The 72,089-nt window shown below is 47.0% G+C and overlaps 1 protein-coding gene across 2 annotated transcripts; it reads right to left on the bottom strand.

Annotated features, from left to right (window-relative positions):
- Positions 1 to 18,130: 18,130 nt before the first annotated feature.
- Positions 18,131 to 58,170, bottom strand: AZIN2 (antizyme inhibitor 2). Of its 2 annotated transcripts, XM_075553698.1 has the most exons (11): positions 58,037 to 58,170; positions 57,790 to 57,910; positions 56,932 to 57,130; positions 55,046 to 55,219; positions 44,071 to 44,243; positions 42,986 to 43,120; positions 41,416 to 41,581; positions 38,691 to 38,853; positions 37,544 to 37,656; positions 19,478 to 19,692; positions 18,131 to 18,534 (listed from the first exon to the last, which is right to left on the bottom strand). In XM_075553698.1, exons 3-11 carry the CDS (start codon positions 57,034 to 57,036, stop codon positions 18,396 to 18,398), a joined length of 1,383 nt encoding a protein of 460 aa, XP_075409813.1. In that variant the 5' UTR covers positions 57,037 to 57,130; positions 57,790 to 57,910; positions 58,037 to 58,170; the 3' UTR covers positions 18,131 to 18,395. The 2 variants fall into 2 exon arrangements, with proteins under 2 accessions (XP_075409813.1, XP_075409814.1); XM_075553699.1 differs by lacking the exon at positions 56,932 to 57,130 and having other exon boundaries at positions 58,037 to 58,164.
- Between the last annotated feature and the right edge of the window lie 13,919 nt (positions 58,171 to 72,089).

Below are 72,089 nucleotides of genomic sequence, written 5' to 3'. Positions count from 1 at the left end.
ATGGGCAGAAGAGGAGCTGATGCTGGGACTGGGGCGATGGAGAGGAGGCTGTTGAAATGAGATCAGAGAGATGACAACCTGGACTTGAGCAGTAGCAGGAATCTCAAGAAGTGGAAGTCAAGAGATGTTTAGGAGACAAAGGCCACACACCTTGATGGCTGGTCACCTGCACCTGATGATCGACCTCGCTGCTATCATTGCTCCCGCACTAAAGCTATCTCTTGTCTGTACGTCCTTGTGCATCTTCTTCCCGTCGCCAGCCAGCCCCTCTTTCCTGACAACCAGAGATGTGATTCCTCCCCGATCTTTGAGGCACAGCTCATGGAAATTGAACTCAGAGAGTGGTGCGTAAGAGGCGCTCTCTAAATGAGCTGTGTTGTCCTCACTCAACCAAACTTCCTCTAAATGCCTCAGCCCACGCCTAATCCCATGTCTGAAATATGGAAACTTCAAACTCTGGTCTTGGTGGGAGGCCGTGGACTGGAAGAGTGTTGGCAACTCTAAGGGGTCCGGCATCTTCAGCTGCACAGGTGTAGTGGAGAGGTGGATTGAATCCGGGTCGTGGGGTTGCAACCTTAGTTGGAGCATCGAATTTAACGTGGTGTGGAAGCGTTTGGTGGAATATTACAAATATCCCAGTTCTCCAGCCCCACCCTTCTATCCCATTCTGGACATTGGGTAGAAATGTGCTTCCCAGTTAAGTATGTCCCTGTGACTAATTCTGGCCAGCTGCACGGTAACTGGTGACAGCTGGCGCTTTTAATTGCCAACAAGACCCTCTAGCATTCTCCCTTCCTTCTGAGCAACCACCATCAGACTGGGTCTCTGCGGGCCTGTGATAAGCAACGCCCCTCTCACCCATCAGCTCACAATATTTATGTAATTTGAGGGGAGGGAACGTTTATTGCTTTCCGGCTTAAAGGATAAGTCACTGGCCTTTGGGGAGTGTCTGTTATGGCGGCATCAGCTCGTGCCGCCTGACTTCAGTGTCTGGGTAAAAAGGGTCGGGAGAGCACTGACAGGGAGAACGAGTGCAAACATGCACAGGGAACGCACGTCAGGCCCTGAGTGGAATGACTTCACGGAGTTAGGAAACTCGAAAGAAGAGCAGAAAAGACAAGAGTGTTGCGTAGCTAACTGGATGCGTGAGAAAGTCGAGGCAGGGTGTGATCATGGGAACGAGAAACTGATGTGGATGGAGGAAACAGAGAGGGCAGAATATGGAGAGGGTTATCTCCGTGCTTATGAAAAGCCCAGGGAACAAATGTCAGAGGGACTAACAACCAGAAATGTGGAATCATACTGTTTTTCTCCTCACGAACAGGCTATGAACACGATGAAGGGAAGGAACTTTTTTTGTGCCTGCTCCTGCCTGGCACAGAGACACAATACATTCTTGCTGACTGAATGATGGGACCAGCGGGAAGGTGGTAGGGCCTGCACTTTGACAAGCCCATCTCCCTCAGGGGAAAGAATTCCCTCCAGCTCTCGGTTTCTCAATACTATTTTTCTGCAAGATGACTCCCCAAACCACAGAGGTTATTTTCTCTTTGACCAGCCTTGAGTTTGCTCTGTTGATCTACCTTGTTGCCAGAAATCTCAAGGAGCTGCTTTTAAAAACTCATCCCCAGTGGCCTGCCTGCTGGCAGCTCTAGCAAACAGCATCCTCCACATCACCGGTCCCTGCTGCTCTTCTTTGCCTTTGCCCTCGCTTCCACACCCAACTCCTTGGCCAAATGTCTGCCATCCTTTTACACACACCCTGGTACTTGCCTCTTGACACCCCCCGCCCCCCAGTAATCACCGCCCCAAGTCACAGCCTTGTTATCTTCTTTCCCGGCTGGCTACGACCATTCTCTTCCTCTGCTGTCTCCGCGTTCTCCTTCTAATTCCTCTGTTAAATATCGTTGGTTAGAAACTTACCTAAGCATTCGTTAAAACTGAAACGCACAAACGTTTATTAGCTCAACGTGTCTGGGGGTCAGAAGCCTGGGCCTGGCTGGCTTAGCTGTGTGCCTTTGGCTCAGGGTCTTTCACAAAGCTGCCAGCCGGAGAAGCCGGTGTTGGCCATGCCTGGAGCCCTCGCAGGCCTGCCCTGGGCGAGGAGCCACTTCCAACTCACTCCAGGGGCGGTGAACAGGTCCCAGGTCCTCCTGGGCTATTATTGGTCGGAGTCATCAATTGCTTGGCCCACAGGCTTCTCTAAGAATAGATCGGATGTGGTAGCTGGCTTCCCTCCGAGCCAATAAGCAAATAAGGGGTGAGGGTGACAGAGGAGCCACCATCTTTTTGTACCAAATCTCCGAAGGGACATCTCATCCCTTCTGATGCATGTTGTTCACTAGAATTGATCAACGAATCCAGCTCAAACCCCCAGGGAGGCACATCCGAGGAGAATGGACACCGGGAGCTGGGACCATTTGCTCCCACCTGAGAGACTGCCTTCCACACGCTCTTCAGTAACTCCCCGTGGATCGTCTAAAAGGCAAAGTTGACCTTCTCTCTTCCCTCCTTGGAAACGTCTAACGAGGTCCTCGTACTTCCAGGATGCCAGCCCTCGTGGTGTGTGTGACTCTCCTCTCCAATGCATTATCTCCGGTCCTCAAGCAAGAACTCCGAGAAAGCCCATCACACTTTCCTTCTGCATGCCGGTGCCTGTTCTGGAATGCCGTGCTTTCCCACCTGACCAAATCCTACTCACCCATCAAGTTCTACTGCCTGTCCTAACTGTCACCCTGTCTTTCCCCTAATCAGCACTCCCTCAACTCCCCGTGCTTCTTCCTGGCAGCACTCACCACACTGCATCGCCATTATTTCCACTTGAATGTCTCCTGAGAGCTCACATTTAACAGGATCAAAAATTCCTTTCTGCTGACTTTTACACCTAGAGGGTTTAGCAGGAAATGGATTCTGGAGCCGCCCACTCTGGCTTCTTCCAGCAGCCTTGTCCCTGGTCTGGGAGCCAAGTTACAGAACCTTACTCTCTTCGTGGGGTTACTACATTGCCTAGGGGGCAATCATTTGATCCTACAAAAGAAATATGCTACCTGGTCACCACAGGTTTCCCCTGAGCACAAAGAGGGGGTTGTTTGAGGGATCCCCCACAGAAGACATCGCAGGAGTCCCCATCCGTTCTAGACAAGGTAGGTACTTCACCCCTAACTCTCAGTGTCTTTGTGAATGGAAATGATTTTCTAGGTGGTTACCCTGTGCCAGCTGTTAGTCTGAATGTTTCCAAGACCTTACGCAATCCTAGTTACTATATCCTTACTAATTACTAATCCTAACTTGCCAGGTTACTATGCTGTGCCAGTTCGTAGATGCAGAAACCGCGGCATGCGGAATCACTTGTTCCAGAATACACGGCTAGTAACGCGCAGACCTCCATCCCCAACGGCGTCAGGGATGCGTCAGGGTTCCGCACACATATCTGCAAGGTTTACATGACAATGCGCACGAAGGTGGAACATAAGGAGGGCCAGAAGGTCCTTTTCAGTGTTATAAAATGGGACGCATCCTGTCTGGAAGCGAATACTTCGTTCAAAGGCCCTGATTTTCCGCGTGACCCCGCAGGTGTCTTCTCTCGCGTGTGAAATGATGACGAGGGCTCCGGAGCAAGGCTTCTCGGAACCGTCTGCGATTCTTCCGCTCTCGGATGCTCTTATTTCTTGGGTGGACGTAGAAGTAAGTGGCTGCTGGGCAAAGAGCTCGTTTCTGGTTCCACTTTAGGCTTCCCTAGCCCCACAGGGACCTGTCCGCCCTCCTCCGACGCCACCGCCGTCCCGGGTTGAACCCTTTCCCGCGGGAGCGCCCCGTCCCTCGAGAAGGGTCGCTGTTTCATTGGCGGAAGCTGCTAGGGCGGAGCTGCGCATCCTCGTCTTTCAACCAATCAACTGCCGGGTCTTCTCCCCGCCGGCCTGGTAGTCGGTTCCTCCTCCAAGCCGGCAGAGGGCGCGAGAGCGCGTGGCTCCAAGCGAAGGACACGGAAGTGGCTCTTGGACACGGAAGTGACGTACGAAACCTCGCCGGAAATCTGCGCCAGGTGGGTCTCGCGGGTGGGGCGAGGTCGCGGCCTGCTTGGAGGCAGGTGGTTGTCGCCCTGCTGGGATCCTCGCTAAGGTCAGCCTTTCCGCCCCCAGCAGTCCGATTCCCAGCTAAGAAAGGGCGGCTCCTGGGCGCGGAGGCTTGCCCGTGTTCACGCCGGGGGGACTTGGCCCCGCCTGAAGCATGGACGTCTCTGGCACACGTCCAGGGAGGAGATGGAAGTGCCTGGCCCTTGGGTCCTCCAGAATACATTATTTACCAGGATGGGCTGCCCACATTTAGCAAATGAGCTGCAGGGCTCCCAATTAAAGCTGAATTTCAAATGACGAATAACTTGTTAGTATAACACTGCGCCAAATGATGGATGCCATCGAGTAGGGTAGAAGGGACCCAGTAGGCTTCCGAGACTAACTTCACAGGAGTAGAAAGCCATGTTGTGTGCATTGGGCTTCAATCCACAAGGTCAGCAGTTTGAAACCACCAGCTACTCTGGGAGAAAGATGGACTTTCTACTCAGATAAGGAATTGCAGTCTCGGAAACTCAAGATGGCAGTAAATTTGGTTTGTTTGTATTTTTTACCCTTGCTGGCCAGGCTGGTGGTTTCAAACATTGGACCTGAGGGATCACAGCCCAATGCGTAACCACTGTACCACCAAGGGCCCTCTGCATAAAGCATACTTAAGCCTGAAAAATCGTCTTGTCTTTTATCTGAATTCAACTAGCTTAAAGCCACCCATTAGGCCCTCTTCTCTCCACCCAGGATGCAGTGTGATAACCCTGGCCTCTCCCTCAGTGTAACCCAACAGTGGTGGCCAGGGTGCTAACAAATCCCATTCCATACTGCAGGGTCCAGGCTACTGTTCAGGAGAAGGGACCAAATGACCTCCCTGAGGACTCAGGGAAACACGCTACTCTCCAAGACCAGTTCATTCAAAGGAAAAACTTAAGCAGCAAGTCTGTCATGCACTCTAGGTTACTTAAGCAAGTAGGAGAATTAGTCTTCATGGATATAACAGATTTTCAGAGAGACAAGTAGAACTTCTGTATCACACTGCAATCCGTAGCCTTTAATAGTAAATACAGAATGCGAACCCTGCTGGCACAGTAGTTAAGTGCTTGGTTTAACTACCACTGCCACTCTATGGCAGGAAGAGATGGCAGTCTGCTTCCATGAAGATATAATCTTGGAAACCCTATGGAGTATTCTTTGTCCTATAGGGCCATTAATTTCTGCCCTATAGGGACTAGAGTCAGTATCAACTCAATGACGAGATTAAACACAGGATGCTTTGGAAGCCTGAAAAGCAAAACTTAAGGCCTACAGAGTATAGGAGAGACATATAAGCAAAGACCTCAAAGGTCTAGTCCCTCATTCAGCACCTATGTGTAGAGCAGACATGAATTGAATCGTGTCACCCCAGAATATGTTTCAACTTGGCTAGGCTGGGATTGCAGGGTTGTGTGATAATACTTTATTTTTTGATCTGATGTAATTATCCTCCACTTTGTGATAAACTAAAAACCTAAACTCACTGCTGACTCGACTCCACACCACGACAACTGTCCATAGGAGTGCCATTGTTCCAGCTCACTCAACTCACTGCCACGGAGTTGATTCCAATTCATAGTGGTCCTAGAGCTGTCCCTGTGGTTTTCTGAGACTGTAAGCCCAACCCACTAAGCCATAGGCTCCTTCCCATTTTGTGTTGGTGTAGTAGGTTACACATTGAGCTGCTAACCTCAGGATAAGCAATTCAAAACCACCAGCTACTCTGTGGGAGAAAGAAGAGGCTTTCTACAACCTTAACATGTTATATTCTTGGAAACCCACAGGGACCGTTCTACCCTGTTCTATGCAGTCGCCGTGAGTCAGAATTGACTTAATGACAGTGAATGAGTTATAAATCTTAATCTCTATGTGTTCATGAGGCAGGATCAGGATAGATTATTATATCTTGAGCCATAGCCTTTTAAAAAGTGTGACTCTAGTCACACTCTTGCTTACATTACACCTTAATCTTACAAGGAGAGATACATGAACAGAGACCCTTGAGCAAAGACCTGAAAGAGGTAAGGGATAATGATTTAGGAGTGGAAGGAGCCCAGGTGGTGTAGTGAGTTAGGCACTGGGCTCTTCACTGCAAGGCCAACAGTTCAAAACGCCACCATGCATCTTTACATGAAGAGTTTCAAGCTTGGAAACTCACAGGAGCAGTTTTGCCCTGTCCCGATAGGGTTGCTGTGAATTGGCGACACTCAGTGGCAGGATGTTATAGGACCAGAAAGGAAGGGAGTTGAGGAAGGAAACTAAAAGGAGGCTGGCACGTGGTGTGTGTCCCAAAAGCCTGTAAGAACACTAGCTTTTATCCAGTGAGTTGAAGAGACAGATTTTTGAGCAGGGCGTGACACGAACTGACCTATTTTTAGAAGGCTGCTCTGGAAGGCAGAACTGGAACATTAGTCAGGTGATGTGGAAATCATCTGGACCAAGGGAAGAGCATTTTTCAAAGCTTCCTTGGAGGAATTGATGAGGGGTAAAATGAATGGATGAGCAAATGGGTGGATAGACAGATGGAAAACTCAAAGAGAAAGGGGTGAGGGTAGTAGAGAGTAAAGCAGGGATCTTTATGATCATGTTCTGTGGAGCCTTCTTAGTTGTGTTCAGGAGTTTGGATTCGATTCCTCTGACACTGAATTGCTACTAAAGGGCTTGAAGCTGAGGAGCCAGAGTCAGACTTGCATTGTAGAAAGATCACTCCAGCCTCTGTGTGGAGACTAGAGGCAAGACCATTAGGCAGGAGGCATCACCAGGTCAAAGATGATGGTGGCCTGGCTCAGACCAAGAATGGATTTGAGCACTAATGTCAAGGGCAATTTGGAAAGGACTTGGGAAGGGAGTGGCTAAGAATGGAAAGAAACTGATTTCCTGCTTGAGTACCTGAGTGGACAGTGGTGCTACTTACTGGGCTGGGAAACATGGGCGAGGGAGCAAGTTTGTGGTGGAGAGCTGTATCCCGAGTTTTGCATATGCTGAGTATGCGTGAGAGCAGAGACACTAGGTGGAGATGCAGGTCCCTCTCCTTAAGGGAATCTAAGCTGAAGATGCCCATGTGGGGTCCTTAGCCTATGGGTAGTAATTAGAGCTATAGAAGCTGGCCAGAGGTGTGGCTCGGGAAGTAGAGCAGCATACAGCTTGAAATCACTCACAGATGGGTCTGGTGTCTGTAATGATGGCTTGTTGAGATCCCACCACGTGCCAGGCCCTGTGCTGAGCCTCTTAGACACACCGTCCCATTTAATCCTCACCCCATCCTATGGGAAGGCCATTCTACAAACAGGAAGACTGAAGCGCAGAGGAGTTGTGCAACTTGTCCAATGTCACACAGCTTGGGAGCATCAAAAGGAAATGGAAATGACTACCCAGAGTCACTGGACTAATAAGAACGAGTCGACAGTCAACCATTCCGGAAGGTAAATTAAGATCAAGAATCAGTGGTACTGAGGGAAGAAGTCCACGCTCCGCTGAAAGCATTAGCCAAAAACAAGGTTCCAAGAATTGATGGAGAAGCACTGGAAACACTTGTCTATGCCAGGAGCTTTGGAAGACAGCCCCTTGGCCAACTGCCTGGAAGAGATCCATAGTTGTACCCATTCCAAGGAAAGGTGGCCTAGTAGAATGCCCAAAGTACAGAACAGTATCATTAATATAAAATGCAAGTAAAATTTTGCGAACAGCATCCAACAATGGTTGCAGCAGTGCATTGATAGAGAGGTTCAGGCTGGATTCAAAAGAGGATGTGGAACAAGGGGTATCATTGCTGGTGTCAGATGGGTCTTGGCTGAAAGCAGAGGATAACAGGAAGATGCTTACTTGTTTCATTGACTGGGCCGAGGCACTAGCCCAGCCGTTCTCAGCCTGTGGGTCGTGACCCTTTTGGGAGTTGAGCGACCCATTCACAGAGGTCGCCCAATTCATAACAGTAGTAAAATGACAGTGTTGAAGTACCAATGAAAATAATTTTATGGTTGGGGGGTCACCACACATGAGGAACCGTATTAAAGGGTCACGGCTTTAGGAAGGTTGAGAACCCCTGCACTAGACATTGTGGATCATAATAAAGTATGGTATCCTGGAGAAGAATGGAAATTCCAGGACACTTCATTGTTCTTATGTGGAACTTGTCCATGGATTGAGAGGCATTTGTGTGACAGAACAGGTGAATACTGCACGGTTTAAAATCAGGAAAGATGTGCGTCAGGGTTGTATACTCACATCACACTTATTCAGTCTGTAAGCAAACAACCAGAGAAGCTGGTTTATAGGAGGACTAATGTGGCATCAAATGTAGGAAGGCTTCTTAACCACCTGATATACGCAGACGACACAGATTTGCTTGCTGTGGACTGAAGCACGTGGTAACATCATAATAAATGGAGAAAAGGTTGACATTGTCCAGGACTTCGCCCTGCTTGGCTCTGCAGTCGATGTTCATGGAAGCAGCAGTCAAGAGAGGAAAGATGCGGTACCCTGGGTAGCTCTGCTGCACACGATCGCTTTCGCAGGCATGAAAATGTCGTATCTCATTTCAGGCATATTAAGATTTGCGCACCAGTTTCAATCAGTCTGTTTCAGAACATCTTCTCATACTCACTGTCATTAGCTTCCACATCCTCCACTTCCCGCCCCTGTCATGCCCTCAGGTAATTACCCATCTAATTACTGTCTCTAGATCCACCCCTCCTGACTTCATACACAGAAAATCACACAAAACACAAACTGGAAGCAAGCCAGCAAGCTAACAACAGTAACTAGGTAAAACAGAAAAACCTAAATCAAAAGAAAGCAGAAGACATTAAAAACTGCAACCGTTTTAGACTGGGCAAAAGGGAGATCAAATGATAAGGTACTGCATTTTAACCTGACTACACCTGCATTTTAGCCTGACTACACCTGCATGTTAGCCTGACTACACCTGCATTTTAGCCTGACTACACCTGCATTTTAGCCTGACTACACCTGCATGTTAGCCTGACTACACCTGCATTTTAGCCTGACTACACCTGCATTTTAGCCTGACTACACCTGCATGTTAGCCTGACTACACCTGCATTTTAGCCTGACTACACCTGCATGTTAGCCTGACTACACCTGCATTTTAGCCTGACTACACCTGCATTTTAGCCTGACTACACCTGCATGTTAGCCTGACTACACCTGCATTTTAACCTGACTACACCTGCATTTTAACTGAACGACACCTGCATTTGAGCCTAACGACACCTGCATTTGAGCCTGACGACACCTGCATTTGAGCCTAACAACACCTGCATTTTAGCCTGACTACACCTCTGTCAAGTTTACAGTGCTCTCTGTCCGGAAGCAAAGCTCTTTACATGCCTGGACCATGGCCAAAGGGCTACACGGGAGGCTTAATCCATGGGGACACCCTGAAAATGGATTTTGGATTTCCACTCTCATCCACAGCCTTATGCAAACTGGGTGCTCACAGTTTAAGCTCTGGTGGTTCCTTCTGGGTTTGGATTTTATTATTTGCAACCCTTGGATTACACAGGCCGGTACAAACAAGGCCTCTTTAAACAAGATGGTCCTCTGAGGACTAAGGTGTGCTGGACCCAAGCCATGGCATTTTCAATGGCTTCCTGTGCATGTGGAAAGTGGACTTGAATAAGGAAGGCTGAAGAACTGGCGCATTTGAATTACTGTGCTAGGAAATAACATTGAAAGCATCATGGACTGCCAAGAGAACAGAGAGGTTATCTTGGAAGAAGTACAGCAAGAATGTTAAAATTTAGCAATCTATCATTTGTTCTCCCTTTTGACCCATTTTAAATTTGTTCTAGTTTTTATTTATTTTCTGCTTTCTTTTAGATTGACGCTTTTCTCTGTTTCATTTTGTTATGGTGGGGTTTCTTGGTTTGTTTTTATATGTTTTTCGTTTTACAAAATCCAGGATAGGTAAATCTATTGAAACAGTAATTGGATGGGCCAGTCCCAATCCCGACTACGTGGACAGCCGCCACTCTCCGCAGAAGAATTCACTTCAGAGCACAGAACTGAAGCTACAGCTCAGGGAGAGGGGCTGTCTGATCAGAACACACAGGAGCAAATGAAGGGAGAGGAAGAGAGAGTGGTACACATCCTGGCCCACCCAGCCCTGAGGATGATATTCATGCTCAGAGAAGCCAATTCACAGAGAGGACCATAGGGCCAGTCTCACTAGAGACACGACGACCCTCACTGACCCATAGTGCTACAGGGGACAACACTGGAGAAATGATGCGAGAATTGCGTCCAATATGACAACCACACCAAGGCAAAACAGTAGGGGCATGCAATAGAACAGCAAGGGAGCACAGCAACGAAGTTCCCAGGGAACACCAAAAATAGACTTTGGGGTCGGGGCATGGCACCCCATCAGACTCAACCAGAACATACTCCTAAAGGTCAACAAACAGACAGACCTTGAACTATTTACAGGCTTTTCTTTTGTCATTTTTTGTTGTTTTTGTTTTCTTTTGTTGCTTTGTTTTGCTCTGTCTTGTTTTTTGTGCATATTATTATCTCTTCAGGTCTATCTAGATAAGTGAGGCAGGATAAACAATCTGGAGGAGAAAACAATGGGACCAATGGTCCTGTGGGGACATGGGAGTGGGGGAGCAGGGGGAAAGGAAGTGGGTGTTAACAAACCCAGGGACAAGGGATCAAGTGATCCAAAATTGTTGGCAAGGAGAGTGTAGGAGGACTGGTAGGGTTTGACCAAGGCCAAAGTAACCGAGAGGAATTACTGAAACCCAAATGAAAGACTGAACATGATAGTGGGACAAGAGGAAAGTAAAAGGAAATAGAGGAAAGAACTATGAGATAAAGGTCTAAATACAGGCATGCACTATGTAAATATATATATTAGGATGGGGAAATAGATCTATGTGCACATATTTTTTTGGTTTAGTATTAAGGTAACAGATGGACATTGGGCCGCTATTCAAATACTCCCTCATTGCAAGGATACTTGGTTCTGTTAAACTGGCACTACATGATGCTCACCTTCCCAATATGATCACCGAAGGCACAGCGGGTGCATAAGCAAATGTGAAGAAAGCTGATGGTTCCCAACTATCAAAAGATATAGCGTCTGGGGTCTTAAAGGCTTGAAGATAAACAAGTGGCCATCTAGCAGAGAAGCAACAAAGCCCACATGGAAGAAGGACACCAGCCTGCATGATCACGAGGTGTCGATAGGACCAGGTATCAGGCATCAAAGATGCAGAATAAAAAATCATATCATTGTGAATGAGGGGGTGTGCGGAGTGGAGTGGAGACACTAAAGCCCATCTGTAGGCAACTGGACATCTCCTTACAGAAGGGTTGCGGGGAGGACACGAGCCAGTCAGGGTTCAGTATAGCACCAATGAAACACACAACTTTCCTCTATTCTCCCCCCCCCTCCCCACTATCATGATCCCAATTCTACCTTCCAAATCAGATTACACCAGAAAATGCACCTGCAACAGGTAAGAGCCTGCAACACAGGGAATCCAGGACTGATAAACCACAACCATGATCGCACAACTCTTTCTAACATGCTTAAGCCATCAAATTGTATGGCAGGCGAATCAATGAAGCTGAAGGTTTTCAAAAGAAAGATCATGGGATTTTCCCACAAACTTTCTGAAGCCCCTCCTATGGTATGATTGAAACATCTCATCTGAAACGTCTGGAACAGGCCAGTGCATAGAGATCACGGTTTCTTCGTGGTTACCAGGGTCAGGTAGGAGAGAGGAGGGAAGACACATGCTGACGGAATGTTTGATGGTGATGATTGAACAATATGGACTGCTTTTAATGGTGCTGACCTGTCCATGTGAATACTGTTGTGATGGTAAATATTGCATTACCTATGTATTTACAGTGGAGCCCTGGTAGCACAGTGGTTATGCATTGCGCTGTGATCTGAAAGATCAGCAGCTCAAAAGCATGAGTCCTCTCCCATACAGGGTTAGTCTCAGAAACCCATGGGGCTGTTCTGCCCTGTCCTGTAGGGGTGCTATGAATCGGTATCAATCAGATGGCAATTAGTTTTGTTGATTTTATATCTATCTATACACACACACACTAAAAAAGGACCCTCCCCCGGCTAGGTGGAGCAAAGACTGCTGGGGAATATCCCTTACAATAACATGAGAGATTCAAATGATTGCTGGGTGGATTAATTCATTCAGCCCAGAGGTGCCAGGAAGAGGGTTTAAGATGGAGCACACAAAATAAATGACCAAAAAATGACAAAATAATAATTTATAAATTACCAAGTGTTCATGGAGGAGACAGGAGGGAGGGGGAAAATGAACTGATACCAAGGGCTCAAGTAGAAAGCAAATATTTTGAGAATGATGATGGCAACATAGGTACAAATGTGCTTGACACAATGGATGTATGGATTGTGATGAGTTGTATGAGCCCCCAGTAAAATGATTAAAAAACAAAGATGGAGAAGAGGGTTGAGTGGGAGCCCCATCCTCTTGTCTTCTTTACTGTCCCTTTCCAGCTGGAATTTACATCTCTTGAGCTGGGGACTGTCATCTGACTGACTGTTGTGACCTGCCTTGCTGTTGGATGCTTTCTTGAGGTGCACTTAACCTTCACATAAAACTCTCATACATGAGTTTCTGTGGATTTGTTTCTCTAAAGTACCCAGACCAATATATTATGATACTTTGGGAGTGGGGTACTGGAGAAACATCATTATGGAGAGTAGATGTTTGACCTCTCCCTCATGGTAGTTTTTCTTGTCTAGCCATAGGTCAGATAAATCCACACTTTTTACTCAGGTGTTTTCTGGGAAAATATGGGAACTGTGAAAATAGAAAGTTTGTAAGCCCACTCTTTGAGGCATTAAACTTTGATCTTTAAATGGGTTTAGGCCACGCTTGCAAAGAAAGTTATGCAAGGAAAGATATGCCCCACCCAGTGCTTTGGGGTACTCAGGAACCAGTAGTCTTTGTCAGAAGCTGGAAAAAATCTGGAACCATGAAGAAAACTCCTTCCTGGGACTGAATGTTAAAGGGAGCCTGTGAGCAGGCTAGAATGGCCACCTGGATCTACTTGCTGGGTGGAAGTGGGAGAAATGCAGCAATAAAGAGACGGGTTGAGTTTGGCCTCTGACACCTGTGGACTTGGTTTATAGGAAAAGAAGAAGACGGGAGCAGGTTGACTGGTCTAAGGTTCATGACAGCATGAGGGGGCTAGACTTGTTGAGTATTGGTGAGAGCCCATGGTCTAAAGGAAGGCATTCAATGGGCACCCTGTGGAGGCTGAGTGAGGCAGCCCACATTGAATTGACCAGAACCCGACCAGCTGGAGATTTTTGAGCCTGTGAACTGGTGCATATTGTTGCTGACTTTATGGATGGTCTGTCTGGATTTGACTTTGCTTATGGATGCAGACTTCACAAGGTTCCCATTGGAATGAAGACTTCATGTTGAAAAACATGATTGTCTTCTCAGAGAACTAGGCTGATGTAAGTGGGCAGTATATAAATTGGATACCCAAAATTGGGGGAGATAAAGGCATGAAGTGGTTGGCTTACAAACTTTAATAGACGGGGGGAAATTCACAGGATTATAGGGTTAAGGTGTAGGTGTTACTTAATTGCAGTTGTGAAGCTAACGAATTATGTACAGGTGCCAGGTTGGCAAGGGGTGAATTGAGTTAGTTAATTTATGGTGCCAACCTGGCCAACAAAAACATGTGGGATTGATTGAAGGGCGGAGGGATAAATGGCTCAGAGAGCCTTGCCTTTCTAGTTCTCGAGTCTCTTGCTTTGTGATGGTCAGACCAGGGTGCAGCTGCCTTAGCCAGTTCCCAGCTTCAGCTTGCAAGGCTCACTTCCTGCAAGACATCCCCAAGGAGAAGCCACATGGACCTACCCCGATGCAGCCCTGGGTGCTGGAGCAGCCGACACTGAGATGCTTACACATTCACTGACTCAGCTTTCCTACTGCAGTTGGCGTCATTGCTTCTGCTTTGTGAGATGGAGGAGGACTTTCTGAATTGGTGTCGGACATATGGGTTAATGTTGGACTTGTGGGTTTTGGCAGCACTGGATTGTGATGTTTTCTTGAGGTACACTTACCTTCATATAAAACTCTCTTATACACGTTTCTGTGGATTTCTTTCTCTAAAGTAACCAGACTAATACAGACTGTAACTCTATACAGGAGTATACAGCCCCACCTTTCTCCGGAGTAGCATCTGGTGGTTTCAAACTGCCGACCTTGCAGTTAGCAGTCTGACATACAACTGCTACACCACCAGGTTGTCTAGGCAGTGCTCCATAAACGCTTACTGACTGACTTCTCAATGTCACTTATTGAGCACCTAATGATGTGCTGTCTCTGGGTGGTAGCCAGTGCACTTAGCTGCTGACTGACGGGCTGGAGGCTCACCTCCATGTAGAAAGACCTGGTCATCTACTTCCAGAAAGTCAGCCATTGAAAACTCTGCTGCACAGCTCCACTCAGCACCCTGGGTTACCCTGATGTGAAGTGGACACCGTGGCGACCAGTTCCCTGATCATGATGGTGTGCTGAGCTAAGTATCGGGGACGCTGGATTTTATGAAGAAGAGTGAGGCATCAGGAGGGGAGGAAGGCTTACTAATAACCTGTGATATGCAGATGACACACGTTGCTGAAAGTGAGGACTTGAAACACTTGTTGGTGAAGATCAAGGATTGTAGGCACCAATGTGGATTACAACTCAATGTAAGGAGACCAAAATTCTTACAACTGGACTTTTAGGTAACTTCATGATAGATGCAGAAAAGGTTGGTGCTGTCAAGGATTTTGTCTTACTTGGACGCACCATCAGTGCTCATGGAAGCAGCAGTCAGGAGATCAAAAGACGTGTTGCATTAGGTAAATCTGCTGCACAGACCACTTTAGAGTGTTGAAGAGGAAGGATGTTACTTTGAGGACTAAGACGTGCCTGACGTAAGTCCTGGTATTCTCCATTGCATCACATGCATGTGAAAGCTGGACATTGAATAAGGAAGACTAGAAGAATCAACGCATGTGAACGGTGGTGCTGGAGAAGAATCTGGAAAATACCATGGACTGCTAAAAGGACAAACAGATCTGTATTAGAAGAAAAAGGCCAGAGTGCTCCTTAGAGGCAGGGATGGCAAGACTGACTCATATACTTTGGCCATGTTGTCAGGAGAGGCCAGTCCCTGGAGAAGGACATCATGTTTGGTAAAGGGGAGGAGTGGCGACAAAGAGGAAGGCCCTCACTGAGATGGAGCCACACAGTGGCTGCATCCGTGGGCTCAGGCATAGGACCACGCCGGGTTTCATGCTGTTGTGCATAAGGTTGCTATGGGATGGAGCTTACTCGGTGGCACCTAACTACAACGATGATGATGTCTAGGTAGGCCCTGAGCGGAGACTCGTAGCCCTTTGAAAAAATGTAATCCTCACAATAACCCTCTGAGAGAAGTACTTTTAAAGCCATATTTACAAACAAATCAAGTTGGGACAGGTTTCAGGTGCTACGTTTACTCATTTTGTCCATTTTGGAACACCTCGTCTGTTCTCGGGGACAAGGACAGTGAAGACATGAACTAGGCTCCTGCTGCCCAAGAGCTCACATTCCAGGGCTGGTGCGACACACGCATGTTAGGCAGTGTTGAGTGGGGATGGGTGCTCCGGAGAAATAGAAAACCCAGAAGTGCAGCGTGTTGGCATACTGGAAGAGACCAGTGGGGCCTGGGGCTCAGCCGGGAGAGGGAGGAGTCTGAGAAGAGAAGCAGCGGGGTGAGACGTCACATTTCATCCTTGGTGAAATGGGAATCACGGAGTGCCAGGACGTGCTGATGCTTTGGAAGGGTCTAACGCAGCGGTTCTCAACCTGTGGGTCACGCCCCCTTTGGGAGTCAAACGACCCTTTCACAGGTGTCATTCAACTCATAACAGTAGCAAAGTTACAGTGATAAAGTAGCAACAAAAATAATGTTATGGTTGGAGGGTCAGCCCAACATGAGGAACTGCATTAAAGGGTCGCAGCATGAGGAAGGTTGAGCACCACTGCTGTAGCGGCTGAGTGGAAGGTGGACTGTGGAGGGTGAGGAGGGACCAGCCCTGCTTGCTTAGTCTGGGCCAGAGCAGGTCTGTTAACTTCCAGAGCAGATGCATGTGTGGGTAGGTAAGTGAATGAGTGGGGGAGGGAGCGCGAGGGAGGCTGGTTTTCATGTTCTACAACGACACAGTGGTAAGGGCTGCACAGTTCTGTGGATATACTAAAAAACCACGGGACTCTACACTTTATAAAAAGGTGACCTGTGTGGCATGTGAATTTTCAGGGTTTTTTTTAAAATGCAGAAACACAATCGTGGGTCCCCTGCAGCAGCTGGGGGCTCAGTGAGCTCTGAACTCCTTTGCTAAGCAGCTCACACACACCAGGTGCATGGTTGAGAGCCCTGACCTTTGCCCTCAGGAAGAACGTCCGGCAGAGGAAACGCCAGGACCCTGGGCACTAGACACCACACTCTAATGGCAACCCTGTTTTTGTTTTTTTTGAATCATTTTATTGGGGCTCATACAAACCTTGTAACCACCCATCATTCAATAGCCAGCCCTGTTCTAACAGCTCCCAGGGGAACAAGCAGTCAACCCCCACGCAGTCTGCCGGCTGTAAATGCCCGGCCAAATGCAAGCCCGCCCAGCGGCCCAGCTGCGGGCTTTCTGTGGAACCTGTCAGATAGCTGCCCGCTCTGACACAGGCCTGACAGCAGTTTGGGGCTCACAGCGAAGCCATGTTCCTCTGCCTCATCAGCTGCAGGGCGGCCAACCTGAGCCCCCACCTCAGCACCTTCATAGCTCAGCCTTCCTCCTTAAAAAAAAATTAGTTATTTTACTTTTTTTTTAAATCAGTCTTCCTCTTGGCACCAGCCAGGACAGCCTGGGATGAGGAGGAAGGGAGGTGGGAAGGTGGGGGCCTGTGGGAGATGCCCAACAAGACGCAGCCACGTGGTCATGACAGGCGCTGGCTGTGTTGAGAGCCATCAAGTCGGCTCCAGCGCTGTGCTCCACACAACGCAGCCCTGCGGGCCCTGCAGCACCCTCCCAGTTGTTCCTGTGCCTGGGCCCGGGTGCACCCACTGTGCCAGTCCATCTCATGGAGGGCCTTTTGTTGTCCTTCCACTTCACCAACCACGATGTTTTCCTCCAAGGACTAGTCTCTCCGGACAATCTGTCCAAAGTAAGGAAGACACGTTGTCCAGTGGGACATACCGGGCAGCAGGACTCAGCGTGGTCAGGACAGGAACTGGGGCCGGTGACAGTGTTAGGTGCCTTCAAGTTGGTTCCAACCCACAGTGACCCTACGCACAACAGAAGGAAACACTGCCCGGTGCGTCCTGCCCACTGTTCCCGTGCCTGAGCCCCACCACAGCCACCATGGGGATCCATCTCGAGCGGGCCTGCCTCTTTTTACCGCCACCCTCCCACTTTACCAAACACGATGTCCTTCTCCAGGGATTTCTCTCTCCTGACAATATGTCCAAAGTATGTAAGACATGCAGATGAGGGTACCCCAAAAGCCCAGAATGCCCCCCAAAGCTATGTATTTAATTTTTAAAAAAATAAAACAACCTTATCACCTTCAAAGTACTCTCCATTATACTTACTACATTTGTTAAATCTGCGATTCCATTCTTGCTTGCCTCTGCGGGGAAAATGCTTACTATGAAAATTCTGCCCAGCAGGGCCTGTTTTTTTGCTTTGTTTTGTTTGTTTGTTTGCTGGGGGAAGCCCTTCGTATACACAGGGTGCTGCGGCACCCAGGAGCTGCCTGGGAGCGGGGTGGGGGCAGGTTGGGATCAGCAATGTGGTAGGGAGGGAGAATGTTCCCCCAGGCCTAGCCTGCACTATTTCCAGAATCAACCTGTCAAGATTCCACTGGAATATTAAACAAAACCAAACTGTAAATATTTATTCACTTCATATTTACAAAGGTGGTTTGGGAAACCAGGGGAAAGCCCCAAGCACCCCCACCCCCACCCCACCCCACTCCACCTGGCTGACCAGGCAGGCCCCATGCGCTGCAGAGGAGGCAGACACGGCTGGAAGGGACAGGATTTATGTTGCATACTTTAACTACAGCAAGTGTAAGACTGGTCCTATTTACAGGGCAGAAACTACAGGCGGAGCCAGCAAGGGGGTGGCTGCAGCGGGCACCAGAGTCACCGGAGGGTGGCCCTGCTCACCGAGGCCCTGCCTCTCCACCTCCAGGCATCTCTGCAGGCCCGCGGGGGTGCTGGGGGGGCAGGGTCTGCTCACATGATGCTCGCCGGGGTGAAGACGGGACCCACGCACAAGGTGTCTGTGATCTCCCAGCCACAGGACAGAGGCTTGCACACGTCCTCGGCGTCCTCCTCTGGCTCCGGAGGCAGCAGCTGCCCACGCAGCGCTTCCCTGGAGGACAGAGAGAGCCGTGCAGGTGCTGAGTAGAAACCCTGGCGGTCGGTGGGCGGGATAAATGCCATGCGACTTTGACGGGGGAGCCTCTCAGGGGGTGGATGTTCCTTGGGGCCCCTCCAGACCTCAGCAGGACAGACGCACTCAGTTGCTTGACTGTGCACCCTCTGTGACACTGCCGATCTTGTCACAGGCTTGTGTGGAGGGGAAAGAAGTGAGTCCGCATCCGGCCTGACAGAGCTGTCACAAACCTGGCCGTCTCCCCACCTCGCACCAGCTGGTGCGCATGCGCTCATGCACAGTTCTCGGTGGGAAGGCGGAGGCCCAGCAAGCAGGCAAGGTAGTCCCAGGTCACAGAGCAGCCACCCCACCAGTCAGAGCTGTGCATTTGCCTCGCCCCCCTCGGTCCACACAGTCGCTAGAGCGGACACCCTCATTCTCCAACTCCAGGAACACCGGTTCCTTCAGAGCCCTTCACCTGGCCCTCCGGGGCCTCCCCAGGCCTAGCCTGGCTACGTCCAGTCACCATCAGCCTCTGTCAGTCCCTCGAAGGCACAGTGCTTCCTCCCTGCTCCTTCTGCCTGGACACCCCCCACGCCATCCCCCACAGGCCTGCAGCCGCTGACTACTCCCCCTCTTCTCTCAGGCTTCTCCCCAGAGGCAGGGCTGAGCCTCAGCGAGGGTGCTAGCTCTCACAGCCCAGGGAGCACAGTACTGACATGAATGTGTGTCCCCAGTGCTGCTCACTGGGCTGTGAGCGACCCAGGGGAGCCCAGTCCCATCCAGGACCACAACCAGAGGCCACCCACAGGCCTCGCCTTGTCAACCCGCAGAGTGTGGAGGCAGGTCTCACACCTCGGGTCTACCTCCGTGTGTGCATCTGCCCAATCTGCCCCAGCCACGCACAGCCCCTCCCTAGTTTCCAGCAGGACCCTCTTACCAGGCCACACGGGACATGGCATAGGTGACTCGGCAGGCTTGGGCCCCCCCAAGGAGGGAGCCCGTGCCCACGGTGTAGGCGCCCATGTTCTCAAAGACCAGCCAATCTCCTACGTGTAGTTGCGGCAGCCACAGGCCCTCAGCCACACAGTCGTAGCCGTCGAGCACTGGGCCCCACAGACTGCTGCTGTAGGAGGGCTGCTCCGTGGATGGTTTCTGGAGGAGAGAGGGGTGGCCACACTCAGCAATCCCGAGCAAACCAGACTCAACCCCCACCCCCTAAAAGTCCCCCCTTGGCAACCATGGCCAAGAGGATGAAGCCCACACTAGGCCTCCAAGCACATTTAATGTCCCCTTACCCTGGTGGCACAGTGGTTATGTGTTGGGCTGCGATCCACAAAGTCAGCAGTTTGAAACCACCAGCCACTCCGAGGGAGAAAGACGAGGCTTTCAACACCCGTAAAAAGTTAGTCTCAGAAACTCATAGGGGCAGGCCTACCCCTCTGTATTCATTGCCTTGTGCTGTGTGAAGCCACAATGCCTGCTACATATTGTCTATAGGGTGTGGGCAAGACACTGAACCTCCCTGTGCCTTGGTTTGTTTATTTGTAAAATGGCAATAATACTAGTCCTGATAAGACTTACTTGCTAGGGTGGCTGAAAGGATAAGTGAGCTAGTCCATGGAGAGGTTTAGAATAGTGTCTGGCATGTTACTGTTGAGATGGCCAAGTCTGTGCTTTGGGCCTCCTTGACCTCTCTGCTGCTTCCCAGACCACGGTGTGACATCCAGCCTTTGGGGCCCACGCCTGGGACTCCCTCATCCTGGATGTCTCCCAGGGGCCCCTGGTTCCAAGCCAGGCATACACAGGCAAGTTAGACCCAACCTCCTTTGGGGCACCCATCTGGTGAGGGAACCCCTGCCCTCTGACAGACCGTCACCGACAACTGGGAAGTGGTCACAGAGGACTTTCTGGGATAGACACTAGTCCCCTGGCAGGGAAACTGAGCCCCTGAGAGGTGACGTTGGCTGGTCCCAAAACACACTTTCTAATTACTTAAAAATGGTCATTTTTTTATTAAGTGACTTCTGGATCTGGAGACGGGATCTATAACAAAGACATTTATAAACAACCAAGTATCAGTGCGATTGGTCATGGTGTGGGGACAAGCCTGTCCAAGCAGGTCCTACAGGAAGCGTTTCAACTCTCAAAGACAAGAGGAACTATTTCTGTGCCCTTCACAGGCCCCAGACTCCACCTTCCAGGGCAACCCTAGGTTCCTGTTAGTCTAGTTGCTCTGGGCTCCCTGGTAAACTTTGCTTGCCTTCCCTACACCCTCCCACATACTGTTTCTTCAGGCCTCCAACTTGCCAAGCTGATTCACCCTGTAAATTCCACCTACAATGGCCTCGGGAAGTCTTTCCTAGAAGCGCTGAGCTCTCCTGATTTGCCTTCAAAACATTTACCATCATTGGAACATAATTACTTATGAAATGCATCTCTCAGTAGCTCTTCCTTGTAAGATTGCAAATTCCACAATTCCAGGCATTGTGTGGGCCCTGTCTACCCCCCATCTCCTCGGTGCCTGCCATCTGGTATACAGTAGATGCTTTGTAGAACAGTAACTTCTCAGTAAATGAACAAATGAGGAATCATAGATGAGTAATGAGAAAGAGGAAGCGCATGGGAGAAGGGGCAAAGAGAGAAAGAACAAGTCATCTAAAGAGACTAGGAGAGCACTACAGCAAAGTATAGTGAGAAAGAAACCACATGGTGCCAGGCTATCAGAAAAAGGGTTAAACCCAAGGGAACTACAAGTGATCTAAAATCGATGGCGAGGCGGGTATAGGAGGCCTGGTAGGGCTTTATCAAGAGCAATGTAACCAAGAGGAATTATTGAAACCCAAATGAAGGCTGAACATGATAGTGGGACAAGAGGAAAGTAAAAAGAAATAGAGGTAAGAACTAGGAGGCAAAGGGCACTTATACAGGTCTAAACACAGGCATGTACATATGTAAATATATTTATATATGAGGATGGGGAAATAGATCTATGTGCATATATTTATAGGTTTAGTATCAAGGTAGCAGAAGGACATTGGGCATCCACTCAAGTACTCCATCAATGTAAGAATACTTTGTTCTATTAAACTGGCATCCCATGATGCTCACCTTCCCAACATGATCACTGAAGACAAATGGGTGCATAAGCAAACGTGGTGAAGAAAGCTGATGGTACCCAGCTATCAAAAGACATAGAATCCAGGGTCTTGAAGATAAACAGGTGGCCATCTAGCAGAGAAGCAACAAAGCCCACATGGAAGAAGCACACCAGCCTATGTGATCATGAGGTGTTAACAGGATCAGGTATCAGGCATCAACGACCCCGAACAAAAAATCATATCATTGTGAATGAGGGGCAAGTATGGAGTGGAGACCCAAAGCCCACCTGTAAGCAATTGAACGTCCCCTTATAGAAGGGTTGCCAGGAGGAGACCAGCGAGTCAAGGTGCAGTATAGCACCATTGAAACATACAACTTGTCTCTAGTTCTTTAATGTTTCCTCCCCCCACCCCCACTACCATGACCTCAATTCTACCTTACAAATCTGGCTAGACCAGAGCATGTACATGGGTACAGATAAGAGCTGGAAACGGAATCCAGGACAGATAAACCCCTCAGGACCAATATGGAGAGTTGCCATACCAGGAGGGTAAGGGAAAGGTGGGGGGAGTTAGAGGGAACCGATCACAATGATCTACCTATAACACCCTCCCAGAGGGATGGACAACAGAAAAGTGGGTGAAGGGAGACATCGGTCAGTGTAAGCCATGGAAAAAAAATAATTTATAAATTATCAAGGGTTCATGAGGGAGGGGGGAAAGAGAAGCTGATACCAAGGGCTCAAATCGAAAGAAAATATTTTGAAAATGACGATGACAACAAATGTACAAATGTGCTTGACACGATGGATGTATGTATGGATTGAGATAAGAGTTGTATGAGCCCCCAATGATAAAAAAATTTTTTTTATAAAGAATAGTGTCTAGGGTCTCAAAGGCTTGTATTAAAACAAGCAGTCATCTAAGTTAGTCATCAGCTAAGCCCACATAGAAGGAGCACAGTAGCCCGTGTGATCCAAGGATTGTAAAATAATAAAATCCAAACCCGGAGGAGGGAATCGTATTAGAGTTTGAATCCTGAGCACCTGGTTTGCAGAAGGTTGTGGATCACAGTGAAAGTCCAAAATCCGTTTGCAGAATTCCCATGCAGGTTAGGCCTCCACTGAATTCGCTTGAACCACTGACTAGGCATGTGACTAGCCTTGTCCTCAGAGTGCTCTGGAAAGCGGAGTACTGGAAATACCAAACTCACTGCCTTCAAATGAGTTCTGACTTGCAGTGGCCCTGTAAGGTGGCGTGCAACTGTCCCTTTGGGTTTCTGAGGCAGTGAATCTCTGTGGGAGTGGGTGACCTCATCTTTCCGCTGTGGAGTGGCTGGTGGGTTTGAGCTGCTGACCTTGTGGTTGTCAGCTCAGTGTGCGGCCCATTACTCCACCAGGACTTCCACTGCAGACATCCTTAGGTTAAAGTTTAATCTCCTCTCATTTGTTTTTCCCTTTTAACAAATGTTTAATTTGTTCTACTTTTTATTAATTTCCACTTTCTCTTAGATTGATGTTTTTGTTTTATTTTGTTGTTAGTGATGGCGTTTTTTTTTTCTTTTTCCTTTATAGGGAATCCACGATAGGTGAATATATAGAGACTGTAGCTAGATTAATAGTTTCTTAGGATTATGGCAGAGGAAGTTGCAGGGAAATGGGGAGCTACTAATAATAGGTACAAGAGTGAAGAAAATATTCTAAAATTGACTGTGGTGATGATTATACAACTCTTTTAAAATATATTTAAGGCATTAAACTGTGTGATGGTTAGGGATTATGTCAAATAGACACTTCTGCGTAAGGGTAGGGGCAGAGCTCAACCTATCAAGTCAGTCCCGGCTGATGACACCTCTTTGCTATCATAAGCCTTTTTGTATGAGAGAGAGATACCAGCAGAGTTGAGTTCTCTTTGGCCCTTTGTCTTCTGCTGGAGCTGGATCTTGAACCTCATTCCTCAACCTCCTATCATACCGGCTGAGAAGAAGAACTACAATCTCTGAAGTTACTTGTTCACTCATTCAGCAAATACGTATTGAGTACCAGCCATGTCCCAAGTCTGACCCAGGAAGTGTGGGTGCAACCGTGAACAACAACAACAGCAAAGTCCCTGCCCTGTGAAGCTCTCGTTCTAGGAAAAAGAGACAAACAATTCGGTCCTTGTCCAGGTAACTTACCTTTCTTGTTTTCAACTCTCTGTTGATGAGTAAAATTAACCTCGGTTACTCTGAATGATTTTTCCTTAACTCACATAATTTACAAACATGAAGCTAACATTTAAATGCCATATAAATGTGTCCATGAAGATATTTGAGAAAAAAGGTTTCAAAGGGTCTCGCACCGCCATCCTCTACGTCCCTGCTATGGTATACATTTTGAATATCAATGGGGAGAAAAAGATTTTAAAGGAAAGGTCACCTTGCCCTTTTGCTATTTTAAAGCCCTTACGTCTTTAAAAAGGAGTCTGCAAAATAAATACCCCAAATGCATGTGGTGATGAGACTGCCCATCGCCCCTTTTGTTGCAAGTCTGATCACTGAATGAACATGGACAAGCACCTGTAAATCTATAATGCAGAGGGGCCCTAGCTTCATTGCCCCCATCTTTCACAGCCTCTAGGACAAGCTGTAATTTCCTAGAAAGGGGAGTGGAACTGCTCCCCCCCAAGTTCTAAAGAGAGAAATTCCGGACAATGTCCCTTCCTAGCTAAGCCTGCTGCCTTCTTCAAAACTAATCCCAAGCCACTGCCGGCAAGTGGATTCTTTCCAAGCCCTGCCAAAACCTGGAGCATCTATTCTTGGCTAAAATGACAGAAATAAATAAATAAATACAACCCCCACCGTAAAGAGCCAACATTAGGCTTTACTGGAGAAAAACAAGAACCAGGGGAAACCTTGTCATTAAAGTTCCGTTCTCAGATGAAGAGATGAGAGCACCAAGATTCAGACAGATTACTGTGTGACTTGCTGAAGGTTACTCAGCTGGGGTGTGGCAGAGCCAGGCCTCAAACCAATACCTTCGAACCCCCAGACTGATGCTTTGTCATCATTCTTATTTTTATATATCATAAGAAATCCTGGCAAACTCTACTAGAAAGAAAAGAGAAATAAATATGTAGAAAATGAAGGGTGGTTGTTAGAGGAAATTAGTAAGCTTAAGCATGCAAGACAGTGTCAAAGCTCACAAAACACAGGGAAATTAAATTTTCCACTAAGAATACTCAGGATAGAAAATTTCCAGTATTTTGGAAACTTGGAAAGTCCCTGTGAGGCCCTTCCTTCCCTAAACCTTCCAGGGATAGCCGTTAGCCGTGATTTTGTGTTCTTCATTCTATTGCTTTATTTTATTTATTGATCTATTTATTATTTTTTGCTATCCACAAATGTCTCTTTCCCTCTATCATATATTTAGTGCTGCATACTTCTGAAATGCATAGAAATAGAATTGTAGAGTATATAAATCTCTGCCACTTCTCTTGCTTTGTTATTATTGTTGAAACTTGCATTCCCAAGCTTACTCCACTGATGTATACAGCTCCACCTTACATGTGTTGCACTGTATTCGCTGTATAGATTGATCCATTGTGAATAAGACTGTTGCCAACGCTTTGTATTGTAATCCTCTCTGCTCTGAACATGGTTTCTCAAACATACACCCCAAGCATGTCTTGTTTTTCAGTATATGTGTCGGAGCTCATTTGGGATAGTCATACACACCTTATTTGAACAATGAAAATTGTTTTCCAACATGGATAAACCAATTAATAGGCCCCAAGCAGTTTATGGTTAAAATCTCACTTTTGAAAACATAAGCAAAAATTCCAAATGAAAACTAAGAAATCCTATTGCTCCCTATTCTCAGCAATACTTGAGAGAGGGGCGGCAAAAAAGAGGAAGGCCGTCAAGGAGATGGAGTGACACACGGGTCACAAGCGAGGGCGCCGGCACAGGAACAGCTGTGAGCATGGTGCAGGGCGGGGCAGGGTTTCGCCCTGTTGTACCTAAGGTCACTGTGGGCCGGAACGGACTCAGTGGTACCTAACAACAGCAGCAGCAGACAACGAGTCCTCATGCTCTAGAGGTCACACGGGCTGTGCTCCACAAGGTCAGCAGGTCAAAACCACCAGCCATCCCAAGGGAGAAAAAGAGGGCAACATAGTTGGTTTTAAAATCTAGGAATGAAAGGGCGCCTATTTCATTTTTATTTTTAAATAGTGCTTCAGTCATCCTGTGCTTATTTCTTTTTCGTGTAAGGCTGGTGTGCTTAGTTGTTCAATTTCTTTGAAGAATTGCAGCATGGTTTGGATCAGACTTGCGTTGGTGAAGTATCTTTGCCGATATTGGCATTTCCACATGTGTGATCTGCCTATCCAGGGACATGGTAGATTGTTCCGTTTGGTTTCTTGAAAGAGTGCTTTGTAGTTTTCCTTGTCTAAGTCCTTTATTCTCTAGTAAGATTTATTCCTACATATTTTATCTTCTGCATTATCATAAATGATATTGTTCTTTTAATATCTTTTTTTTATGTCCTCGCCCTTAATACACAGAATCCAACTGATTTCTGTGTGTTGCTCTTATAGCCTGCTATGCTGTCAAGTTTTCCATCAGGTCAAGCAATTGTTAAATAGAATCTTTGGGGTTTTCTCTATGTAGGATTATGTGATCTGAAATGGGTCTTTATTTCTTTTGTGCCTATGTGGATACCTTTAATACAAAGTTCCAGGACTATATTAAATAAAAGTGCTGCTAAAGTTCCCTTGCTGCTCTCTGCCGTACAAGCATAATGGCCTTCTCTAGGGACCGGTCTCTCCTGACAATATGTCCAAATATGGATGACAAAGTCTAGCCATCCTTACCGCTAAGGAGCAGTCTGGTACTTTCAGCAGTCTTCTCCAGCACCACAATTCAAAGGTATCAATTCTCCTTCGGGCTTACTTATTCAATATCAAACTATCACATGCATCTAATGCAGTTGAAAATATCATGGCTGGGGCCAGGCGCACCTCAGTCCTCAAAGTAACATCCTTGCTTTCCAAGACTCTAAAGAGGTCTTGTGAAGCAGGTTTGCATCATGCAACTTGTCTTTTGATCTCTTGACTGCTGCTTCCACGAGCATTGATTGTGGATCCAAGCAAGATAAAATCCTTGACAACTACCTAGATAAGCTGACCCGAAAAACATTTGCCCTTCACCTAAGCCCCTGGCATCAGCTACTCATTTTCCCCTCCCTCATGAACCCTTTATAATTTATACACTATTTTGTCATATCTTGCCCTGTCTGACATCTCCCTTCACCCACTTTTCTGTTGTCCGTCCCTCAGGGAGGAGGTCACAGTAGATCCTTGTAATCAGTTCCCCCTTTCCAACCCACTCTCCCTCCACCCTCCCAGTATCACTACTCTCACCCCTGGTCCTGAAGGGATCATCGGTGCTGGATTCCCTGTGTTTCCAGTTCCTATCTGCACCAGTGTACATGCTCTGGTCTAGCCAGATTTGTAAGGTAGAGTTGGGATCATGATAGGGGGTGGGGGAGGAAGCATTTAGGAACTAGAGGAAAGTTGTATGTTTCATCATTGCTACAGTGCACCCTGACTGGCTCATCTCCTCCTGGAGACCCTTCTGTAAGGGAACGTCCAGTGGCCTACAAATGGGCTTTGGGTCTCCACTCTGCACTGCCCCCCTCATTCACATGATATGATTTTTTTGTTCTGATGATGACTGATACCTGATCCCTTCGACACCTCGTGATTGCACAGGCTAGTGAAGCACCTAATTTTACCACAAAAACTGCATTAAAAATGTGCTGGAAAACTTGGCTTATACTCGAGTATATATGGTATATTCCATTTTGTATATGTACCAGAGTTTGTTTATACATTCCTCCACAGATGGGGTTTGGGGTTACTTCCATATTTTTACTATTATAGACATTGCTGTGATAAACATGGGTATGCATATATCTGTGTTCGCGTTTTGTTCTTCATTCCGTTAGGGAATATGCTGAGTAGATTGCAGGATCATATGGTATTTCAATTTGCTTTTGATTAAGGATGTGCCATACTGTTTTCCATTGGGGCTGTATCATTTTGCAACCCAACCAACAAAATATGAGTGTTCCAATCTTCCACATCCTTTCCATCATTTATTATTTTCTTCAAATTTTTTTTTGCTAAGAGTGTTGGTGTGAGGTGGTATCTCACTATTGTTATAATTTGTATTTCTCTTATAGCTAATGAGCACAAGCCTTTCCTCATATAAATATTGGCCCCCTGGATTTCATCTTTAGTATTTGCCTAGTCATGTCTTGTGCCCATTTTATGGGGTTATTTGTGATTTTCTTATTAAAGTATTGGAGTTTTCTAAAGACTGTTGAAATTAACCCTTTATCTCTCATTGCCAAATATTTCCCCCAATCTATGGGTTCTCTTTTTACTCTATGATGAAGTCTTCTTTAAAAAAAAATCATTTTTGGGGGGCCATACAACTCTTATCACAATTCACCCATACATCAATTGTGTAAAGTACACTTATACATTCGTTGCCCTCATCATTCTCAAAACTCTCACTTTCCGCTTGGGCTTCTGGAATCAGCTCTCGTTTTTCTTCCGCCACCTCCCCACTCCCCAGTCTTTTGATGTACATAAATGTCATTAATTTTAGAAGTCCTCTATTTTGCCTTGTGTAGTATGGATGTGTGTTTTTTATTATGCTTGGTAGTGTCTTTATGCCTTGTATTAAGTTTCCCCTACTTCTTTATTTATGATCATTATAGTCTAGGGTTTATGCTTACGTCGTGGAGTGATCTTGAGTTCGTTATTGCGCATAGTGTGAGGATGATGAGCCCTGTTTCATTCTGTTTCAGGTGAAGAGCCAATTCTTCCAGCACTACTTACTGGAAAGGCGATCTCTTCCACACTTAATGTGTTTTAGTACTTTATAAAAAATGAGGTGACTTTCAGTGCTTGGTTGCATTTCTGGGTTTCTTGTTGTAATTCATTGGTCTATATAGCCATTGTAATAATAATAATACTAAGAATACAGTAAGAACAGTACTGAAGAGCACTGTTCGGATTACATGGCTGTGTAACAGGTTTTGAAATCAGGGACTGAAAGACCTCCTACTGTGGTTTTGTTTTTAATAATGTTGTTTATCCTGGGTTTCTTTCCTTTCCATATGAAGTACTGATAGATTTTTCCATTTCTTTGAAGTATTGTCCTATTCTTTAATTTCTTTCAGCAAGTTTTATTGTTTATAATGTACAAGTCTTGTGCCTTCTCAATTAAAGTGATTCCTAAAGATTTTATTGTTTTTATGTTATTAAGAATACAATTGTTGGGTTGCGATCCTAATCTTGAATAAAATTGACCTCAAAGTGCATACCTAAAAAGAGATAAGGAGGGACACTATATAATGCTCAAGGGAATGGTAGACAAAGAACCACTAAGCATTGTAAACATATATTCCCAGAATGAGAGGCCCACTGAATACATCAATCAAAAGCTCTAAAAGATGAAAAAAAGAAATCACAGGCTCTGTGTGATCACAAGGTGTCAAAGGGATCAGGTAGCAAGCATCAAATAACAGAAAATAATATCAGTGTAAATGAGAGGGAGTGCGGAGTGGGGGCCCAAAGCCCATCTGTAGGTAACTGGACATCCCCTTACGGAAGGGTCGTGGGGAAGAGATGAGCCAGTCAGGGTGCAGTGTAGCAACAGTGAAACATACACATTTCTTCTAATTCTTTAATGCTTCCTCCGCCCACTATTATGATCCCAAGTCTACCTTACATATCCAGCTAGACGAGAGGATGTACACTGGTACAGATAGTAACTGGAAACACAGGAAATCCAGGATAGATGAACCTTCAGGACCAGTGGTGAGGGTGGTGATAACAGCAGGGTAGAGGGAAGAGGGAAGGGGGGATAAAAAAGGGGAAATGATTACAAGGATCTACATATAACCCCCTCCCTGGGGGAGGTACAACAGAAAAGTGGGTGAAGGGAGACATCGGACAGTGTAAGCCTTGAAAAAAAAATTTATAATTATCAAGGGTTCATGGGGACGGGGAGGGGAAAACTGAGGAGCTGATACCAAGGGCTCAACTAGAAAGCAAATGTTTTGAGAATGATGATGGCAACAAATGTGCTTGACACAATGGATGGATAGATTGTGATAAAAGTTGTACAAGCCCCCTAAGTGGAGAGCAAATGCCTTGAGAATGATTGGGGCAGGGAATGTATGGATGTGCTTTATACAATTGATGTATGTATATGTATGGATTGTGGTAAGAGTTGTATGAGTCCCTAATAAAATGTAAAAGAAGAAAAGAGAAAAAAATGATTAGGGCAAAGACTGTACAGATGTGCTTTATACAATTGATGTATGTATATGCATGAACTGTGAAAAGAATTGTATCAGCCCCAATAAATTGCTAAAATAAATAAATAAATTAATCAAAAAATAAATAAATAAAAAAAAACAAAACCAAAAAAAAGGAAAAAAAAAGTTGTACAAGCCCCCAATGAACTAATTTAATAATAATAATTTTTTAAAAGAAATCACTGGCTCAACAATTACAGTAGGGGACTTCAATACACTGCTCTCTGAGAAATATAATTACACGGAAATAAACTCAACAAGGAGGCTAGAGATCTAAACACTAAAATTAGACAATTTGACCTCATATATACAGAGCCCTTCATCTAAATACCAAAAAAAATCACATTATTTTCAAGCTCACATGGCACATATTCGAAGATAGACCACATGCAGGGGCATAAGGCAAATCTGCATAAATTTAACCACATTGATATACAGACCTCTCTCTCTCTGACCATTGTGCCATAAGGCTGGAAATCAACAAAAGGATGATGAAGAAAACAAGGGAAACAATTGGAGGATAAGTAACTGTCTATTGCAAAGGGAGTGTGTGCTGGCCCAGATCAGAGATGAAATTAGGAAAGTTCTAAAAACCAACGAGAATGAGAACACGATGTCCCAAAACTTATGGGACAGAGCAAAGGCCGTGATCAGAGGAAGTTTCATAACAATAGATGCACACCTGAGAAAGGAAGGGAGACTCGTGACTGACGTGCTGGCACAAGATTCACAACAACTAGAGCAGCGTCAGCAGGACAATCCTACGAACAGCAACAGAAAAGAAATAATAAAAATCAGGGCTGAGATTCAGGAGAGGGAAAATAAGAAAACTATGGGGAAATTAATGCTGATTAAAGTTGGTTCTTTGACAAGGGAACAAGTGATTCACAACCAGTGGCAAGGAGGGGGTGGGAGGACTGGTAGGGAGTGATCAAGGGCAATATAACCGAGAGGAATTACTAAAGCCCAAATGGAGGCTGAGCATGATAGTGGGACAAGAGGAAAGTAAAAGGAAATAGAGGAAAGAAGTAGGAGGCAAAGGGCATACATAGAGGCCCAAATACAGGCATGTACATATATAAATATATATGATGATAGGGGAAATAGATCTATGTGCATATATTTATAGGTTTAGTACTAGGGTAGTTGATAGACATTAGGCCTCCACTCATGTACTCCCTCAACACAGTAATACTTTGCTCGACTAAACGGTCATTCCATGACACCCACCTTCCTGACACAATGGCTGAAGACAAAGGTGTGCATAAGCAAATGTGGTGAAGAAAGCTGAAGGTACCTGGCTATCTAAAGATATAGTGCCTGGGGTCTTCAAGGCTTGAAGCTAAACCAGCAGCCATCTAGCCGAGAAGCAGCAAAGCCCACATGGAAGAAGCACACCAGCCGGTGTGATCACAAGGTGTTGAAAGTATCAGGTAGCAGACACCAAAGGACAAAAATCATCATTGTGTGCTCACCTTCCCCATATAAACGCTAAAGACAAATGTGTGCATAAGTAAGTGTAGTGAAGAAGGCTGATGGTGCCCAGCTATCCAGAGAGATAATGCCTGGGATCTTAAAAGGCTTGAAGGTAAACAAGCGGCCATCTAGCCCAGAAGCAACAAAGCCCACATGGAAGGAGCACACGAGCCTGTGTGATCATGAGGGGATGAAGGGACCAGGTATCATGCACCAAAAAGCAAAAAAATCATATCATCGTGAATGAGTGGGAGTGCGAGATGGGGACCCAATGCCCATCGGTAGACAACTGGACATCCCTTGCAGAAGGGTAGTGGGGAGGAGACGAATCACTCAGGGTGCAGTGTAGCATCGATGAAACATACAACTTTCCTCTAGTTTTTAAATGCTCCCCCCCCCACTATCATGATCCCAATTCTACCTTACAAAATTTGTTAGACCAGAGGATGTACAGTGGTGCAGATAGGAACTGGAAACACAGGAATCCTGGAAAGATGAACCCCTCAGGACGAGTGGTGAGAGTGGCAATGTCTGGAGGGTGGAGGTGGGGAACCAATTACAAAGATCTACATATAACCTCCTCCCTGGGAGATAGACAACAGAAAAGTGGTGAAGGAAGGTGTTGGGCAGTCTAAGATATGATAAAAGAATAATAATTTACAGATTATCAAGGGTTCATGAGGGAGGGGGAAACAGAGAGGGGGGGAAAAAATGAAAACTGAGGAGCTGATTCCAAGAGTCCAAGCAGAAAGTAAATATTTTGAGAATGATGAGGGCAAAGGATGTACAAGTGTGCTTTACACAATTGACATATGTATGGATTGTGATAAGAGTTGTATGACCCCCCAATAAAATGATTTTTTTAAGTTGATTCTTTGAAAGGAAAAACAGAAGTGACAGACGGCTGGCAAACCTAACTAAAGAAAGGAAGGAACAAATTTCAATAGCAAGAATGAGAGATGAAAGAGGGGACATTACAACAGACCCTAATGAAATCAAAAGGATAATTACACAGTACTACAAAGGACTGTACTCCAATGAATTCAACAACTTGGAAGACATGAACAAATTCTTGGAAAAACAATCCCTCCCTAGACTATCCCCAAAGAACGTCAAGAATCTCAACAGGCCCATAGCAATAGAAGAATTAGACAAGGTTATCAAGGGATTACCAACAAAAAAAGACAACCCTGGACCAGATGGCTTCACTGGAGAATTCTACCAAGCATTCAGGGAAGTGCTGACACCAATGTTACACAAATTCTTCCAGAACATAGAAAAAGATGGGAAACTCTGAAATTTCTTCTATGAAGCTAATATAACTCTGATACCAAAACCGGGCAAGGATCCCACAAGAATCGAGAACTACAGACCAATATCTCTAAAGAACACTGATACAAAACTCCTTAACAAAATACTGGCCAATAAAATACAAAATATATAAAACAAATAATTCACCATGACCAAGTGGGATTCATACCAGGCATGCAGGGATGGTTCAACATACAAAAGACCATTAGTATCATTCGCCACATTGACATGAAAAACTATAAGAACCACATGATAATATCGATAGATGTGGGAAAAGCATTAGACAACATCCAACACCAATTCCTGTTTAAGACACTGAAGAAGATAGGAATGGAAGGAAAATTCCTCAAGATAATACAAGCTACATTATGAAAAACCAACAGCCAACGTAGTAGTCAATGGAGAAAAGACTAACACAATCCCACTGAAAAAGGGGACCAGACAAGGATGCCCCTTGTCCCCACTCCTATTTAATATCGTGCTGGAGGTTTTAGCTAACAGCATAAGGCAAATAAAAGGCATCAAAGGACTATCGTTATTCGCAGATGACATGATTTTATATATGGAAAATCCCAAAAGTTCTACAAGGGGAGTACCGGAAGCAATAGAGGAATATGGCAGAGTGGCGGGATACAAGATCAACAAACAGAAGTCTATCAGATTGCTATACACGTCGCGGATAAGACCACAGAAGAGGAGATCAAAAAGGTGGTACCCCTTCACAATAACCAAGCACAAGTTGAAATATCTAGGGATATACCTGACTAAAAGAACAAAATATTTATATGAGGAAAACTACAGAACACTATTACAAGAAACCAAGAGTGACCTCAACAAATGGAAGAATATCCCATGCTCGTGGATTGGAAGATTCATTATAGTAAAGATGTCAGTTCTGTCCAAGGCAATATATAAGTTTAATGCAATCCTGCTACAAAATTACCCTTGTCTTTCTTCAAAGAAATGGAAAAACTGATTACCAACTTCACATGGAGAGGGAAGAAGCCAGAATTAGCAGAGAACTCCTTAAGAAGAAGTACAGAGTGGGAGGGCTTGCTTTACCTGACTTTAGCACATATTATAAAGCCACAGTGGTCAAAACCACATTGTATTGGTATAATGACAGATACTCAGACCAATGGAAAAGAACTGAAAACCCAGAAATAAAATCATCAGCATACAGACAATTGATCTTTGATAAGGGCCCCAAAAATATCAAATGGGAAGCAGATGCCCTCTTCAACAAGTAGTGCTTGGAAAAATGGATACCTACCTGCAGAAAAATGAAGCAAGCCCCTTATCTCACTCCATGCACAATAATAAATTCAAGGTGGATCACAGACCTTTAGGTAAAACCCAAACTATTAGGGCCATCAATGAGAGAACTGGGACAAACCTGAGAACTTTGGTGCAGAGAATACACAGGCTATGAGAAATAGGGAAGGACACAAACACAGAGAGGAGTCATAAATTGAGAAGTGGGATATACTGAAGATAAAACACCTGTGTACATCGAAAGAATTCACCAAGAGAGACATCAGAGAGCACACGGACTCTTAAAGATGTTTCACGGAAAACACCTTTAGCAATAGCACATCAGACAAAAGTCTTAGTACTAAAATCTATAATACTCTGCTAGCTTCCAAAAAGAAAAAAAACTAATTGCCCCCTGAGGAGGTGGGCAAAGGACCCGAACAGAAGTTTCACAGGGGCAGAAATCTGAATGGCCAATAAACATATGAGAAAATGTTCCTGGTCATTAGCCATAAAAGAAATGCAAATAAAACAACAATGAGATACCACCTAACACTCTCAAAAATAGTCCAATTTTAAAAATCAGAAAGTAACAAGTGTTGGAGGGGCTGTGGTGAGATGGGAACTCTCATCCACTGCTGGTGGACCTGTAGGTATGTACAGCCACTATGGAAATTGATTTGGCGATATTTAAAACAGATGGACATTGAGCTACCATATGACCCAACAATCCCCCTACTGGGCATATACTCAGAAGAGGCAAGAAACAACCCACAGCCAGACATCTGTGCTCCAATAGAGTTAGACTGGTTAGAAAACTACGCAAGCATTGAAAAGTATATTGCCCCAAACTAGTTAATGATATGGAAATAGCCATGCTCATATTCAATTAAAAGAGGCTACAAAACAATATGATCTCAATATCCTGGGGGAGAAGGGCTCATAAATATACATCTTAGAAATAATACTTAAAAGGAAATACGATATATCAAAATCTCCAAAGGGCTAGTCAACAAGGACTTCAGACTCAGTCCTTTCCAGGTGCACAACGCCCTTCACAGACCATACCAGAAAGATCCGATTTGAAACTACCACTGAGTGAGCTGGACTCTACCTTAAACGGATCAATAGCAGATTCCAGGCACTGAAATACTCCCATGGGCCTCCGGCTGAAATGCTCTCCTGTGAGGACAGCAGGCGACTTCCATTCCATGGATGTGGAAGTCCGGGTTTGGGTCCAAAATTCTTGCCTGGAGGGTGCCCGAGAAGTGACAACCTGACTGCCGTATATATGTGCTCTTTTTATCATAACTCTGTGCCTTTTTATAACCTATATGCTTAGCCTAGTCCGGCCTTTGTGAACGAGCATTATTAAATGTTTCACCCTATCTCCACCCCTCGTGGTTAGTATAAATAGTGTCCAGGCACTCATGTTGTTAACCTGAGTTGTTAATCATCACTCCATCTATTTTGGTCTAAAAATTGGTCCTATACATGTATACTTTGTTTTTCTTGGCAGTGTTTTAAATTCTATACCATTGGCTAACTTAATAGTAATACCAGTAGAACCTACCAGATACCCCATGGCGATAATTTACAATGGGATTCAGCAAAGTAATGATGTCTTTAAAATGAACCAGGATAGACATAAACCATAGATATATGAATGGATTTTGAGCTCACTCTTAATCACTGCCCTAATCTAAGGACAGTTAGTTCTTATGACATAGCCCTGCTCAATACCTGTTCCCATGAAGTGATCACTGAAGTTATGGGTACTACAACAAAATATAGTGAAGAAAGCAGATGATTCCCAGCTAGCTATCAAAAAGAATAGCGTCTGGGGTCTTACAGGCTTGTCTTAAAACAAGCAGTCATCTAAATGAGCCATCAGCTAAGTCTATACGGAAGTAGCATATCAGCCGGTGTGATCCAGGAATTGTAAATAATAAAATCCAAACCAAGATGAGGAAATGGTGTTAAGGCTTAAATTCTGAACACCCAGTTTTCCGAAGGTTGCAGATGACAGTGTGAACCTGTGGCAGTTTTATAATCATTTGTCAATTTGAGGATTAAGAATGTAGAGGTGGAATCTAGCCTGGCAATCAGATCATAGCCAATGAGGCCTCTGTGTGGGCATGGCCTTCTCCTGAGAATTCTAGGAAATCCTGTATTTCCTCCTTGGAGGCAGGAGAGACTCTCTGTCACTACTTCACTCCCTGGGAGACATTACAGCTGACAAGACACATGGAACTACCCTAGTGCCCTGAGCCGGACAAGCCACATGGATGCAACCAGACCTCGGAAGCCGGAGAAGCCACAGAGAGACCCCTGCCAGCACTGAGAGGCTTACAACGCCAGTGGACCCAAAGGCTTTCTACCCACTGGCTTGTGATTGTCCTGCATTTGGCTTCATTGCATGTGTTTCATGAGTCTGAAGAGGACTTTATAGATTGGTATCAGACATATGGGCTAATATCGGACTTATGGCCTTGGACTGGACTGGGTTGCGATGTTTTCTTAATGTTCAATTGCTCTTACATATAAACTCTTCCTTATACACAAATGTGTGTCCATGGATTTCTTTCTCTAGTCAACCCAGACTAACACGAAGCCCCAAACCTATTCGCAGGGTGCCCCCAGGTGGTGCCACCAAGTCTCTGGTGAATCCCCTCTATGGCAGCAGTTCTCAACCTGTGGGTGGAGACCCCTTTGGGGGTCAAATGACCCTTTCACAGGGGTCATCTGATTCATAACAGTAGCAAAATGAGTTATGAAATAGCAATGAAAATAGTTTTATGGTTGGGGGTCACCACAACATGAGGAACTATATGAAAGGGTCGTGGCCTGAGGAAGGTTGAGGACCACTGGACTGTGGACTTGAGATGGGCAAGGCCTTGTGATTACAGAGTACATTGTCGAGTGGATTGCTGCAGTTGTGGTGAGATCCAAATGTGACCCTTGTCACTGACCTCCCTCTTGAGTCAATCGCCCCCAATTTTAATATTTCTGAGGTTTTTCTCTCATTCTGACAGCGTTGTTGGGCCATTTGTATATTGTCTTGATTTCTTATGTTTTTGTGTATATGAAACCCATATTAGGTCAACCTTTAGAGACAACAAGTGGACTAGTAGAGTCAACGGGACAGGGCAGGGGAGGAGGTGGGAAATGAGGCGCTAACAACAACGAATACAGGAAGATGAAATGTCCTGGAACTGGTTGTGGTGATGGCCACGCGCTTTTTGTGAATATGGTTGAACGAATGAAATGTATGGCATGTAAACTGCATGTTGATGAAACTGTTAAATATAAGCAAGTGGATCATTTTTTCATCTTTAAAGAGCTTAACTCTGTATGGTAGGATGATGGGTCATACCCTTTCTCGCCCTCATTTCCTAATTTTGGGGTGTTTTGCTTTATTTAATTATGTAAATACTACGCATGGTTTTTTGGGGTCTGGAGCACACGTGCCCATGGCCGGCTCACCTTCTGCAGGATGGGGGTGGGGCAGGTGTTGTCAAACAGGACTGAGTTGAAGATCCCATACACGCCCTCCTCCAGGTGGTACACGATGGTCTTGGAGGCAAAGCTGTTTTCCTCTGCAGGGAGTGAAGGGGTCAGAGGCAGCAGTGTGAGGGGACAGGGGTGGGGGGACTCGGCAGGCCTGGCAGATCTCTGAAGCACAAGGGCAGCCCCTTCCTCAAGGCTCTGGCGTGGGTCCTGCATGACACATGGCTCACGGGTGTGAGCACTCCTTCTCTGGAGCAAGCTAGCCTGCCCCAGCCCTCCTCCTCTATGCGCATGTGAGGCCCTTGGTGCCCTAGCAAAGGCTCCCTGCCCAAGCACAGAGCTCCACCCCAAGAGGCAGACAATGGAGCCAAGGATGAACTAGGGCAAGAAGCTACCGTAAGTCTCCTGGGTGGCTGGCTGGCGTAGGAGAATCCCTACAGAAGAATGCCGTCTCCACATCCACACTAGACATTCTGTCTGGAGCCCACCACTCCTCCCATGGGATCCTCTTAGGGAAAGAGCCTTTCCAGCCTTCAGGTCTCAGAGTAGATGCCAAGGCTTCAAGGTCCCTGACACCTCTTCTTCCCAGGAAGGGCAAGGACTAATCTGTCCTGGAAGGACAAGGAAGACTGCTGTTGGAGACAGGGGAGCACAGAGGCCCCGCCTGCTCAGCCTGAACCGGAATCCCAGCACTGCCCTTGGGCTAGTTGCTCTGCCTCCCCATGCCCACGTGTAGCATCCTTATTCTGGGCTAAGAAGCAGTAGGCAGTACTTTGGAGAGGAAATAGACATCAAGCCAAATCCTGGCGCTACCTCTTAAGTAAGTCACTCCTGTTCTTTTTGCCTCTTACTTTTCTCCTCTGTAAAATGGGATAATTAAGTCTTTATTCTCTCTAAGGCTGTTTGAATCATGATTAAGCTTTGCAAAATATGAACCTTCCTGGGAAAAAGAATGCTGCGTGTCTGTGATGTGAGGGGGATCGATTTTAAATGTCCCTAAGCACACTCTCATTCTCTAGATTCCCTCATTCCTTGCACTGAGCCCCAAACCAGGCCCCACTCAGTCTGCCACTGTCCCCAACCACTGGGGAGAATGGGGCTCTCCTGCCCACCTGGTACTTACCCTCCCTGCTGGGCTGATCTGAAAAAACCTCCTTCTTGCCGATGACGTTGACAGCCAAGGTGAAGGCTGAGGTCACGTAGTAGCGTCCCAGCTCAGCAAGGATGTCCACACCACAGCCCTCTGGGAAGTACAGGTCCAAGGCGGGGTTGATCACAGAAGCAATCTGGGTGGGAAAAGGAAGTCAGCGGCGCAGTTTCATGTTGTAAGTATGAGGTTTATACTAAAGACTCGCTACAGCTCTGATTCAATTGTTGGAAGCTCTCTTAATTTTAGGGAGAAGGGCCTGGCAGCTGCTGAGTCTGTAGCTGCAGACAGCTGGCCAAAGAGGCAGGAAGGAGGCAGAGCTGGGTTCAGACTCTCCTCAGACGCATAGTGCGTTCCGTGTTTGGCAACTAGCCACAAGGTTGTCAGTTCAGAACCGTCATCCATTCCACAGGAGAAAGATGAAGCTTTCTACTCCTGTAAAGATTTACAGTTTGGGAAGCTCACGGGGCCAGTTCGACTCGGTTCTACGGGGTGGCTCTGAGTCGGCATGGACTCCATGGTAGTGAGTTGCATCAGTGTCCTCAGTGGTAAATCTGATAGCACTGCTGGGTCAGCATTGGACTGCGAACCCTGGGGTTGGTGATTCAAGCCCACCAGGCAGCCCGTGATAGGAAGAAGGAGCTGTCTGTTACCACTGATACTTACTGCCTCAGAAGCCAGACACAGGGCTCTTAAGAGTTGGAATGGACTCAGTGCAGTGGGTTTGGCTTCTGGAATTTTGATGTCTCCAACAATGGGAAGGAGCACCCTTAATATATCACTTAGTGCTCTGATTCCAGAAGTCCTCATATGGGTTAACAACCAACTGGCTAAACAATATAGTTTGTTATAGAAATATCAATGAATACAGAAGAGGAAAGAGGAGATAGTCATTCCTAATTCCATCACTCAGACAAGCCCAATCACAATCAACTTTTCTGAGTGGCCCCTTTCATTCTGTGCTATCCACACATACTCTGTTCTTTTATGAGAAACATAATTGGCGTGTGTGTGTGTGTGTTGTATGACCTCTTCCACTTCGTAGACAAAAGGAGCCCCGGCGGAGTAGTGGATTATAGATGAATTTGTTAACAGCAAGGCCAGCAGTTAAAACCCACCAGCCACTCCACGAGAGAAAAATGAGCCAATCTGCTCAGGTAAAGATTTATAGGGTTTAGAAGCCCCAAAGAAGCAGTCTAGCCTGTCCTATGTGGTCACTCTGAGTTGGAACTGATTTGATGGCAGTGGGTTTGGGTTTCATTCGTAATAAATTATGAATGCCCACCCCATACGAGTAATGATTTTCATCATACAAATGTACCATAATCTACCCAATCCTCAATCATTAGAAAAACCAGGGAAATCTGCTTGACTGCTGTTATAAACAAGCTGGAATGCTCATCTTTGAGGTTAATTCCCTGTGTCCATTCCTGAGTAATCCTGAGTCGATGTCTAGACCTGGGTAGTTCATGAAGCACTTCCTAAAGAGAAGTGACTCCCTAGTGGTTGGATCGAGGATTCAAAAAACCCAGACTGCCAGGGAGCCAATTCTGACTTCATAGTAACCCTATAGGGCAGAGCAAAACTGTCTGTGTGGGTTTCTAAAACAGTACATCTTTTTAGGAGTAGAAAGTTTCATCTTCCTCCCACAGAGCAGCTAGTGGCTTAATGCTGCTGACCTTGTGGTTAGTAGCCCAGCATGTAACCCACGCCACCACCACGGCTCCTGGGGCGGAGATTTAGGTGATATGTTTTTCTTAATCTCATCGCTAGTGAAGACAGAAGGACTAGGATTGGACAGAAATCCAATCTTACCTGCCCACTTGAGGGCAACGAAAGTACCTAGATCCTCACAGGTAGAAGCCCTGGTGGCGTAGCGGGTTACACATTGGGCTGCTAACCACACGGTCAGTAGTTCAAAACCACCAGCTGCTCCGAGGAACAATGACAGAGCTGTCTACTTCCATCAGGAGTTGTAGTCTCAGAAACCCACAGGGCAGTTCTGTCCTACTGGTTTCTATGAGTCAGAATTGATTTAGTGGCAGGGAGGTTTCGAGATCCCCAGGGTCTATGGTGGTGTCGGTAGGTGCCACTGAGTTGGTTCGGGCTCATAGTGACCACCCGATCCTACATCATCCTCACAGGACCTCACAGAATCGTTATGTGTGTGCCTATTGTTGCAGTGACTGTCAATCCATCTCCTCAAGGTCTTCCTCTTTTTCGCTGACCTTGGATTACACCAAGCATGATGTCCTTTTCCAGAGACTGGTCTCTCCCAATAACACATCCAAAGTACATTAGACGAAGTCTTGCCGTCCTTGCTCCTAAGGTGCATTCTGACTGTTCTTCATGCAAGACAGACAGGTTTGTTCTTCTGGCAGTCCTTGGTACTTCCAATGTTCTTCGCTTTTGAGCTATACAAGCATGTCCTGTTTGCATGTCAAGCGCATGGGCCGGTGTCAGGCAGAGCTGGATGTTTGGCCAGGTTCGGCCATTGCCCTGGGAAGCAAGTTAACATCGGTGTGCGTGCATCTGGAACACCAGTGAGCGGATCCAGAGAAAGCAATGAGCCTATCTTGCAGCACACAGGATCTGCTCACAGCCCGTTCCCCATCACGGGGACCCAGGGACCACTCTAACCTTTGACCCCTGCCCCCCCACCTTTGGAACCCAGCTCAGACACTCCCAGGCCCAGCATTACCTCTTCAAATCTCACTTTGGCTCCTTCGATGCCAGGAAACCCGCCGCCAAGGTCCAGGATGTGCATCCTGTGGCCCAGCTCAGTGCCCATTTCAAACACAAGCCGGGCATCTGCGATGGACTGAGCGTAAGCCTGAGGGTCAGGGCAGCCACTGCCAATGTGAAAACTGGGGAGGGGGTGGGGAGAACCTTGGATTACCCCAGTCAGGAGTGGCCTGGGTGCCCCAGTTGGTCAGGTCTGCCCACAGACAAATCTAAATGTGTTCCCAAAGACCTTGTGGCATCTAAGGGGAAGGCAGGAGGCTAGATCCAGGGTCTCGCACTTGGGCTGTGCCTTCTGGGATTGGGTTGGGTGCCAGAATCAGCCAGAGCCGGATATACCTCTTAGTCAACCCTGTGACCTTGGCAGGTTACTGAGCCTGCCCGTGTGCAGTTCCCCCCTCTATAAAATGGGAGTAAGGCAAAGGTGAAGTTATGAATGCTTCTGAGACATAACTAAGCTCCTGAGTTGCTAGCCATGGGGGATCAGGACCATAGTCTCGGACACCAAGGTCTATTAGTAGTTCACAGAGATCATGTTCTACATCCTATTCTGTGTGAGCAGTGCCTGGGGCCTTAGAAGCTCAAGAGCATCCACTAAAGTGGAACTATTGATCTCTTGCCCTTCAGAGGAAAGAAGAGGGATGACAATGAAAGGCATCCGGAAATAACTAAGTCCAATGAACTTAGTTAACGGACCATACAATCATCACACAACCCTGAGAGCAGACGAACCAGATGGTGTCTGGCTACCACCACCAAGTCTGCTTAAAGGATCATAGGAGAAGGTCCTGGAGAGAGTGAGAGATAAAGGTGGAACAACCCCCAATCATAAAAGAGGCCAGGCTGACAAGTGGGACCCCGAGACCATGGCCCTTCGTCACCCTTCAGGTCTGGAATGGGACCCACCTCGTGAAAGAACCATCAACCATGGCAGATCCAAAGGACAGCATCTACCCAAGGACAAGTTCGGAGGGCGAGGAAAGGGGGAGGACTATCACAGGAAACCCAGGGAGCACGTGGGGGTGGGATCCCCGGGGATGAGTTGAAACAAAAGATGTATGAACTACTGAGCACAAAACTGATCGGCTGCTCTGTCCACTTCACATGATTCACAGTAATTTTGTTCACAGGCCTCCTAGCACACAAGAGTATGGGGTTGTTGCACATGAAGCGTTTAGCACGGTGCCTGGCGCATCCAAAGTACAGAACAAGTAAAAGCTATCTTGTGAGCTCCCCATTATCTCTTCTTTCCTCTCCCTGCAAGAAAGGGGGCAGCCCGAGGGGAATACCCTGGGGGAGCCAGGTCCCCGTGTGGGGCATTCTGGGACAGACCTTTAGGAGATTGGGGGGTTAGGACAGAAAGACAGTCCACATCTTCTCTCCAGGGAACTCTCGGGAGGCATAGTCCCAGGACCAGTGACAGGTCCTGCTTGGGAGCCCAGGGGAGGCCTCCCCTGGGATTGAGTTGGTCCTAGGAAACAGACAGTGGGCCCAGCATGGGTGGGGGTGGCAAGGGTCCCAAGGCTCACCTCACACCAACCACCTCCATGTGGCTCCTCTTGGCCTTTGCAAGCAGGTGTCTGCAGGATTTCAGCGAAGCTCCAAAGCGCATGCTCAGGCAGCTCAGGGAGTGGGAGTCGTCGGTGGCGATACACAGAACCATTCTGAGAACACACGCATCGCACCTCTGCTGGGGCAGCTCGCCTCCTCCACCCCAAACACAGCTTCTCTGAGTCCTGCCCAGCAGCTCCCGAGGCCCCTGTGCTGACCAATCCACTCTCAAACATTGCTGGACTCCCTTCTCCTCCCTGGCCCTGTGGCCCTACCCTGGGCCGGACCTCACCAATTCTCCCTGGGGCAGTTCAGACGTCTCCTAATCAGCCTCCATCCCAGCCCAAGCCTTTCAATTTTTGGTTTATGAAAGGAGCATTTTGATATAAAACTCTTATGGAGAATGTCAACATTGTATACAAATGACAAGACTGAAGATGCCTCAGATAAAGTAGTCCCACCCACCTGGCCTCCCCCCTCACATAGCACCCACCCTGGATCCCCAGGGAGCCCAGTGTAGCAGTGGGGAAGCCACAGCCTGAGCAAACCATCTGCGTGCGGGCCCTGTGCGAGGGCAGTGTCATTCACCGCCTCCTTCCACCACTTGTCTGTGGCCTGTTCTAGCCTCGCCTGCTTCTGCTTCTCCACCCAACACCCTGTGCTGTTTCCGACATCCGTGTTCACTGTTCTCGCTATACACTGCTCATGCCCCCTCAACACCGCCAGCTTCTGTTTATTCCTCAAGGCCCGCTTCAAATGCCGCCTCCTTTGAGAAGTCTCACTGACATTCCCTCACTTTCTGAGCCTGTGTCTCTGACCTCCCTAACACCACTGGTTGCTCTCTGCCCACACCTTATCTAGGAGTTACTTCTGCCTTTGTTCAGGTGTACCTGCCCAGTCCAGGCATACCTGCCCAATCTCCTGTGACTGGCCAGCACCAGGGCAGGGCCCACCAGCATGCCTCCTCCCAAGCTCAATTCTCCATGGCAGCTGCACCCTCTCCCCGAACCCCTCCTCCCTCACACAGCAGCCCAGCCTTCCCATGCAATGGTTCTCCACTTACCTGGCACTGGGGTGACTCTTTGCCACCTTTGCCAGCTCCATCTCGTTGTCAAAGCTCAGCAGGCGGATCCCATGCTTGGCAGCGTACTTGATGTGGGCAATTTGCTTACAAGGGTTGGCGTAGATGATCTTACTGGCTGGGATGCCAATCCGCTGGACCAACTCCATCTCTGCCTATAGGATCCCAAAGTGGGTCATGAGGAGGCACCGGTGTCTGCTGGGCCCACGGAGCCCAAGGAAGTACAGAGGAGGGGCAGTCGTAGCTAAGCATGGGAGGTCCTCAACAGGGGGGCTCACTCTAAGACAGGAAATACATAGAAGTGGGACTGATGACAAGGAGGGGTGCCGTGGACAGCACAGCACGTGTACACTGCACAATCTGGAGGGTGGAGGGCAGGGCGTAATTCACATGGACTACACGGTAGAATTGTATACACATTTCCTAGCAGGAAAGCATCTTTTCTTTGAATAATATTTTTATTTTATATTCCATGAACATTTATCTAGAAAATTGGGTTCCCATTGAACACTTTCTATACAATTTGTTCAGTGACATCGATGATAGTTTCTTCAAAGTAAGTCAACTTCTTCATTTTTTTCCATTTCCAGTACTCTAATTTCCCTGCCCTCTCGTCTTCGATGCAGTGCGGATGTTGTCTGTTTGGTCTCATATTCCTGACTTTTTAAAGGTGCACAGTGCTGATGGGTAATATTGTTTATTTTATGACCCAATCTGTTACTTAGCTGAAAGATAACTTCATGGAGAAGTTTTGGCTCCAGGTTTGAGAGTATCTCAGGGAGTCCTCCAGTCTCAACCCGTCCAGTAAGCCTGGGCTGTTTATGAATTTGCGTTCTGTCCCACATTTTGCTCCCATTATATCAAGATCCACCTGTTGTGAACCTGATCAGAAGGTTGGTAGTGGTACCTGGGCACCATCTAATTCTTCAGGTCTCGGTAGTAAAGCTCAGTTGTTGGGACAGAATCAACATACTGATTAAAACAATTCCCTTAAGAGGAAGGGAATGCCTTTTCTAATTCCCATGCAGGCAGGATACAGACTCATAGAGGAACTGACGATGGGCTTCAGACACATTTCCCTGGCAGATTTAAAAGGTTAGCGAATATTACTTGGTGTGTCAGAAAGTCCACCAGCTGATGATAAAAACACGGCAGTGGCTATTGGTGACAGTTGCACATCATTGCCAATGTAATCGATGACAGCACATCGTAAATGCTAAACTGGCAAATGTTGTTCTGTCTATCTTCACAATAAAGAAATGAAAAATAATAACTAATTAAATTTTCCAAAGAAGCCCACTAGAACAAGCATCTTCTTGAAACAAGTCACCTAACAGCCCGTGGCTTTCACTGCGCCGGGTGGCTGTTTCCCCTCGGGGGCTCCTTCCCTCCCCACTTCGCAGCCTGGCTGCCGCATCCACACTGCAGACAGTGATCAAGACAATGTGCTGATGAGAACAGCAGCCGTGTTCACGGGGCCCCTAGCACAGCCACGTGCTGGATCTGATGCTTTACATCAAATATCAGGAAACATTTCCTGCAAAGGGCCAGAGAGTTGCAATGACTCGATCGCCATTGTGGTGTGAAAGCTGACAGAGACAATATGTAAATCCCTGGGCTTGGCTGTGATCCAATAGAACTTCCCAGAAAGCCAGGTGGCAAGCTGAACGTGGCCCATCACCATAGTTTGCTGACCATCAATTTGGCTTAGCTCTTTTATTTAATACTTACAATCGTCTATCCAGTGGATATTAGTGCTGGTCTGCAGAGGGGGAAAACAAAGCTCATAGGAGCAGTAGGTAGCAGAACCAATTTCAAAGGGAAGGGAGTCAGGGAGGAGACGTAAGAGCAGCTCTAGCCATTGTTATTCCATAATAAGATCCTGGTTTTAACTTGGCAGCTCTCAGTGCTAGGTATCTTTGCCCATTTTAACTGCCCTATCGTATTATTTACTGATCTGTCCTTTATTATTCCCCTTTGTGATCATCCTATTTGGAGTCCCTGGGTGTTGCAAATGGCTAATGCACTTGGCTGCTAAGTGAAAGGCTGCAGGTCGGTGTCTCCCCCCAGGCCCCTCAGGTCTACTTCTGGAGAGTCTGCCCTTGAAAACCCAGTGGAGTACAGTTCTCCTCTAACACAAACTGGGTCACCAAGTGTCAGAGCAACTCAGCACCAACCGGAAAGACCCTGTCCACTGGCCACACTTGAAGGCGGACAAAACTGAGCTCAGAGAGGTCTATCTGTGCCATGTAATTCATTAATATGGCCCTTCTAGCTATATCCCTTATGTAATGTTTTATAAGTCTGGACTCTATGCCTGTGACTATTAATTTTTTTTGGAGGGTGGTCTCTGTTACAGGATGAGGGTGGGATGTGGTGGTCTCTGTTACAGGATGAGGGTGGGATGTTTCTTTAGGATTACTGTACTAGAGGGTATGACTTAAGACACCATCCTAGATGCAACTGCTGGTCTTTCCCCATGCAGAACAAAGAAGAATGAAGAAAATTAAAGGCACCTAGAAACAATTAGTCCAATGGACTAATGACCCACATGAACCTCAGCCATCCCTGAGACCAAAAGCACTAGATGGTGCCCCACTGCCACTACCTACAGCTTTGAAAGGGGTCACATCAGAATGTCTGGGGTCGAATGAGAGAAAAATACAGAACAAAACTCAATTTTTAAGAGCAGGGATAGAAATAGGAGGAACTCCCCAGACAGTGTCCCTCACCCACATGGCTCAATCCTCAGTCAAACAATAGACAGCCGTATGAGGGGAACAATGGTGCCAGGGAGATAACATGCTCCTTAGAACCATGCACCATCTGAGATGACTAGGGCAGCATTTCCCCAAGAACAAAGTCCAGAAGTCAGGAAGGGACAGGAAAGGAGGGGGAGTAGAAAAGGGAAGTACAGGGAGGAAGTGGGATATTACATTGGGGGACCTGCCATCAATGACATGAAATAAGATGTGTAGGAGTCACTGAATGGAAAACCGGTTTGCTCTGTAAACCTTCACTCAATTTGCAGAGCCAGGCAGGGTACAATGTAGCAACGACGAAACATACAACTTTCCCCTAGTTCTTAAATGCTTCCTTCCTCCCACTTTCATGATTCCAATTCTACCTTACAAATCTGGCTAGACCAGAGGATGTACATTGGTACAGATAGGAACTGAAAACACAGGGAATCCAGAGAAGATGATCCCTTCAGGACCAGTGGTGAACCCAGTATTGCCATTCTGGGAGGGTGGAGGGAAGGTGGAATAGAAAGGGGGACCCGATTACAAGGATCTACATATAACTCCTTCCCTGGGGGACGGACAATAGAGAAGTGGGTGAAGGGAGACATTGGACAGTGTAAGATATGACAAAATAATAACTTATAAATTATCAAGGGTTCATGAGGGATGGGGAGCAGGGAGGGAGGGGAAAATGAGGAGCTGATGCCAGGGGCTTAAGTGGATAGCAAATGTTTTGAGAATGATGATGGCAACAAATGTACAAATGTGCTTGACACAATGTATGTACATATAGATTGTGATAAGAATTGTAGGAACCCCCAATAAAATGATTTTTTTAAAAGAACCAAGGGGGGGGCTAAAAAAGTTTTTTAAAAAGTCACCATTTCATTTTCCTTGGGGGATTGCTGACTAAAAAACTAAAAAGCACACATCCACCCAAGCCATTCCTCTGTGCAGGAGAGCAATCAGACCCAAATAGAGAGGCAGGACCATGGGAAGAGCGTGTCCAAGCTCTCTAGCAGAAGGCCCGATGCCCCGGAAACTGTGGCATCGAGACAAAGCAAGAACAGCAGCTTGGAGACTGTGGAGCTGTGAGGCTGAGTGACAGGCTGACTTCCTGGTCCACGGAGGCACTGGCCAAGGGACCCTGGGGCTGAGCGGCTGAGGATCAGAGAGAGATTTGCTTCTGGTTGAGGAAAGGTGTTGCTATGGACCAACAATTGTATCCTTACTGTCTGCTGATCCTCACTTATGCAATCAATTAACATCCCTAATAAACCCACCTAATTGTGAGTATTGTCTGAGTTCTATGTGGCCCCTGCAATGAGTCATCTAACCCAGCAGACAAGTGGAGGGCTGTGGAAGCATGAACGCTGCAAAGTGGGTAAAGATGGACGGAGGTGAAGGCATGCCTGACCCAGCTGGAAGCGCTGCCATCAGTTTGTTCCGGAGGTGGGTGTCCCTGTCCCTGCCTGGAGGTCTGAGCGGATGTGAAAAACTTTGCTTCCTGTTTCACCATGTGTGATGCAGAGAGAGGAGGAAGAAATGGAAGCACTTTGATGATCAATATCTAAATAATAGCTATTGTCTTTCATAGGAGCCCCGGTGGTAGCATGGTTACACATTGGGCTGTGATCCACAGAGTTGGCAGTTTGAAACCCCCAGCCGCTCTGCGGGAGAAAAATGAGGCTTTCTACTCCCATAAGCAGTATCGAACCTTTGCAAGGACAGTTCTACTCTGTGTTTTAGGGTCACTATGAGTCAGCATCGACTCTAGGACAGTGAGTGCTCTCTTTCATTAAAGTTTGTTTTTTTGTGGTTGTTGTTTTGGCTTCTTTTGTTGGTTTGTTTTGTTTTTTGTTGTTGTTGTTGTTTTGGTCAGCCACTATATTTGACGTGTATTCTCATGAAATTCTCGTAATAATTAGATGAGAAAGGAAGCAGAGGCTCAGAGAAGTAGCTTGTCCCAATTCCCACAGCACAGGACCATCAGACTGGAGCACCCTGCTCTGAAGCACAGCCCTACAGTGACAATGGCAGCCTGTGCTGACAGACTGAGCAGCTGGAGACTCACCAGGGCCCGTGTTAGGTTAGTGAAGACATGGTGAATGACGCAGGGGACCTCTGGCCCCCCTGGAGCGAATGACAGTGGAATTACAGCTGGGAGGTAAGCCTTGAAGGCTAAGTACAAGAGAACCCGGCAGGAGGGGGGGCAAGGGGGGGAGCCCTGGAGGTAAGGGGTGAAGGACGGCCTTGCTGAGGGTCTGAAAGTGCAGCTGAGCTCTGCAGAAGGGCGTGGCCTGGCCAAGAGGGGAGGAAAACTGTTTTCTGTGGAGAGAACAGCCCGGGTGGAGGGTCTGGGCCTGCTCAAGGAATGGTGAGCAGGCTGGTGTGTCCGGGCAGGACAAGCGCAGAGGGGTGAGGGTGAGGTCTGAGCGAGGCGGCAAAGAAAGTGAGGTGGCCGCATATGGGTTTCACTGGTTTATCCTGAGAGTGATGGGAAAATTGGAAAAAGCGTTTCAAGAAGGGAAGTGACCGGCTGAGGTTTGCATATGGATATGGATGGAGGGAAGGCAGAGAGGGTCTGGGAAAAAGGCCCAATGGCTGCTGCAGGCCTTGTAGGAGAGATCCTACCCCCAAAGGGGAAGCGCTACCTGGGGCAGGGGTAGGACACATGAGGGGGCCCCACTGGTGGCAGAGTGAAGGGCCATTCCTGAGGACATCTGAAGACACCTTGTGGTCAAGTTACCAGCTGGATAGATGAGGCTTCAAAAAACCGTCCAAAGGTTTGTGGGGAAACGCCATGATCTTTTCTTTCCAATTCTCCACCAGCTTTTTGGAGATTCCTCGCACAGGTCTGAGCTGGTCAAAATGTGGGTGACCTGCAGCTGCCTTTAAAGCCACAGGAGGAGAGGAAATCTCAGAAGAGGGAAAGTATGCGTCAGAACGGGCCTGAGACCAAATCTAAAAGAACATGGCCAAATAGAGGGCCGTAAACTACAGGGTGCTGGCGGGTAAGCACTGGGTTGCTAACCACAGGTTGGCAGTTCAAGCCCACAAACCACTTCCTGGGAGAAAGAAGAGGCTATATGCTCCTGCAAAGATTTACAGCCTTGGAAACCCTGCACAAGTTCCCTCTGAGTTGGAATCAACGCAATGGCAGTAGGGTAGACTATAATGTCCCGGTGGCACTATGGGTTAGGTGTTGGGCTGCTAACTAAGGTTGGTGGTTCAAACCCACCAGCCCTATTGCAAAGATGAGGTTGTCTGCTCCCATAAAGATGATAGTCTTGGAAACCCTATAGAGAATGACGATGAGTCAGAATCCACCCAAGGGCCATAGATGAGACTAAGGGACCCCCTCCCTACACCATCATGTGCACGCGCGCGCGCGCACACACACACACACAGAGTCAGCTTGTTTCACTGCAATGGCTTGTGTTTCTATTGTACTGGAAGTTACAGCACCAATGTTTCAAGTACCAGCAGGGTCAGCCACAGCAATGACTTCCAGAAGAACTTCCAGAAACAGAAAGCCTAAAAAGAAAGGCTGGCAGTCTACTTTCCAAAATTAGCCAGTGAAAAACCCTATGCCATCAGAAGAATATTACCTGATATTGTGCTGCAAGATGAGCCCCTTGGTTGGGAGGTACCCAAAATATACCAAAACCACAACCATGGCTTGAGTGACCAACCATCCTGAAGATAGCACAGGACCGGGCAATGTTTTCCTTGATTACACACCAGTCACCATGAGCTGGAGCAACCAACCACAGAAGACGTGGATGAGCCAACTCCTGGGACTGAGGAGAGACGTCTCTAGGAAAGGGTGACTAATATGCAGTGGACAGGCCACTCCTTATAAGCCAACCCTGTCTGGCAGGCTTGTGCCCGGGTGGAAGGAGGCATCTCTGGCAGAGGTGTCCAGTGAGGGTGGGGGCAGTGTGGAGCGGTCGTCACTCATCCTCTTGTGTACTTGTGACTTCTTGGAAACTGCGATGATGTCACGCTTGAGTTTCTCTTTTTAAGCTGTGTTGATTTGTTGAAAGGTCCGCTAAAAAGATAACCACAGAGGGTGCCCCTGCACTGGGTCTAGGAACATCGACACGAACAGAGTTTCCAAACCTGCTGAGATGAAAGCTACTTGGGAACATTCTAAACTATTTGAATAGCGTTTATACTTTATTCTAAAATCACAAGAAGATTTTCGATTTGTCTATGGGACGGACATGTTGTGGTTGTTAGGTGCCATCGAGTTGGTCCCACCTGCTAGCAGCCCTTTGTAGGGCAGACTGAGCCAGCGCCCGGTCCTGTGTGAGCCTGGCAGTTGCTCTTCTTGTTGCTCGTCTGAGCCATTGCTGCAGCCACTGCATCAGGCTGTCTGCTCGAGGGTCTTCCGCTTTGGGGCTGCCCCTCCACTTTACCCAGCAGAGATGATCCTGCCTGATAACATGTCCAAAGTATCGAGAAGAACTCAGCTTCCTTACTTCTAAGGAGCATTCTGACTGTTCTTCTTCCAAGAGAGATGTGTTTGTTCTTCTGGCAGTCCACGGTGCTTTCCTGTTCTTCCCCAGCACCATCCCTCCAGTGCCCGGATTCTTCTTTGATGTCTACACCACAGTACTTTGAAGAGTACACCACGCCCACGGAATGAATTCCAACTCACGGGGACCCTCTACGGAAGCAGAGCGGCTCCATAGGGTTTCCAAAGCTATCAATGTCTACCGACGCAAACCTGTCTCCTCCTCCTCCTCCTCCCCTGAAACAGCCGGTGGGTTCCAACCACAAACCATCTGGCTCGTAGCCTGCTGCTTAACCCACTGCACCCCCCGCACACCTTCAAGGATGCAGGAATCACACTGAGGGCCTCATGCACGCACAGAATGTGCTCCGGGGCTACATCGCCACAGCAAAGCCCTACACACCCCTCCGGTTCCTGCAGGGGATGGGCTCTGGCGACCGAAAGCTGATACCTATCAGCAGAATTAATATTTAAAATAAGGTACGCACCCACAAAAATACTAGTAATAAAAAATAAGGTAATGGACTTAGGATCCTGGCAGTGCAGAGGCCTGGAACAGGAAGGATGGCCCTGGTCAGGACACGTGGGTTTCGGAGCGGGCGCTGAGGAAAGGGGTCAGCGAGTGTGGAGGCTGGCCATGAAGATAGGGCAAGGAATTAGATTACAGAGGACATGGCGTCCAGGAAGTTTAAAATGCTTTTAAAGATGGGGGATGCTAACGAGAACAAGGGGGGAGGGGGAATGGACCAAGGGCCCAAGGTCCTTGATACGGTCCTTTGCCAGGCGTGGCCCTGGAGCCAGTCCTTGCCAGTCCTGGAGTCTGTGCGTTCATGCCCCGCCCTCCATCTAAGTCCACTAAGCAAGGTGTTTTTGAAGGTGACTACACCATATGGACGACCAGAAGAGGGCAGCCTTGACCTTCCAAGAAAAGGAGCCATTTCTTGTAAATGCACCAAAGGGACTGCTGGCTTCACCTCACCCTTGCAGTTGACTGAGCGCAGGCGCCACTAGCCCGCTGAGGCCCAGCTCAGCCACACGTTGCCCGAGACTGTTGAGAGAGACAAGTTGCCACTCCTCAGTACTTGACCCCAGGCAAGTAGCTCAACCTCAGCGCCTCACTTCCTTCTATGCGAAATGCTGCCCCCCCAGGGGGTTGTCAGAGTCAGTGACCTCATGAGGCTGTTTCGGGAATAAGTGAGATCATGTCCAGAAAACACTTGGCAAGTTGCCTGGCACCACAGAAGCACTCCAAGAGCGGAAGCTACCTTGAAATGCTCCAATTGCCAAGGTCTTTCTGAGTCTCGTGTGACCTCCTGAAGCCAGGTCTCGAGGGCCCACCACCTCAGCCCTGGAGCACTGGACACCAGCAGTGGACCGCAGTCCTGCTGTCACCCCTATGCTGTCTCCCAGTAGCTGCAGGCAGCAGCAGGGAGGAAAGTCTAGCTCTGTTACCAGCAAGCTGGGTGCAATTGGCCCCAGGGGTTTCTCGGCTGTGAGGGGGTAATCACGCCCCCTGCATATCTCTCAAGGGGGCCCTGGGGGTGTGGTGCGTTAAGCACATGCCTGCTAAACACCAAGTCCGTGGTCCAAACCCACCAGTGGCTCCAAGGAAGAAAGATGACAAGATGAGGCTGTTTCTGTAAAGATTTGCGGTCTTGAAATCCCTATGGAGCAGCTCCACTGCACCCAATAGAGTCCCTGCATCCAGATCCACTCAGTGGTGCTGGGCTTGGGTGCACACCTTACAAACCCCGGTGCCCTGGTGGCACTGTGACTGTGTGTTTGGCTGTTCACTGAAAGGTTGGCAGTTCGAGCCCACCAGACCCTTCACAGAAAGGAAAAAGAGCAGTCTGCTTCTGTACAGATGGCAGACAGCCTTGGAGACCCCATGGGGCTCCTCTACTCTGTCCTGCGAGTCACTGTGAGTTGGATTTGACTTGACAGCAGTGGTTTCAGTGTAGGTTTCGATGCACGTCGCCAGGATGGCAGAACACTTAGGTGTTCAATTACTAACAGGTGGTCATGGGAGCCCATGCAGAGGCCTGGTGATCTGCTTCCAAAAAGACATGACCTTGAACACCCTGGGGAGGGCCACTCCACTCTGCCACACAGGGGTTGCCAGGAGACGGACTCAATTCTATGGCAGCTGTTTTTGCCTCTTGGTTGTGCGCCTCGCCGCACTTTCTGTAAGGCACACACCTAGCCAGGTGTGCAAAACCCACTGCCCTCTAGGCAATTCTTCAATAGCTTCTACAAAGAGGCTGTGCAGGTGACCAGAGGGAGCGATTCACCTAGTACTAAGGCCATTGACAGTGGGTCCCTGGTCAAGCCAGCCTGCTCATTCTGACCACCTCATCCTGGTGCACACGTCTCTCTACCCGGAATATCCTCCAGTCCTGTGAACTCACCCACGCTGGCTCTCCTGCTTTCTCCCCCAAGAAGCCTTTCTAGAACTCACCTCCCAACGTCTACGTGAAGGGCCCCCTCTCAGAACAACCGGTGCTGACCATTGATACCAGTCAAGACCATGCCCCACGCCAATGCACGCAGCCTATGCCCATCTCCGGGCCTTGATCTGGCTGGTTCCTCTGCCTAGAGCACTCTTCCCTAATCCGCCACACAGTCTGATCTGTTTCCTTCAGCTTTCCGAGAAGCCTTCCCAGGGAAAATGGTTTAAAATGGCAATCCTCCCAGTATGTGGAGGATTGTGCCATCGAAAATACCTATCTGAAACACACCTTGACTATCTATCTCCGTCATTTAACTTGTCTATTTTCTAGAAGGCAAGTTTTATGAGAAAGGGGCTTTTCTTTTTGTTCACTGCTAAATCCTCACTTAGAATAGTCCTTGGCCCCATAACAGGTGCTCAATAAACATTTGCTGAATGAACAAATGAGATATGTGCAGAGCTGTACTCGGAGGAAAAGGTATACTTTGAAAGGTTTGTTGTTGTTGTTCTGATGGAGTGACATTAGTGATGAAACAATGGGCTCAAACTCAACAATAACTGTGATGTTGGTGCTGGACCAGGCATGTTTTGTTCCGTGGTCATAGGGTCGCTATGAGTCAGAGCTGACTTGTCAGCACCTAATAACAAGACTAGAACAAAATAAAAGTTCAATACCAGCCTTATCAAGCACAGTCACTAACCCATTGTAAGAGTTCAATGAATATTTAGGAAGTGTTATAAATGATAGTATATTTGCAAAATAAATCTAAAGAGAAAAAGGAATTAAGCAACCAACTGAAATGCAATTAGAAAACAATATACACACAGACATGCATGCACATAAAAAAAAACCCTGAGATATCAGTTAAGAAAATGTAGTCACACATTATCAAGATTATAGAAGAAAATAAATAAATAAAACCAATGCTAGGAAGGCGTTTTGTTTTTTAATTGGAAGATGACCACATAGGCCATGAAGTTAAAAAATCACCATTACAAAAAAAAAGATCTCCATTACAAAGGTGACCCTCCCACCCAGGGGCACTTCAGATTCCAAGTTGGAACTTTAAGGATGACAAATCCCAGCTCCAGAGCTCCTCATTTCTCCCTTTCATCCTCCCAGAGCACAGGGGCCAAGGGCAGTTCCCGCCTGCATCCCCAGGGCCCACCCCCACCAGCCCAGTCCTGTGTGTGCTCAGTAGGCAGCCAGGTGCAGCACACTGGTGGGATGCAGGGGCTCACCTTGTTGGCGCAGCTGAAGCCTAGCCCCAGCTCGGCCAGGACCTTCAGCACACCCGGGCTGCTGTTGCACTTGACGGCGTAAAAGGGCCGGACGCGCGGCAGGCACTTGAGAAAGCAGAACTGCTTCCTCACTATGGCACCCAAGTCGGCCACGAAGAAAGCAGTAACCTCACCCTGTGGACCAAAAGGGGTGGGTTTGAGATGGCACCCAGCTCCCTCCCCGTCCACGCTTTCCTCAGCCCCCAAGGGCCCAACCGAAACTCAGCACTGGCCACAAGGCTCCCCAAGCCGACAGCGTAGAAGCCAAACTCAGCCTGGCATGAGGCCTGCCATCCCACCCCTGGTCCAGCCCCAGTCCAGCTCTACCTCTATCTGTGGGCTGAACCAATGTCCCACCTGAAAGCCTCTGTTTCTGCTAGGCCCTCCCCTTCAGATATGCTACCAGGCCAAATCCTAGTCCCCCTTCAGGTTTCAACACGACGGCCGCCTTCCCCAATTATCAGGCAGCTGTGTCCTGGAGGCCGCCAGTGCATTTTGCAATGTCTTAGTGCTATGTGTACAGCTTTCTTCTCCATAAAAGGGCAAATCCCCTGGAGGCACAGTAAGTGCCCCGAGGCCCTCAAATAGGCCCTTTGCCACTTCAATCCATCCCTTCGGACAAACGGTCCTCACTGATTCGAGAAGGACTGAGCCTGTGCGGGGCTGAGGGTGAGGCATGCCACACCTTTCCTGGGACCGCCCCCAAAGCAAAACCAAACTCACTGCCAGAGTCAGTTCTGACCCACAGCGACCCAGAGTAGAACTGCTCCCGTGGGTTTCCGAGACTGCAACTCTACAAGAGTAGAGAGCCAAGCTGTTCTCCTCAGGAGCAGCTGGTGGTTTCAAACCGCTGACCTTGAGGTTAGCAGCCCAACATGTAACCACTACGCCTCCAGAACGCCCTAGGACTGTCTTTTATGCAACACTTTTTATACTGAGGCCCATTTGGTGCCAGGTTCTATGCTCAGGGACTGAGATGACTAGGCAGGGCCCTGGCATGGAGAGGCTGTGTCTGGAAGTGAAAGAACTCCTTAAGCAATTACAAATGCATTCCACAAAGTGCAGTGGGGGGTGCCATGGAGAAAGGAGGCAGTAACTCCCCTTGAGGCCATCAGAAAAAGATGGCACTGATGAGAAGGGATGAGAAACAGAAAGGGAGAGGGTCTGGGAGAGGGGCAGTCCCGGCAGAGGGCACAGCCTGGGCAAAGGCATGGCATCATTAGGAAGTCTGAGTTGAGTAGCCCAGCACTGATGGAGCAGTATATACACTGTTGAAAGAGCCAGAAGCAGGGTGGTGGAGGTAGGTAGGCAGGCATCCCTGGATCATACTAAGGAGTTCCGATTTGCTCCTATGTGCATTGGGGAGCCGCTACAGAATTCTGGCTTAAGCAGGGCTGTGACAGAGTTGGAGGAGGGGAGGTGCGGCAGGGAGGTGGTTGGAGAGATGTTCCTGGCCATTAGAGAGAAGACTGAACTCTGCCTTGATATTCCAGAAGAGCTGGAGGGTGAGTGGTTTAAGGAGGCAGAATTCCCAGGGCTTGGTGATGCCCAGATGTGGGCTCTGAGGGGCAGAGCGGGCAGGTGAGGAGGACTCGCAGGTTTCTGGTCTAGAGGGCTGGATAAATAATAATGGAACCGCATGAGAGGAGAGGCAGGTTTGGGGACAAGGATCGGGTACATGGGAGATAAAACGAAATGACTCAACGAGAGTGGGCTTTTTGAGTTTCCCTTGCAAACAGAAAGGGCTGGATACCGAACGAGTCAAAGGAAAGGAGGGTCCTGAGGGCCTTTCAGTGGAGGCACAGAGGGCAGATGCCTCAGAACTGCCCTCAGCCCCAGCCCCTCACCGTAGCGGCTTGCGAGGCCCCCAGAGTGAGCTCCTCCAGCAGGTCTCGGGTGCTGAAGCCCTCCTCCACCATCACAAAGTCCGATTCGCTCAAGTAGCCAGCCATGCCGGGGAGGAGCAGGTGCCCACAGGCGGGAGGGAGGCACCGCTGTGGGCCGCTGCCGCTGCTGCCGCCGCCGCCTTAGAAAGTATGCAACACACTGCGGGGGAGGGGGGACAGGGGTAGAGGGAAAGACAGGGCCAGTGGGGGGCTGGCCTCTGCAGCCCCTTCCCTCACCTCCTCAGGTCAGGGCGCCAGTCCTGCCAAATCCCGTTCCCAGCACAAGCCTGACAACTTAAGCTTCCCTGTGAGGCTGGGAAAGGGCAGGAATCGTGGACTCTAGACTGGGGCAGGGCATCATTGATGCCTTGATGTCGTCGCCGCTCCCACCTCAGTGCTATTCCATCTGTCAAATGGGAGGGTTGTTTGGGGGGCGGGTCCCAGTTCTGAAGTCCCGGAAAGGAGGGAGCGTGCGCGAGAGAGCAGGGTAGCTGAGGAGCTCCTTGGGAAGGTTCCCGGGCCCTCGGCCCTGCGCACGTGCACCCAGCAGCCATGCAAAGCCGGGGTTAGGTCCCGCTCCACCCTGCTGCCAGGCGCTGGGTCGGCTCATCTCCACCGGGAGCCTCAGTCTCCCAGGTAGTCAGCGGGGCTTGGCTAGTGCCGCGAAGCTAGGATTCGGAGCACACAGGGGGCGCCACGAGGGGGTGGGGGGTCACGGCGAGACCGCAAGTGGATGCTCTGTCCCAGTGGTCCTTCCCCAGTGCAGGCCCCTCTCACACCACCCCCATCCCGCGCCCTCTCCCGCCCTCATCCCCTTACCAAGCTCCGTCCTCCTTCACTGGGGTCAGAGCCAGGTGCGCTGCTAGGGGGGGTCGCCGGTGACCTCGAAACTTGTGCAACACCCCGAGGAGGAGTGGCAGTTGCGGAGCCGAGGCCCCTGCTGAGGAGGCAAGAGGGTCGGGCCCGGGGTACAGGTCAGCCTTGGAGCTGAGGGCGCCCGCGGGCCGAGGTTCCTCGAGCCACCCCAAGGGACCCCCACCCCCACCAACCGCCTCTTCGCACTCGCCTTAAAACGCATTTACACGGCTTCGGCCCATAGGTCTCCCCAGCGAGTGAATCGGGTCCTCGGCGCCTCCGCTCGCTCGCTCCCCCCGGCTCGGGCCCCGCGGCCTGCGCCCCGCCCGCCCAGCAGCCACCGACCCCACGCCCTGCCTGGCACGCCCGCGCCCTCTTATATAAGCCCCGCCCCGGCCCCGCCCCGACGCGCAGGCCCCGCCTCCAGGCGACCGGCCCTCCGTAGCCCTGGCAACAGCGTGCCGCTATCTCATTGGTCGATTCTGACATAAAGCATTCAGCTCTGCCTTCCGCTTCCTCAAACCTGCGCCTCGGGCACGTCTTCGCCGAGGCCGACCCACGCCCGCCGAGCCGAACTGCCGGCTGCCGCCTTTGGACCTCGACGTCCCCTGGGCGGGACCTTTAGTTGCTGGATTTTGGATATAAAATGATCAGGAAGCTAGAGGTTTCCTGTGGACTCGGAGATTTTTCAGTGTCTACTCCAACTCAGTAGTGTTTCTACTGATTTTTGCCCAGGGAGTACTGCCTGCCCCTTCCCATCCCTCAAAGCCCACGTCAGTGCCATCTCTACAGCCCTGTTATAAGAACATCCTTTCGAAAAAGCACTGCCTCGCACCTTCTCTGACTCCTCCAGCTCAAACCTCAGCTAAAATGTCCAGAGAGCCGTGTGCTTCCCTAGTTCTGACTCCGTCTTTTACCTACCTCCTGAATCTGGGGAACTCCTACTCATCTCGACAGAGAAATGGATGGTCTCCAAGTTCTCTCTAACTTCCTCGACTCAAAGGAATTCTTCTCAACTGTATCTGACAAAGCCCCTTCCATCCATCAATGTCCAGTGTCAACGTCACCTCCAAATGCCACCTCCTCTGTTGAGCCTTCTGGCTTTGCTAGCCCAGGGAGCATGGGAACTCACAGAATCTATTTTTCACAGACTCTTCACTTATGTGGCTCCTGCTGCCTGGAGCTTAAGATTCCTGTGGTTGCTCTTCGCTTCTTGTTTGATTATACTTCCTGACAAGCTTCTGAGCTCCAGAGGGCAAGAATGAGTGCCCACCACCTGGCAGGGAGAGAGAGTGCTCACGAAGATTCACTGGGTGAGTTACTCAAAACTACTTCTGAAGTTCATCTGGGACAGTAAGAGAATAGCCACAACTGTCTAGAAAAAGAAGAAAGATGACTTCCTCCGCCAGGTGTCAAATATGTCATAAGGGTTTAGTGTTTAAAACACTATAGTGTTGCTGCAGGAAGAGACAGCAGGACAGTCTAGAAGACGTGTATACATATTGGAGATCTCGGTGTACCATGAAGGCAGCATTCCAAATCAGTGGCTTCTCAAGGTATTTTGAGCTAGCATATATATGTCATATACCCGTCAGGCTGTAGGCCTCTTGACTCAGTATCTCTCTAGGGCAGATTAACCCACAAAGGCTTAGTACATGGATGATGAGGAGCAGTGGGCCTGTTGTTTTCTGCCACATGACTACAGGCTGAGTCACTGCCTGAACCTGGGTCACTTCTGCCTGGCTTGAATGAGTTCAGGCTGAATTATTTCTCTGGGCCCTTTTCCTTGGAAACTTCTTGCTTCCCATTCATTGGAACTGTCTTAAAATTTTCTGTCAGATTCATTTGTGGGATGATTTGCTTTGAAAGATTGAAAGTCATTTGCACCATAGTATAAATTAATGACCTGGGTCTTCCCCTTTGCAAACATGTACTACCTGGGAAGGGATAGACAAGGATGGCCATGCCAGCAGCCTTGAATGAAGCCTATATTAAAGAGGGTGAGAGTGAGAGGTGGGTAAAGTCACTTAGACCCTGATTCCGTTGTTGTTAGCAAACAAACAAATGTACCACTATCGAGTCGCTTCTGACTCATAGTGACCCTATCGGACAACGCCCCTGTGGATTTCCAAGACTACCTCATTACAGGGCTAGGCACTATAACTCGTTATAGGGCTTTCTCTCACGGAACAACTGATGGTTTTGAACTCCTGACCTTACAGTTAGCATCCCAACGTGTAACTTATATGCCACCAGAACTCCTCTGTGGCCGTTAGATGCCTTTAAGTCGGTTCCAGCGCATAGAGTCCATGTTTCAACAGAACGAAAACACTGGTTCTAATGTTTTTCTATCATATTTTGATCCAGCTGCATTTGGATGGTCTGCCTCACTAGCTCTTTTCATCATCTAAGGACTTTTCATTTAGCACACACACTTTTTGGTACAGTCACTGTACCAAAAAGAACTAGTCAACATGCAACCATTTCAAAAGGTAGCATAAGCACAAGAACCAATGGTCTTGAAAGAAGAAGTCCAAGCTGCCCTGAAACATTAGCTAAAAACAAGGCTCCAGGAATGGATGGAACACCCATTGAAATGTTTCAACAAGCCAATGAAGCACTTGAAGCACTCACTCATCAATCCCAGGAAACTTGGGAGACAGCTACTTGGCCAACCATTCGAAAGAAAGGTGACCCAGTAGAATGCTCAAATTATCTATCATTTATATCACATGCAAGTACATTTTTGCTGAAGGTCATTCAATAACGGCTGCAGCGACCATACATTGAAAAGGAGCTGCTGGATTCAGAAGAGGACATGGAATAGGGCTATCTTTGCTAATGTAAGATGGATCTCACCTGAAAGCAGAGACTACCAGAAAGATGTTTACTTATGTTTTGTTGCCTATGTCAAGGTGTTTTTGTGGCTCACAACAAAGTATGGATATCCTTGAGAAGAATGGGAATTCCAGAACACTTCATGGTGCTTATGTGGACCCTATGTATGGAGCAAGAGGCAGTTGTTCAAACAGGAGGGGAAACTGCATAGTTTAAAACCAGGAGAAGTGTGCATCAGAGTTGCATCCTCTCACCATACTTATCTAATCTGTGTGCTGAGCAAATCAGGGAAATGGTTTCTTTGAAGATAAATGGGCATCAGGATTGGGAAGGCTTATTGACACCTGCTATGTACAGATAATACAACTTTGCTTGTTAAACTCTCCTCCTCTTCAGAGGTAGTCCTTTGGTGAGCACTCACATGAGACACAATTATCTTCACTTTCTTGGCCCATTCAGAGCCCACCTACCTCTTTCCCAAACCTTCTTGTCACCGATTTCCCAATCACTTTCCTTCCGATTCCCTGACCTTCCAGGCAAACCATTAGCTACAGCCCATGAATCAATATATAGTCGCACACTTGGCCATTTCTCCTTCCAGGCAAAATGAATGAGCAGGTGCACTGCTCGAAGTTCTGCCCCTTGAGAGGATTCCCTTCACCACTGTCCTTCAGAGAGATCCCAGAAAGGGGCTGCATATAGCGCCGCTGCTGTCCACTCTCAAGTGGTGTCTGCATGTCATGCAGAGCCATCCATAAACCAGGCATGCGTTTTCTGATCCTCTGTCAACATCATAAGTCAACTATCCCCAGGAGGCCATAGGTGCAGACTGGGAGAAGGAAGGCACTGTGACAGGGGTGCAGACTGTGGGCATTTGCACCACTTCTTCAGGCAGCTTACTTCAACCTGCAGATCCTGCTCTAAGGAGCACTCTGGCCATACTTCTTCCAAGATGGATTGGTTTGTTCTTTTAGCAATCCATACTTTCAATATTCTTTTCCAGCACCACAATTCAAATGCATCGATTCTTTGGTCCCCCTTGTTCAGTGTCCAGTTTTCACAAGCACATGAAGCAATTGAAAATACCATGACTTAGATCAGGCGCCCTTCAATCCTCAAAGCAACATGCTTGCTTTTCAATATTCTAAAGAGGTCTTTGTGCAGCAGATTTACCCAATATAACTAGTCTCTTGCCCACTGCTTACATGATCATCAACTGTAGGTTCAAGCAAGACAGAATCCTTGACAACTTTAACCTTTTCTCCATGTGTCATTATGTTACCTATTGGTCTAGTTATGAGGTTTTGGGTCTGTTTTACATTAAGTTGCAGTCCTTACTGAGAGCTGGAACCCTTGATCTTCATCAGCAAATGCTTCAAGCTTTGATCACTTTCAGCAAGCAAGAATGGCTAGACTTCCTCTTACATACTTTGGAAATGCTGTCGAGAGACCAGTCTCTGGAGATGGACATCCTGCTTGGTAAAGTGGAGGGGCAGTGAAAAGGAGGAAGGCCCTCAGGGAGAAGGATTGACACCATGGCTGTAACAATGGGCTCAAGCAAAGAAACAATTGTGAGATGGTGCAGGGCTGGGCAGTGTTTCATTCTGTCGTGCATAGGGTCTCTATAGATCAGACCCATTTTGATGGCAACAACATCAGAGAATCTGGCTTTTATGAAGAATGTAGCATCAGGATTTGAGGGAGGCTTATTAACGACCTCTGAAAGTGAGGAGGATTTGAAGCACTTGCTGCTGAAGACCAAGGACTGCAGCCTCCAATATCGCAGCCTTCAATGTAAAGGAAACACACATCCTCACAACGGGGCCAGTAGGTAACATCATGATAAATGGAGACAAGATTGAAGTTGTCACGGATTTCGTTTTGGTTGGATCCACAATCAATTATTTTAAACCACTCGACATAGCCTTTTCTTTTTTGAGTGACTGCCTCTTGGCTTAGGTCCAGGGTGTGCATGAGCATAAGCTTTGTTACGATCCACACGATTGGATGCCTTTCCATAGTCAATGAAACACAAGTAAAAAGCTTTCTGGTGTTCTCTGCGTTCAGCCAAGGTCCATCTGACATCAGCAGCGATGTCCCTTGCCTTGTTCGAAGTCCTCTAAAACCGGCCTGAATTGCTGGCTGCCCTGTAGATGCATTGCTGTAACCACTGGTAAATGATCTGCAGCAAATTTTACTTGCATATAATATTGTCATTGTTTGATCATGTCTAAATTCTATTGGGTCACCTTTCTCTGGAATGGACACAAATATGAATCTCTTCCGTTTGGTTCAGGAGAAAGATGAGGCTTTCTACTCCTATAAAAAGTTACGGTCTCAGAAACCCACAGGGACAGCTCTACCCCATCCTAGAGTGTTGCTATGAGTTAGCATCAATGCAATGGCAGTGAGTTTGGTTTTTGATTCCAGTTGGTTGGCCAGGTAGCTGTCTTCTAAATTTCTTAGCATAGATGAGTGCTTCCAATGCTATATCAACTAGTGGAAACATTTCCATTGATGTTCTGTCAATTCCTGAAGTCTTGTTTTTCAGTAATGCCTTACACATCTTCCTTCAGTATCATTTGTTCTTGATGATATGCTACCTCTTCAAATGGCTGAATGTTTGGCCAGGTCCTTCTGGGGACAGTGACTATATATTCCATCCACCTTCTTTGGGTGTTTCCTGCATCATTCAATATTTTGCCCATAGAGTGTTTCAATATTTCAACTTAAGGCTTGAATTTTTTACTCTTCAGTTCTTTCAGCTTGAGGTGTGCTGAGCTGATCCTTTGATTTTCTAACTCCAAGTCTTTGCACATTTCTTTGTATTACTTTGTGTTCTCAGCTGCCCTTTGAAATTTTCAGTTCAGCTCTTGTACTCTAGCATCTCTTCCATTTGCTTTCACTACTCTACAATTAAGAGCAAGTTTCAGAGCCTCTTCTGACATCCTCTTTGATCTTTTCTTACTTTCTTGTCTTTTTAATAACCTTTTGCTTTCTTCACATATGTTGTTCTTGCTGTCATCCCACAGTTCATCGGATTTTCTGTCATTAATGTTCAATGCACCAAATTTGTTCTCCAGAGGTATTAAAATTCAAGTGGACTATACTCAGGTTGTATCTTGACTCTTGTGGACTTGTTTCAATTTTCTTCAATTTCAACCTGAACCTACATACAAGCAATTGTAAGCAAGGCTTCTGGCCTTGTTTCGCCTGCTGATTTTGAGCTTCTTCATTATATCGTCTGACATGTCAGAAGAATCCATTTGATTTCTGTGTACTCCATCTGCAGAAGCTCACGTGTATAGTTGCCATTTAGGTTGTGGAATCTTGGTCTTGCAAAATTCCTTCGTGCTATCGCCACTTTTGTTTCTATCATCAAGGCCAACTGCTGTCCCTTTGTCTTTGTTTCCAACTTTTGCGTTCCTATTGCCAATGCATCTTGATGGCATGTTTGATCCATTTCAGACTGGAGAAGTTGGTAGAATTCCTCAAGTCATTCATCATTATCTTTAGTGGTTGGTGCATAAATTTGAACAATAGTTATATTAACTGGATTTCTTTGAAGATTTATAGATCTTATTCTATCACATATGGCAATGTACTTCAAGATAGATCTTGAAATGTCCTTTTGACAATGACTGTTATTCCATTGATTGTCTGATGCAAAATGGCCAATACTAGTAGTCCACATCAATTCATGAATGCCTATAATATTGATCCTTATGCATTCCATTTCATTTTGATTGTTTTCAATTTTCCTATATTTTTGCTTCATACGTCCCACATTCTGTTGATAAATGTTTTCAGCTGTTTCTTCTCATCCCACAAATGAAGGTCCCCCAAATTTTACTCCATCCACATCATTATGATCTACTCGACTTTAAGGAGGAAGTTCATCCCAAGTTGCACTTTGAGTGTCACCTCATGGGAGGGTCTCATCTCCCAGTACTATAACTGATAATGTTTTGCTGCTAGCTGTTCATAAGATTTTCAGCAGCTAATCCCTAACGTATGAATAGCCTATTCCTTCTCTGTAGTCTAGACGCTACATGGCAACCTTAGGTGGCCCTGCTGGTATTTCTAATACTGATGACATAGCTTCCAGCATAACAGCATAGATAAATGGTGGTAAGCTACTCTGACTAATGGCAGATTCAATCCATGTACAGACACCCCTAAGATCCCTCGTTGTTGTTGTGTACACACTGTCACAGCATGTAATCTGCTGCTGCTATCATTCTCGGGGAGCAATGTTTCCAACCCCAAAGAGAAGTAGAGATTAGCTTTCTGAAGATAAATGGCAAAAATAATGAAACTTCAAAAACTAGATCTTCGATTGATATCAGAACTGATGTAACGGCATAAGTCATAATGCATAACCTTTCACCTCATAACAACCCAATGCAGGTGTTTACTCTTAGTAACCCCACATGAATTTGCTACCAGTCAGTCTGTTATACTGTAGCCAGGCTGCTATTTCAAATATCAGCAGAGATATCTACAACCTTCTGTATCATAACACAATACTGCCCACTATGGCTCAGAAAAATGAGCCCCTCAGTGGGAAAGCACTACAGAATAGCCATGCCAATGGATTGAAACAGCAAGACCATGAAGAGGGGGTAGGACTGGCCAGTGCTTCATTCTGTCTGACATACGTTTACCCTGAGTCAGAGCCAGCTCACTAGCAACTCAGAGCATGCTACTGGAGGGGAAATCTGTGCACAGAGAAGCAAACAGATTTGTCAAGTCCACACAGCTAGTACGGGTCTCTACTACACAGCATACTTTTGTTTCCCACCCTCAAGCCCGCATGATGGGAACTATTACTCTCCTTTCACAATAGAGGAATCTGAGGCCCCGGGAGGTCAAGTGATTTGCCCAAGGTCACACAGAGCCTTCTGGGGCTGTGCACTGAAATGGGGAGCCGAAGGTCACATTGGAACAGAGCCCTGGACTCTGGCCCCTGAGATCCGAATTCTAATAGATGTCTGTGTCCTCTGACCATCTGAAAACCCCACCCCAGGGCAGAGGCTCAGTGTGTGCCTCAGAACCTCAACTAGGGCCCAGCACTGAGCAGGTAAAGCTGCGGAGTGGTGGTGGAATGGAGGATTGCAATCGCAACCCTTTCCACGACAGACAAGGTGCCGAGATGCTGGGTTTGGATGTTTGGATTGCTTTATGTGTATATTCGCTCTTTTAGAATGAACACAAATGTGCAACGGGAGGGGGGGTGATCATAATAATGGTGTTGGTGATTAAGGAATTCATGTACCTTCGCTCAAGCCAGACCTGAGTCATTTCTGGCAAATGTGATGAGAAAACAACAATAGAAATATAGTCAGCTGAAAAATCTCATTTCCTCTAGCTGCTCTTTTGGGGCCACCTGGTAATGGAACAGAAAAGACCGCTGAGTGCATTTTCTCTACTCTCCAGTGCTGCTCCGCCTTGAGCCAGCCTCAGAATCACCCAGAGCATTGGACCCCACCCCACAGTTTTCCAATTCAGTAAATCTGGAGTGGGTCCAAGACAATGTCTTTCTAGTAAGTTCCCAAGTGATGCTGATGCTGCTGGCTATGGAACACACTTTGAGAAACAGCTGGCCTACCTACACTTGAAACATGTCCAGGAAAGAGGTCAAAGCTAGGCACTCTTGAAAAAGAAGGTATCCGGCTCTTGCGACTCTCTGTGGCAACAAGAAGCAGGTTGAGGCATGAACCCACCTGGGTTGGATAGCTGCATTGTATTTAGAGGCTCAGTGTATATCCTTCGGGACTATATAAGCCTGTCTCTCTCCTGCAGCATGCCTCATTGGCTGTGTCAGCTCGGCAGGGGTCTTCTTTGAGATGCACTGTATCCGTCTGTGTTGTTGTTAGCTGCCACCTAGTCGACTCCAACTCATGTCAACCCTAAGAATAATAGAACTAAGCGTTGCCTGGTCCGACATCCCCCTCTTCATCACTGGCACGTAGAAGTTCGTCTTTGCAGCCGCGGCATCAAGTCTTCTTCTCACTGAGGGGCCCCTCCCTCAACAGCACTATGAATACGTCACGAAGCATGATGTCAGCTTCTAGTGGCCGACCCCTCCTGATGGCATGCTCAAAACCAGAAAACTAGACCATGCCCTATTATGAGACATAAGGTTTTCATTGAATAACTTTTGGAAATAGATTGCCAGGTTGTTCTTTTATGTTATAATTTATTTATTTTTGGTGTTGAAAATATACATGGCCAAAAACATCTACCAGAATACCCATGAATGTCCAGATTTGACTGATGATATCTGTAGATGTGCATCCAACTTTGGTGCAAATATACCCGGGAATGTGGTGGAACATGCAGGCAGAAGAGTTATGAACACTTCTTAGAGATAACCAGACACCTTGACAAAATAAGGCACAGTCTGGGAGACATCCAGGTCAGTCGGCATGAGCTCGTTTACAAAGACAATCTTCCGCATCCTGCATCCTGAGTAGCAATGAGGGTTTTGAATGCTCGTGAGCAGCCCTCTAAGATGCGACTATTGCACTCTCTCTCCACCCAGAGGACAGAAGAGTGATGGAAACGGAAAGACTTATGGAAACACTTCCCCAGTGGACTAATGGACCACATCAACATCAGCTTCCATGACCTCGAGACCAGAAGAACAAAATGGTACCCGGCTACCACTACCAACTGCTCTGGAAAAGATCACATTGGAAGGTCTTGTGTAAAATGGGAGAAAAATACAAAGCAAACCCCCAAATCATAAGTGAAACCAGACTACCTGATCACATAGAGACTTGAGGAACCCTCAAAATTATTGCCCTTTGTCACCATTCAAATCTAGAACTGAACTCAACCTCGTGTTAGAATCATCCATCATTTAAGATCAAAAGGGCAGCATTTACCACAGGACAGCATCCCAAGGGGTAGGAAAGAAGAAGGGATGGAAAGAAGCCACACAGGGAGGAAGTGGGGTAAAGGATTGAGGGGATTCCAAGGGATGAGTTGAAACCAAATGGTTTTGGATTGTTGAATTTAAAACCAGAGATATGTGCCATAGGCCTTCACTTAATTCACAAAAGAAGACTAATGCCATGTAGTTCAGTTAAAATTTAACACACTATCCTCATTCTCCCTTTGGGTCCATATAAAATTCTTTCTTTTTAAAATCATTTTATTAGGGGCTCATACAACCCCTATCACAATTCACACGTACATCAATTGTGTGAAGCACATTTGTACATTCATTGCCCTCATCATTCTCAAAACATTTGCTCTCCACCTGACCCCTGGCATCAGCTCATCATTTTCCCCTCCCTCCCCGCCCCCTCCCTCATGAACCCTTGATAATTTATAAATTATTATTTTGTCATATCTTGCCCAGTCTGACATCTCCCCTCACCCACTCTTCCATTGTCCATCCCCCAGGGAGGAGGTCACATGTAGATCCTTGTAATCGGTTCCCCTTTCCAACCCACCCTCCCTCCAACTTCCCACTATCACCACACACACCACTGGTCCTGAAGGGGTCAGCACCCTGGATTCCCTGTGTTTCCAGTTCCTATCTGTACCAGTGTACATGCTCTGGTCTAGCCAGATTTGTAAGGTAGAATTGGGATAAGGATAGTGGAGGGGGGGGGGGAACTAGAGGAAACTTGTATGTTTCATCGTTGATACATGGCACCCTTACTGCCTCGTCTCCTCCCCAAGACCCTTCTGTAAGGGGATGTCCAGTGGCCCACAAATGGGTTTTGGGTCTCCACCCCGCACTCCCCGCCCCCTCATGCACAATGATATGATTTTTTTTGTTCTTATGGTGCCTGATACCTGATCCCTTTGACACCTCGTGATCGCACAGGCTGGTGTGCTTCTTCCATGTGGGCTTTGTTGCTTCTGAGCTAGATGACCACTTGTTTACCTTCAAGCCTTTAAGACTCCAGATGCTATATCTTTTGATAGCCGGGCACCATCACCTTTCTTCACCACATTTGCTTATGCACCCATTTGTCTTCAGTGATCATATCAAGGAGGTGAATACACAATGATATGATTTTTTGTTCTTTGATGCCTGATAACTGATCCCTTTGGCACCTCGTGATCATGCAGGCTGGTGTGCTTCTTTCATGTGGGCTTTGTTGCTTCTGAGTTAGATGGCTGCTTGTTTACCTTCAAGCCTTTAAGACTCCAGACGCTATATCTTTTAATAGCCAGGCACCATCAGCTTTCTTCATCACATTTGCTTATTCACCCGCTTTGCCTACAGTGATCGTGTTGGGAAGGTAAGCATCATAGAATGACAGTTTAATAGAACAAAGTATTCTTTCTTTTTTTTAAATCATTTTATTGGGGCTCATACAACTCATCACAATCCATACATACATCAATTGTGTAAAGCACACTTAAACATTTGTTGCCCTCATCATTCTCAAAATTCGCCTTCCGCTTGGGTTCCTGGAACCAGCTCCTCATTTTTCTTTTTTCCCTCCCCCTTCCCCCTCCCTCATGAACCCTTAATAGTTTATAAATTATTATTATTTTATCTTATACAAAGTATTCTTGCATTGAGGGAATACTTAAGTGGAAGCCCTCCACCCCTTCATCTGCTCCTATGTGGTCTGATCAGACATGTCCCTCTCCTGGAGCTGCAGTTTCAGTACTGTCCTCTGAAATAAATTTTTCTGGGGGGAGGGGCAGGTGTCCACATACTTGGGATTGGGGCTGGCCCATCAGACCTCTCCACTGGTTCCCTACTCCACGCCAGCATGTGGCATTCACATCTTGGAGCACTGGGTTGACATTTGGTCCCTCTTTCCCTCAGTGGATTCATGTTGTCCTTGTCCTTTTGTGCTTGGCTTACTTAGCTTAGTATGATTTCCTCCAGTTGTTCCCATGTAGCGATGTGCTTCATACGTTCATCACTGCTTTTTAGTGATGCATAGTTCTCCTTTGTATTTATGTACCACAGCCTTTTAATCCACTTGTCAGTTGATGGAAATTTGGGTTGTTTCCAACTCCTTGCAATTGTGAACTATGCGGCAATGAACGTTGGAGCACAGATGTCTGGCCTTGGGTTATTTCTTGCCTCTTCTGGGTATATGCCCAGTAGGGGGATTGCTGGGTCGTATGGTAACTCAATTTCCATCTGTTTTAGATATCGCCAGATTGATTTCCATAGTGGCTGTACATACTTACAGGTCCACCAGCAATGGATGAGAGTTCTTGTCTCCCCACAGTCCCTCTAACATTTGTTGCTTTCTGAGTTTTTGAATTGGGCTATCTTTGAGGGTGTTAGATAGAACATCGTTGTTGTTTTAATTTGCATTTCTCTTATGGCTAAAGATCGGGAACATTTTCTCATATATTGATTGGCCATTCATATTTCTGCCAGTGTGAAAGTTCTGGTCAGGTTCTTTGCCCACCTCCTCAGAGGGAAATTAGTTTTTTTTCTTTTTGGAAGCTAGCAGAGTATTATAGATTTTAGTACTAAGGCTTTTGTCTGATGTGTCATTGCTAAAGATGTTTTCCCAGTCCGTGGACTCCCTTATTACTCTATTGGTGAGTTCTTTTGATGTACACAAGTGTTTTATCTTCAGTATATCCCATTTGTCAATTTGTGCCTCCTCTGTGTGTCCTTCCCTATTTCTCATAGCCTATGTATTCCCTGTGCCAAAGTTCTCAAGTTGGTCCCAATTCCCTCATTGATGGCCCTAATAGTTTGGGGTTTAACTTCAAGGTCTGTGATCCACCGTGAGTTTATTATTGTGCATGGAGTGAGATAAGGGGCTTGCTTCATTTTTCTGCAGATAGGTATCCATTTTTCCCAGCACCGATTGTTAAAGAGGGCATCGGCTTCCAATTTGCTATTTTGTGGGTCCTTATCAAAGATCAATTGTCTGTATGCTGATGATTTTATTTCTGGGTTTTCAGTTCTTTTCCATTGGTCTGAGTATCTGTCATTATACCAATACAATGTGGTTTTGACCACTGTGGCTTTATAATATGTGCTAAAGTCAGGTAAAGCAAGCCCTCCCACTCTGTCCTTCTTCTTGAGGAGTTCTCTGCTAATTCTGGGCTTCTTCCCTTTCTATATGAAGTTGGTAATCAGTTTTTCCATTTCTTTGAAGAAAGACAAGGGTAATTTTGTATCAGGATTGCATTAAATTTATATAGTGCTTTGGACAGAATTGACATCTTTACTATATTGAATCTTCCAGTTCATGAGCATGGGATAGTCTTCCATTTGTTGAGATCACTCTTGGTTTCTTGTAATAGTTTCTGTAGTTTTCCTCATATAAATATTTTGTTCTTTTAGTCAGGTACACCCCTAGATATTTCAACTTGTGCTTGGTTATTGTGAAGGGTACCATCTTTTTTATCTCTTCTGTGGTCTTATCAGCAATTTGTACAGCAATCTGATAGACTTCTGTTTGTTGAACTTATATCCTGCCACTCTGCCATATTCCTCTATTGCTTCCCTTGTGGAGTTTTTGGTATTTTCCATATATAAAATCATATCATCTGTGAATAACGATAGTCCTTCGATGCATTTTCTTTGTCTTATGCTGTTAGCTATAACCTCCAATATGATGTTAAATAAGAGTGGGGACAAGGGGCATCCTTGTCTGGTCCCCTTTTTCAGTGGGATTGTGTTAGTCTTTTCTCCATTGACTACTACATTGGCTGTTGGTTTTTCATATGTAGCTTGTATTATCTTGAGGAATTTTCCTTCCATTCCTATCTTCTTCAGTGTCTTAAACAGGAATTGGTGTTGGATGTTGTCGAATGCTTTTCCCACATCTATTGATATTATCATGTGGTTCTTATAGTTTTTCATATCAATGTAGCAAATGATACTACTGGTCTTTTGTATGTTGAACTATCCCTGCATCCCTGGTATGAATCTCACTTGGTCATGGTGAATTATTTGTTTTATATACCTTTGTATTCTATTGGCCAATATTTTGTTAAGAATTTTTGCATCGATGTTCATTAGGGATATTGGTCTGTAGTTCTCAGTTCTTGTGGGATCCTTTCCCGGTTTTTGTATCAGAGTTATTCTAGCTTCATATGAGGAGTTTGGGAGTTTGCCGTCTTCTTCTATGTTCTGGAAGAGTTTTGTAGGATTGGTGTAAGTTCTTCCCTGAATGCTTGGTAGAATTCTCCAGTGAAGCCATCTGGTCCAAGGTTGTCTTTTTTTGTTGGTAATCCTTTGATAACCTTGTCTATTTCTTCTATTGCTATGGGTCTGTTGAGATTCTTAACATCCTTTGGGGACAGTCTAGGGAGGGATTGTTTTTCCAAGAATTTGTCCATGTCTTCCAAGTTATTGAATTCATTGGAGTACAATCCTTCGTAGAACCGTGTAATTATCATTTTTATTTCATTAGGGTCTGTTGTAATGTCCTCTTTTTCAACCCTCATTCTTGCTATTAAAATTT

Source organism: Tenrec ecaudatus, chromosome 1, assembly GCF_050624435.1.
Source record: "Tenrec ecaudatus isolate mTenEca1 chromosome 1, mTenEca1.hap1, whole genome shotgun sequence".
NCBI classification, from domain to species: Eukaryota; Metazoa; Chordata; class Mammalia; order Afrosoricida; family Tenrecidae; genus Tenrec; species Tenrec ecaudatus.
The sequence above is the reverse complement of the archived record's forward strand: the minus strand, read 5'-3'. Positions and strand labels throughout refer to the sequence as shown.

Bases quoted from the DNA above. Each gene is read 5' to 3' on its own strand.
- AZIN2 (XM_075553698.1), bottom strand. From the start codon at position 57,036: ATGGCTGGCTACTTGAGCGAATCGGACTTTGTGATGGTGGAGGAGGGC. The intron at 43,121-44,070 runs GTAAGTGGAGAA...GTGTGTTCTCAG, and splicing joins AAGAGTCACCCCAGTGCCAG to AATGGTTCTGTGTATCGCCA. The intron at 19,693-37,543 runs GTGAGCCGGCCA...TCTCTCCTCCAG, and splicing joins CCACCCCCATCCTGCAGAAG to AAACCATCCACGGAGCAGCC.